We start from the raw sequence: 61,156 nt of genomic DNA on the forward strand, positions 1-61,156 counted from the left end.
ATTCAGGCTGGAGGGATACATGCAGGGTGTTGTCAGGCAGAATAGTCCCTAAATAAAACCTATGCTTATTTTACCATCATCAACATTGCATATTAAAACTCAGTTCACTGGAGGTTTTAGGTAGTAAATGAAACGCCTGTATTTGTGTTGTAGACATTGTGACCCCTGGTTCCTATCACCACCGCTGTAAAGAAATGAGTCTCTACAATGAACCACTTCACATCAAATCCTTCTGAATGGCTTTGTTTATATCTTAACCACTGAATTATTCATAAAATTTGAAAGAATAGTGGAATTCCCCTTTAAGTGCACCTTGCTTCTACACTCATTGTCCATTTTATCAGCTCCACTGATCATATAGGAGCACTTTGTAGTTCTACAGTTACAGACTGTAGTCCATCTGTTTCTCTGCATACTTTGTTACCCTGATCTTCAATGGTCAGGACTCCCACAGGACCACCATAGAGCAGGTATTATTTGGCTGGTGGATCAGCGTTAGTGTGTGTTGTGCTGGTCTGAGTGGATCAGACACAGCAGCGCTGCTGAAGTTTTTAAACACCTCAGTATCTCTGCTGGACTCAGAACCAAAGATATCCAGACAACAGCGTCCTGTGGGCAGCGTCCTGTGACCACTGATGAAGGACCAGAGGATGTCCAACACAAACTGTGCAGAAACAGATGAGCTACTGTCTCTGACTTTACATCTACAAGGTGGACCAGCAAAACAGGAGTGTCTAATAGAGTGGACAGTGAGTGGACACGGTGATTAAAAACTCCAGCAGCACTGCTGTGTCTGATCTACTTGTACCAGCACAGCACACACTAACACACCACCACCACATCAGTGCTGAGAAATAACACCTGCTCTGTGGAGGCCCTGTGGGGGTCCCGACCAAGTAGCTTTACTGAGTCACAAGTAAAAAATGCAATAAAATTTGGTCACCTTGTAAAATCTGAAATAATAATTTAAAAGTCTGAGTTGTTTTTCAGACCACGTCATACGTCTTCAACGCCACACGCACAGCCTCAAAAAGAAGGCCTGGCTCAATGTTTAGGTCTCAGATGCAAAATCAACAATGTACTGATGAAGATACGATGACAGCAGTACCTTAGATAATTAATTCACAACCTCAGAAGTCTTAAAACCCATGTATCAAACACAAGGCCCGCGAGCCAAATCGCATCCGCCACACAATCCTATCTGGCCTGCAGAAGTATTGTCTATTAATATTAGCTTGTTTCTCAATGCACTGAACTACAGTCCCCAGCATGCACTGCAACATAACGTGCTCTGACTCTCCTACCCCAACAATGGCCTATGGGACAGCAGTTACATCTCAGTTCTACACAATTCTACAGAACAGCACACAAGTCATATCACCAAAATGCATTCCAGCTGCAGTTTAACCGATATAAGCTTCACATTAGCTCAGCAGCTCAGAAATTGAGCCAAAGTCTTAATAAACTTGCAGCAAAGAAAGGATGCCCGGTGTCTAGTTCAAGCAAATAGGTAGGTTTAAAAAACCGAGCAGCTGGGGACGTTTAAATTTTGATTATTTTAAGTATTCATGTAATTTTTCAAGGTCCACTACAAGTGTCTGTATTTTACAGTTGAAGTTTTCGCATATTTGGAATAAACAGTGGCCAGTTTGGGTTACATTCATTAAAAATGAAATAGAAACTTTTTTTTACTCTGGCCCACAGATTTGATGAGATTTTTTAATATGGCCCTTTCACTGGTTGAGTTTGACACCCTGACTTTGAACAAGATTTTCAATGCATTCACAAATGCCAGATTCATCCACCCAGGGAAGGGGTCTGTAGCACAGCCTACACTACAAAATGTTCTTCCACACGTTACGTTTTCACCAGAAACTTACATAGTGTAGGTTTAAATAATATCTCTGTTTCAAATTAGTTCTAATATGATGCGTGAGTGGCTTTTTCCCACCACATATTTAAAATATCCCTCCTCCTGCTGGTGTACAGTGTTGCCATTGGCTATCCTACTGATGCTGAATCAATCACGTACATGACTGCTGTTTAATCTACACTTCACTGTGTTTGAAAACTAAAGTTAATGTTGCTGTTGAGAAGATGATCAACAGAGCCACCTTGAAGACTTAAAGTTTTTTGGGTTAAAATGCTTCAACATTAAAGGGGAATTCCACTGATCTTTCAAACTTTCTGGATAATGCAATTATTGAGATGTAAACAAAGTCATTCAGAGTGTTTTTGATCCCAAATGCTTTGTTTTAGAGAAACTTACTGAAACTTTACAGTGGTGGTGATAGGAAGCGGAGGTCGCAATGTCTCCATGGGCAAGTATAACCATCAAATGGCAAGAACGGACATTTTATTTACTATCCAAAATGACCAGTGAACCTACACGTGTCTTCTGAGTTTTTATTTGTAATGCTGATGATGGTAAAATAGTGGAAAATCTGAAGTTTTCTTTGGGGCCTACTTTGCCTTACAATGCTCTGCATGTAAGACTCTGCCATGAATGGATTTTAAGCCCAAAATCTGATCTCAAAACTACTGTAAAACAATGTCTCAGACATCCATAACCATTTTATATGATAACTTTCTGTGAGGGAGCTTTCAGAGGCATTAAACTCTTCAGACGTCTGGTTCCCATCACCACCACTGTGAACAATTCTGAATCTGTAAGTTTCTCTAGAGCAGAGTGTTTCACACCAAACCACTCTGAATGACTTTGTTTACATCTCAACGATTGAATTATGAAGAAATTTTGAAAAATCAGTGGAGTTTCCAATGAAGTAATATCCACTACTTCTTTAGGGAATATACTGGATTTCTTCTATTCTCCCTCAGTTGACAGAAACATGTCAGTAATTTTGTACTTCAGTAATCGACAATGGCTTATACTCATTCTAAGATCGCTGACCGGTATCAGTTCAAATCAACAGCTTAGGTGTTATAAGTATTATTGTTATCATCTAGTAGTATTGTTACTATCATCATTGTTTTTAGTAGTATTATTAGTGTTGTAAGTTATTATAAGCTACAGACTAAATACAGGAAAAAGTATCTTGAAAAAGTAAACAGGTTTCAGACAAACAGATTTTGGTTGCCCACTGACATTATTAACAGACCACCAACTGACTGACCCTCGAAAAATTGACGTTCATAACGTCCCAGATGGACCAGCTATTTTTGTTCAGATTTTGCACATCGATGGACATTCTTTGCTTTCCTTACAGCGACTGACTAGTTCATAGACAGCTTGTACACTTTTAAAAAAAGATGGTTCTTCAGGGGTTCTTTGGTAAACACAGTGGTTCTATATAGAACCATGAACATTTGCATGCTTAAATTCCTCTTTCCATGGTGAAACTTTCTTAAGATTGATGGAGAATGCATGCATGGCTGTAGAACGTTTTTTGAGAATGGTTCTATATAGCACCAAAAAAGGGTTCTCCTATTGTTACAAGCTTGACGACATAACACTAGCAGAACCTATTTTGGTTCTATATAGGACCATTTTCCATTATAGAACCACTGTCTTTACTAAAGAACCTTTGAAGAAGCATCTTTTTTAGGACTGTACGATTTGATGTGTGAGGTTGTTTGCATGCTTGCGTGAAGGACTAACCGGTCGTAGCTCAGGGGTGGAATTTGTCTAAAAAAACAAAGGCAGGAAAAAAATTAAGTTGCGCAAATGGGTGGTGTTTATCACCTTCTGCTTACATGTATCTGAAATTTAGTGCAACTGTAAGTAAATTTAATCAAGGTCCCTAAATCTGACCATTTCTTCTGAAGTGAGACCAGAGTCTCGTGGGTTTCGTCACTCAACATGACCAGTAACCACTTGCTCTGACAGAAACTGGCTATTTGACTGAGATGCAAAATAACCAACAGGAGACCATGTTCTGAGTGACCTGTACAGGCAGGTGACTCCCAAAACATGCATGTATCTGAGATCTCGTATACTAGCAGCTAATTGCTTCAAAGAGAACTCTTGAAAGCTTTTGAGAAGATTAAAGATGTGATGCCATAAGCTTCACAATTTTTTTTAAATTCAGTGATTACATCAGTAACACATTACTCTAGGATGCTGTTCATAAGGCTACATGACACCTACATAAGCTGGTCATGATTACTGACATAACCCTACATAAATGTTTATAAATACTTATTCCAGGAGGCATCATTCGCTATGAAGGTTACGTTTGCCAATTTTCATCAAAGTTAGCTTTGATTTTTTATAAACAGTTATGTAGGGTTATGTCAGTTGCTATTGCAAGCTTATGTAGGTGTCATGTAGTCTTATGAACAGCACCCTACAGTAAAGTGTTACAACTTGCACTCATTGCTGTTGTGGCGGACACAGCAAGCAACAGCCGGCAGATGTTTCTTCCTCGTTGGACAGATGAAAATTGGTGCATGGAAGGGCAAACACACGGCAGTGCAGACAGCCAATCAGAATCTTCCTGACAATAGTTGTGGCCCAGTTAGCGTACAATAAATATCCGTCCGTACCTCTGTGGGCGGAGTCTCTAGGACTGACAATAGCTGCATTTCTTCCTAGGTCGTGCTGTGCTGGCAGCCCTTTCTAGAACACCGCCTCACCTCAGTACGGTAATTTTTGGTTAAATGTTTTGGCTTGTGGGAAACTACAATTATGTTAAATTTCATATTTATAACACATTATTCTCACAATTTAGTTGGTAGAGCTGGGCGGACTGTCAAAACGCTTCCGAATTGATTCATGCTCAAAATACTAACTAGCCCTAATAACAGTAAGCTGACCAACGAAGTCTCATTGTTTAGCGACAAAAGGGCCTCATTCACCAACCATTCTTAAGAAGAAATTTCTTCTTAAAACCCACTTATGCAGGTTCCATGACAATTCTGACATTCACCAATGTTTTCTTATATGGGAGTTTTGTTCTTTGGTAAGAACAGAATCTACACACACTTCAGCATAAAGGTGCTAACAATTCTGCGGTTTAGGAACAAGTCATGAATCTGACAATCTCACATTTCTCCTTAGGTCCTTCCTCAAGAACACATTTAAGAAATGACTGGGTGATATTGGTGAACGAGGCCCATTGACTGGACATGATCATTACAGAAAAAAAAGGAACTTTTGCAAGATTCATCAGAATATGATTATAAATATTAAGAACATGTCATAATGCAGGACTGCATTGGCCACACCCCCAAATTTGTAAAAAAGCAGGAGCGTCCTGCTCTACAATACAATTAACATTCCAATATGTCAGCCAGTAGGACTTGTTATAAACAAAAACCTGACCTAGCGAATGATCAAGCAGAAATGTAGGCATTGTGATTTAAATTTTGGAAATTATACGCTTAATCACACTTTTTATCAGAATTCAAGCCTACAGAATACATTAAGTGTCAGAATTCAAGCCTACAAATACATTAAGTGTCAGAATCCAAGTCAACGTAATGTAGCTGCATCTCTAATTGTAAAAAAAAATTGCGACTGAGAAATATCTGACAAACAGCTGGTCAGTCTGTCTACAGAGTCTTGATCATCAGAAGGAACAGAAATGTATAACTTGGTGTCATCAGCATAGCTATGAAAATGTCTATTATGTTTCCTACTGACATCACCTAGAGGTAGCATGTACAAAGAGAAAAGCAAAGGCCCTAAAACTGAACCTTGAGGGACACCACAAGAAATGCCAGATCTTTTTGATGAATGATTTCCCATCGAAACCATGAACTGCCTATTACCTAAATATGATTTCAACCATTCTAATCCATATCAACTTATTGTAATTAGCTTGCTAGCTGGCTAAATTTAGCTTTTCAAATGTGTATGAGACCATATATTGAACAATGTGTATGGACTATTCATCCAAAAATAGCCCATATATCAAAATGCCGTAGATGTGAAAACAGTCCACAAGCTGACTTGGTAATGACAACACCCCCCCTTAGGCTAGCCCATACAGGCTAATAAAGCTAAATTAACGCCCACTGGGAAAGCCCTTCTTTCCTTGGAGGGTGCAGTAGGGATTGTTTGGACTTGTTTGGGTTTACAAGGCACACAGACTGAAACCGCTGTGAGTCAGAGTATCCCCAACGTGGCATTCTGCAGCGATGAATCAGCATGTTAACACAGTCGGCTCGGGAACCTGCCCTGCCGTTTAAAGCATGCTATAGATACCAAAGGCCAGAGGACAAACAGAGGGTTGAGTCTTTAGGTTAAAGTGCAAGTAGCAAGACAGCTTGACGTTATCTGATTAATGACAGGCAGCGGAGCTCATGTTTCCTGCGACTTGCCACTCACAGTGAACGCATACAGGCAATTAGACACATTAAAAACATGATGTAAACACAGAAGCCGGCCTGCCGAATCGTCATGTGTCAAATCCATTATAGAGCCAGGAAACACTGGCTGATTTTCAGTAAATATCCTGTAGGCTTCTTGGAAGTTCCTTTTCCTTGTTGGGTTACACCCAGCACTCTGACCCCTGTGTGGTTTTAGCGAGGGCTGTTTTCCATGATTCCCGCCTCGTCACAGTCATGAGGACCTCAAGAGAGGATCACTGTTTTGTACCTAAATTGCGAGAGCAAGTCAACAAACATGCACAGCCAATGACGGATAAAGAGAGCAAGAAAGAAAACAGCTAATTACGGGCACGCCCAGGAACACAGCTGGGTACGTTACACTGTCTCATTAGCTGTGGAGGAGTGTGTGTTTGAGGCAAATGTTTCATGAATTTGTCGAAATACGTCACTTTTATCTCTGTGATTTCATCCGCTGTGGTGAATTACACGGTTAGCATTACCATGCTCATTAGAAAAAGCAGTGTGGTTGCATGCTTTACGAAAAGAACCCAAATATCATGCACTGTTATCTTATTTCAGAGAAGGTATTTTCTTTGAATGCAATCACACATAGACTGCATACCAGACTAACATGCTGGCCTGCACGTCTGCGCTCGCACGAGCATTGTAGTTATAGCACGCTGAAAGCTATAGGCAGGGAAGATGCCCATAGCATGGTGACACAGCACTATGATAATACAAAAGACTTTAGCAATGCTTCCTGAAGCCCCAGACCTGTTTTCCACAAAGGCAGCATTCTCTCATTCTCTTGCTACCTGCCACAGTGTAACCTTTCCATTTCCCTCAGCGTCCCATTCAACAGGATTCACATATCATAAATAATGCATTAGGCCGCATATCATGAGCTTTGTCAGAATATTAATTTATGGTTTATTGGCTTCCTGGAGCACTGAAATGTATCAGGCTCACTGATGTGAAAGTTGATGCCACCCTGAGGTTGATCTGTTATACTTCTGCTGCCCTCTAACGGCAGCAGTTGAAGGAAGCAGTCTGTAGGCCAGAGACGTGATGTTCTGTGCATGACCTCAGTGGCTACTCCCTGTTTAGGAGACTGCCAGCATTGTTATTCTATTAAAGTGATCTCTAAATATACACATGTTGAGAAGTGTTTATGTGGAACCATAATCTACAGTGAGGGGAAACAAGTATTGACCCCAATTCCATTTCACCCCTGGCCCTACCACTTGAGATGGAGGGGTAGGGTGAAGTGTTAGGGCTACGTGGCCCTCCAAACGGAGGTTTTTCAGAGGCACACTCCAAACAGTGCGTTCAGAAAGAGAAAAAAAGAAAAACCGACAAGACGGCTGCACAAGCGAGCAAAGAAACCCACAAATGTGAGAATTTTCTCTTTTAAAAAATTGTGATAATCACTGTTTTATCTTAGTTTAATGTTGCTTCAATGTATTATGGTCCTTTTCTTCACAAAAAGCATAACAAATCGCTAATAGTATGCTAATGTCTTGGTAGCCAGCGAGCTAAATTTCCCGTTCCACCTTAAATAGTCCAGCAGTTCTGACGCCTGAAGCGCCAGAATGAAACTGCTGCACCATTTAAGGTGGAACAGAAAAATTCAAATGAGAATCTGGTGAATATCTGACTTCAGCTTCATATCACCGAAGAATTAAGGGTGGGAGATAATAAATAATAGTCACATCCCCCCCCTCTTTGAAAGAATATGATGCCCTAAATGTAACTAAAGCCCAGTGAGGTTGCTGAACTTTACCCTCCTCTGCTGTCACTGCAGACTGGCAGGGTCGCCTACAGAGCAGCGCTAGTAGCTGTTAATGAAGTAATGCTCTTTTTATTTGAGGGTCTCATTTCGTAGGGAAAATTTCAACGACTATCCCTTGTAACTCAGTTCCAAGGGGCAAGGTGACACTTAAAAACAAGGGGTTGGGGTAAAAATAAGAAATGGGATTGGGCCCTAATATATTTCTAGAACATATATCCACTTCATCCACTTGATTTACACACACCTTTCTTATAAATCTGAAAAAACATGTATGTTCATAAGCATAAACAAAGGTTACATAATGAAATGTATGACTTAGACAGGAGTGCCTCCCAAGATTACACAACATGCTCCCAGATTAATGATAAGGACTGCGCCGCACCACAGTCATTGTTTGAAACAATGTACAATGTTTTGGAACAATGAAGTGAGGTCAGGAGCCAAAAATAGAACTGGCAGTAATTCAGCTTGTCATGTTTGAAGAAAGAAGGGCTGCATGCATGATTTTAAGAACACCAATGTTCACCTACAGTGAAGCATGAAGGTGGGAGTATCATGATGCAGGGCTGCTTCTCTGCAAACAGTGCTGGGGCATTACATCTCATCGAAGGAAACATGAAGGAGTGATGTACTGAGAGATATTAGAAGAGAATTTCATCTCATCAACCAAATAAGATACGGAGAAGATGGAAGTTTTAACCAGACAATGACCCCAAACATACAGCCAAAATAACTCAAGGCTGATTTCTGCATGGCCCAGCCAATCCCCTATCTTAAACCCCATTGAAAATTCATGGAGGCTTTTGAAATTGCCTCCACCAGAGGGACCCTTGTAATCTTGGGGAATTTTAGACTTCTTTTCGAGAGGAATGGGCTAAAACTGAACCACAATGCTGCAAAAAGTTGATTACTTCTTACCGTAGATGTCCTGAAGCTGTAATTGCCAACAGCAGCTTTGCATCAATGTACTAATTTTATTCATTTGTATTAATTTGTGTGTAAATATTTTTTCCTTATCAATTTTGTTTTGAAACATATCTTTGTTTATGCTTTACGAACCCATATTTTTTTGTGGATATATCGCTGTGGTCGGAAAAAAAACTTGTATCTCCATTTTTGTTGTTTTTCAGTTTTTGACATAGTTGGAAAATACCTGTTACCTTTTACACTGTGTGTAGATTCATGATGAATGGACTAAAAGAAATGACCCAAAATGACTTGGAAAAATTTCTGGTTCCATTGACTTACATTAAAAGTGAAGTAGGTTTTTTCCTTCTCCTGTAAATTTACCATTTTGGAGATGCAAGGTTTTCTTCTGACAACAGCAATATATAACTACAAAGTCAAAGACACTATTTGAAGTGATTATATGCTCTGAAAGTGTATTAAATAAAAAGAAAATGCAGTACAAAAACAGTCATGTCTCTGTTTATTATGGTAAGGGCTAAACAAACAAAAATGTGGGAAATAGCCCTTTAAAATGACCACTATATATATGAAATGCAAGTGGCATTTTTAGCTGAAAAGTGCAATACAGTAACTGATGGTTGTAACTAATAAGAAGCATTCAGGAACTGATATCCTCGCCAGAAGCTGTGGAACTAATTATTTGATTTGAATGTGTCGGGGCCCACTTTTGATTTCCTGAAGAAAAATGCAATTTTTTGTGTGTGTTTGTTTCTCCGCTTTTGCTAAGTTATAAATCACACCGATAAATATGAGAGCCAAATGTTTTGTTCATTTCACTTGATTTCAGAAGTAATAAATTTGGCTAAACAATGCGTGGCAAAACGATCAGAAGTGAAATGAGTGATTTTATTTGAACACTGAATATGTCAAATAACAATATATTAGCTTTATGTGCACGGTTTTTCCCAGTGATTTAAAATGTTGGTGTTACAACTTAAAGTTATTGCACAGCCATTAAATCTTGTAATGAGAGTACATGTTTGGGGACAACCTGTTCAACTTTAAAATCTGTTGCAAACAAGTGTACACCCCCTCTAAAAGCTGACCCCCAAATTTCATGCTCTTTTAAAGCAGTAAAATGACCAAACTTTGCAGGAATCTGGCCCTCCAGGGCTGAAGTTCCCCACCTCTGGGCTAACGAAAGGCTTGTTGTCCATTTAACAATGTTGACAAGTGCACCGTCGCCTCCCTACTTTGAGATTCACAATTGGTTTGGAAACGTCCTACCCTAATAAATCTACGTTCCCACCAATTTTTAGCCCAAAATTTCATGGTTGTCCCCAGATATTCTCGTAACAAGATCACGTCAGGTCCCAAGAGACTAATAACACTGTAGCATTTTCAGATGTTTTCCATTATGAGAAATGACAGTACAGTAGCAGAGCAGTATAAAAAAAATACAAATTCAATGTAGCTTGATTATGTGTTGTCTTCACACAACATACTGGAATCATATGGAATGAGGAGGAAAAAGAGGAAATAACTACATTACCCAACAGCAATACCAGCCACATTTGCTGATTCCTACCAGCAGTGAGCACGTGGCTGATGTGCATCTGTCATGCATTATTGCGGAGAATGCCAAAGGTGCTTTGCTGGCTTTCGAAACTATGCGAAGGGGAGATCCTTCACAAATTACAATCTGATTTCGAGCTCTTTCGCTTCTCTCACTGCTGAGACGTACTTCCTCCCTTATAAATCACCTGGAAGCAACACTTTGTATCGAATGTTACCGCGTTTAAACAAAGTTGGGCCCCGTCCTGGAAGGCTCCGACTTTATTTCAAACAAACACTTTCTCCCAATCAATGAGGATTGCACCACCGGGGTCGCTGACTGTCTCTACGCATTAAGTAGAAAATGGCCTGATTTACAACCAGCTCAGCAAGTGCTGGAGCCTCTCCCGACGCTCCAGACGGCTTCAAGAACCCCGTCCCCGTCTGCCAAGCTGATTGGAAATATAATGCTGAGGTGGCCTGGACTATGGTTCAACCTCCCCTGGGTAATCATCATTACATTACTGGCATGTCGGCTTCATGCTCCTCCGACGAGGGGAAGCAAAAGACTTTCACACTCCTCGACTCCAGGGCTGAACCCCAGCCCTCTGAGTCCCGGAGAGAATCCCCCCCGAAACCTTTATGCTGGGATAATGCATTCCACATGCCAGCATTCACCCACTAAATCACTGCGTCCTGATAACCACCGCTTCCCTGTCTCATTATGTTCATGTTGTGCTGTCTTAAAGAGGGCTTCTGGAGAATGGATGGCCCTATAGATTCAGACATAATGCGTTGTGTAGCAACTTTATGACAAAGCTTGAAAATAAGGATTGCTAAAGGGCCTCCTAATGGGGTACATCGTTGGTCTCCCATTGGATTTTATTATTTTGTGAATAAATGCACAAGTTGCAATGGTAGCAGAATGTGCCTAAAACTTCTCACTTCTGATTTGTAGATATGAGAACCCTTTAGAACCAGGTAGAGCCACGGTTTGGCAAAAATGTAGTTGAAGCAATTTTCCATACATTTTACCCCAAATGACCAACATGAAACGTTCGCTGTCCAAACTTTGCTGTCTTCAGTTTTGCAATGGAGCTAAGAAGCTAATATAGCAAACGCTGGAAGTCAATAGTCACGCAAATCTTTTCCATAAATACATCCCCAAAGCATCTCTCAACCGGCTCAGACCACATATTCTAACACTGGCAGTTGGAATGTTTAGTTTTCAGAATGTTTAGTGAAAGAACTGAACCAGTATGAATAGAGTTGAACCTTTTGGAACTGGCTGAATGAGTAAGAGCATTATAGGACAGTGTGAAGGAGGGAGGGCATTCTAGAACAATATGAATGGGACAGAACATTCTAGAACATTGTGAATGAAGGAGGATGTTCTAGAACAGTATGTAGGAAAAGAACATTCTAGAATACGAGAGTTCTAGAATGTAGGAGGAGCAATCTAGAACCCCTCAAATACAACCCCATTTCCAAAAAAGTTGGGACGCTGTGCAGAATGTAAATAAAATAGGATGCAATGATGTGCAAATCACGTTAATCATATTTTTAAAGGAAAATACTACAAAGACAACATATCAAATGTTGAAACTGAGAAATTTTATTTTGAAAAATATATGCCCATTTTGAATTTGATTCCAACAACACATTCCAAAAAAATTGGGACAGGGGCATGTTTACCATTGTGGTTCATCACCTCTTCTTTTAACAACACTCTGTAAGTGTTTGGGAACTGAGGATACCGACTGCTGTAGTTTTGAAAGTGAAATGTTTTCCCATTCTTGCTTGATATAGGATTTCAGCTGCTCATCAGTTCAGGGGCTTATTTGTCGTATTTTTCATTTCATAACGCGCCAAATGTTTTCAGTGGTAACAGGTCTGGACTGCAGGTAAGCCAGCTTAGCACCCGGACTCTTTTAATACGGAGCAATGCTGTTGTAATACATGCAGAATGTGGTTTGACATTGTCTTGCTGAAATAATCAAGGCCTTCCCTGAAAAAGATGTTGTCTGGATGGCAGCATATGTTGCCAAAACATGTATATATCATTCAGCATTATTGGTGCCTTCACAGATATGCATGTCACCCATGCCATGTGCACTAATGCAGCCCCATTTCATCATGGATGCTGGCTTTTGAACTGTGTGCTGATAACAAGCTGAGTGGTCTTTAGCCCAGAGGACACAGTGTCCATTAATTCCAAAAAGAATTTCCAATGTTGATTCGTCAGACCACAGGACACTTTTCCACTTTCCCTCAGTCCATTTTAAATGAGCTTGGGCCCAGAGAAGGCAGCAGCGTTTCTGGATCCTATTTATATGTGGTTTCTTCTTTGCATTTTAGAGTTTAACTTGCATTTGTAGATGCAGTGATGAACTGTTTTGACAGACAGTGGTTTTAAGAAGTGTTTCTGAGCCCATGCAGTGATTTCCTCTACAGAATCATGTTTTTAATGCAGTGCTGCCTGAGGGCCCAAAGATCACAGCCAGCAAATACTGGTTTTTGGCCTTGTCCCTTGCATATAGAGATTTTTCCAGATTCTCTGAATCATTTAATGTTATTATGTAGCGTAGATGATGGAAAGCAAAAGTTATTTGCTATTTTATGTTGAGAAATGTTATTCTTGAATTGTTGCACTATTTGATTGTGCAGTCTTGAACCCCTCCTCTCTCTTAACTTCTGAAAGACTCCGCCTCTCTGGGATGCTTTTTTATACCCAATCATGCTACTGACCTGTTGCCAATTAACCACCAGGTGTTTTTTTAGCATTACACAATTTTACCAGCCTTTTGTTGCCCCCATCCAAACTTTTTTGGAATGTGTTGTTGGCAGTAAATTCAAAATGGGCATACATATTTCAAAAACCAACAAAAATTTTGATATGTTGTCTTTGTACTATTTTCAATGAAATATAGAGTTTAAATGATTTGTACTTCATTGCATTTTGTTTTTATTTACATTTTGCACAGCATCCCAACTTTTTTGGAAATGGGGTTGTATGAAGATGATTCCAGAAGTGTGAAGGAAGAAGGACATTCAAGAGCCGAATGGAGAAGGACATGCTGGAACAGTTAGAATACGGAGAGCATTCTAGAATAGTATGAATGAGTAAGACATCCTAGAGCTGTGTGAATGAAGAAGGACATTCTAGACGAGAGTGAATGTGGAAAACATTTTAGAACAACTGGAATAAAAAGCCTTCTAGAACCGTTTCAGAACAATTGGAATGAAGAAAGCATTCTTGAACAGTATGAAAGAGTAGAACTTTTTAAAACAGTGTGGATGGAGAAGGACGTTTTAGAAAAGTGTGAATAGGGAAGCATGTTCTACAACAGTGTGACTGGAGAAGAGCATTCAAGAATAGTGTGAATGGGGAGAACAATCTAGAACAGTTGGACAAGGAAGAGCACTTTAGAACAGTTGGAATTGGAAGAGCATTCTACACTCTTAAAATAGAAGGTGCTTTAGTAAAGACAATGGAACCATGACCACTCAAAGAACCATCTGCATGCTTTAAGGGTTTTTTGCATCATGAATTGGTTCTTCAAATTGATATAGAGAATGTGTTGTATGTGGTTCTATACTTAACCTTTTTGAAAATGGTTATATATAGCACTAAAAAGTGTTCGTTTATTGTTATGATGTCAAGTTTGTAACAATAGAAGAACCCTTTTTGGCGCTATATAGAACCATTTACAAAAATAGAACCATATAAAGAACCATGCAGATGGCTGTTTGAGTGCTCATGGTTCTATAGAGATCCATTACCTTTACTAAAGAACCTCTGAAGAACCATCATTAATGAATAGTATGAATGGGGGAGAACAATCTAGAATAATTGGAAATGAAACAGCACTCTAGAACAGTTGGAATTGGAAGAGGATTCTACACCCTTTAAAAATATGGTTCTTTAGTAAAGACAATGGAAACATGAACACTCTAAGAACAATCTTCATGCTTAAAGCGTTCTTTGCATCATGAAATGGTTCTTCAAATTGATGGAGAATGTGTTGTATGTGGTTCTAAAATGGACTAAAAAGGTTTCTATTGTTAAGATGTCAAGCTTGTAACAATATTAGAACCCATGTTCAAAAAGGTTCTATATAGAACCATATAAAGAACCATGTAGATAGCTCTTTAATGGTTCATGGTTCTATAGAGAACCACTGTCTTTACTAAAGAACCCTTGAAGAACCATCCTTTTTAAAAGCGTACAACGTTGTGAATGGGAGAACGTTCTAGAACAGCTGGAATAAGAAGAGCATTCAAGAACAGTGTGACAAGAGAAGGACATACTACAACAGTGTGAATGGGGAGAACGTTCTAGAACAGCTGAAATAAGAAGAGCATTCAAGAACAGTGTGTCCAGACAGGGACATACTAGAACAATGTGAATGGGGAGAACGTTCTAGAACAGCTGAAATAAGAAGAGCACTGAAGAACAGTGTGACCAGAGAAGGACATACTACAACAGTGTGAATAGACAGAACGTTCTAGAACAGTTGGAATAAGAAGAGCATTCAAGAACAATGTGAAACATTGTGGACATACTAGAACAATTTGAATAGGAGAGAACGTTCTAGAGTTTCCTAGCAATCACTCAGCAATGCAATGCTTAGGTTTGTCTCAGGCAAGAAAAAACGTGGAATTAGGCCCAATGTTCTTGCCTGAAGTTTGAGAAGATCACTGGTTCTTTGGTGGAGCACTGCGGGCGTCAGTGCAGGTCACCTTATTCCCGGCGGCAGGCACCCACACTCAGACGTTTTGTCTGGAACCTGGCAGAAAGAATCAGCTCCTGGAATCCCAACCACGTCTCAAGCCACAATATAGCTGGAGATTCTGAGTTCTCCGCTTACCTGACGTGAAGACCGAGACGTTTTAGTTAAACATAACAGGCTCAATCCACACATACACTCCAATCTAACAGCCTCCCATTCTACTAAATCTTACTTGACCCTAAATCCACAGGTTTAGGACTCATTCCTTTCTCATAAAGATCTTTAATAAAGCCAGGAAATCGCTCACAGCAGCACATTTCAGGCAACAGAAAGCCGGCAAGCAAACAGGGTACATGACCTTATAAAAATGAAACTGCACTCTGTGTTCGTAAACTCAGCACTTCAGAGTCTGCACTGCAATTATTGATTTTATTATAGAAATCATTCAAGGACAAACAGCAGAAAGTAAGTGTGTTGACTCACATAGTGGTACTACTGTGTTTATACAAGGCTGCTGTTGCCCTGCAATTACATTCAGGCAGAACTGTAAATGCAATATGTTGTTTTGTTAAAGTTTTAATATAGGCTGCAACTTAGTGGTGAGTGATATGGCAAAAATATAACATCATGGTGCTTCATTTTCACAATCCACTATATTTAGTCAGTCTAATCTAATTAAACAGGACTAAAAAATGTTCCTCAAAGCATAATTTCCACAGATTTGTCACACTTTCTGCATAATTAAACTGTTAAGATGTATTGAGATGGACTGAATTGTTCACAGTGGTCACGATAGGAACCAGACGTCTGAAGAATTGAATGACTCTAAAAGCTCCTTCAGGCAGGTTTTACATGAAATGGTTGCAAATGCTGCTTGATGCCTGAGACATTGTTTTATATAGTTTATATATAATAGTTTTGAGGTAAAGGTTTTTGGTCTAAAATGTATTTTAAATGATCCCCGAAGAAATTAGATTTTCTTCAGAAGTCACGTGTAGGGACGCTGGTCATTCTGGAAGGCAAATAAAAAGGCTATATTAATGCTAATGATATTAGACATCGTGACCCCTGGTTCCCATCACCACCACTCAAACCACGAATCAAACCACTTTACATCTTAATCGTTGAGAAAAGCATATTGTGACATAATTTATCATGATAATGATAAATATCGTCAAATTGCCCACTCCTCACTCAGCTTTCTTTTTAATAATAAGATTTTGTATTTCTGATATCCTTCAGGAACTATGACTCGAAACAGCACAGTTCTTGAAAAAGATTGATTATATTTAGTAATTTGCACAACATAAAAAGATGAGGAATATTAAAGTCTAATATCTTAGCCTTCATAACTGATATTTGCTGTTTTAAAGTTAAAACTATTGTAATTAAAAATTTGTTTGTGGTATAAGTCAAATGTTCTGGCAGGATTTTTTACTACACTTTTCAGAACCGAATAACACTCTGTTGTGTAAAAAGCTTGTTTTTTTTATCTTTTTGCATAATTTGAAAACTCAGGTTGTCCTTTGCATTGTGTTAAAATTTCACCAGCAAAAGAGCAATAAAATGGTCCAAAATGACTTGTCAAAATCTTGTTCCACTGACTTCCATTACAAGCTAAGTATTTTTTTTCTTCTCCTGTAAAATTACCATTTTGGAGATACATTATTTGTTCCTTTATTGAATCAACAGCCACGTTTCCATCCAAAGGGTTTTTAATAACAAAAGATATTTTAGAAGTTTTAAAACTTCTAAACATTTGTCGATGTAGGCAATGGAAACGGAAATTCTCAGAAAAAAATGAATGAATATCAACAAAACTTTTCAGCGGATACATTTTTTGTTGATACCTGAAATTAGCAATGCACCGAAATGAAAATTCTTGGCCGAGACTGAAATTCAGGACACACTGGACTGAAAAATGGAAAAAAGACAATAAAGTTTGCATAAAATAAACTTGCTAAAATTCTTACTGTATGTTGGCTACAGTATGTGATAAATGATGTCACAATACAATACAAAATGCTTTTCTGAACATATTCAGGATATCGTCAGTACTTAACCGGCTGCATGTTTCATTATAAAGAGAGCAAAATTAGTCCTGTTTAAGTGGATTTAGTGCCAAATATTGAATAAAAATCATTGTGTTCACAGTTTTTGATAGTATTTTTAAAATGTAGCACTACTAATTCTTTTTTCTCAGTTCCAACTTATAAATATTGTCGTATCACAATTTCTTGAATTGTTTCGATATTAGATTTTTTCCACAAAGCCAGCATTTTCAGTACTGATTCTGGTGCCTGTGGTCAGCAGAATGTAAGTGCCACATTATTTAAACAGAAACAGAATCCGATAAGAAGCTGGTGAATGAGAAGCAGAAAGCAAAAGTGAGATTTTTAACCATTTTTGGCCAAAAATCTATGGTAGAAAATGTTCAGTGCCGCCCTGCCTGAAAAGTTGCGAAAACCTTGATGGAAATCAGGCTTATTTGAGGAAAAGTAATGCACTCAGGCATAAATTTGAGCATCATGTGACAGATTTCCCCCATGCCTCTTACAGCAAACACAAACAGCATGGTATAGAGGTTTAGCTGGGCTGAGGAGAGCGTTTTAAAAGGTAACGTGAATGAACGACACCAAAATGAAAAATATACGGAATGCCGATTTTCCGCATCAATTTTTTTTTGGAATTTCACCACACTGTCCATTCTGTGAAAAAGGAGGTGCAGAATATTTAGGAGAAGGTCTTTTGCTTCTCATGAAACAGATAAACTGTAACACTGTGAATGAACCTTTCTGCTAAGCGAAAGGAGAACTAAGAGCTTCTCACCTCATTCAGGAGCTAAAATTTTCTGAACTGTTTCACTCACAGCTCAGATCTCCATAACTCAGCTTGAGCCGACTGTGGAGATGCAGCTCCACACGAGCACAAAACAAACAGGCAGAATGTCTTCAAGCGCAAACAAGATCTCCTTTACTCCTCACAGTACGAGAAAACAGTGACACTTGGCTGCCGTCCATTGAAAAGTGAAAGTAGTGTGAAGAGTTTCATCACTTCATTCAGAAGCTGAAACTTGAGTGCTTCCACACAGGCTACAACTCGGATGTTTGTAGCCCAGTTTGAGCTGCTATTGGAGATTCTGATCCTTTTAGCGATTGTGAAAGGCTACACTCACACAGCAGGTAAAAGTGGCCCAAATCTGATTTTCTCACCAAATCAGATTTTTTCATTTGGCTGTTCAAATTATCTAAATGTGACCTACATGTGACATCAGTCTGAACAGATCAGCTCCTAAACTGACCCACAAAAGAAGAACACTTCACGCGACTCATCCAGAGGTAAACAATCATGACTGCCAACAAACGCCTGTCACTCCCGGAGGGTTCAGCTTCATCTTCACCAGCATCACAGGAACCATCATGAAGCATCACTGACTGACAGCTGGGCTCATCACCCAGAATGTGTTTTAGCTCACCGTAAAAAGGGCGCGGTCACTTCTTTGGCTCGCGTCCTCGGATTCTTTAAACTTTGCTTTCAAGCCTTTAGCTGTTCTTTGACGCTGCAGCCTCGTTCTCCTGCGGCGCGTTCAGCCATTTCTTTCTAAATCTCTTCGAACATGGAGGGCTTTTGATGAGTCTCTTCTCATTTTTGTACAGAAACATCAGCCTAAATGTTTATGAGTCTCAGCAGAGCGAAATGATGACGAATGTCAAGTTGGATTGACGTAAAAGTCGCATGAATTCCGATCTGGCTGTTCAGTCTGAGTCACATTGCCGCATATTGGATATGTATCGAAATTCAGTACCACATAGGAAAGCGTCTCTAATCAGAACTGAAAATGTCAGATTCAGTGTGTTTATCTGTTCACACTGACACACAGACAACACATCTGTGTCTCATATGAAGAAAAAGATCGGGTTTGGGCCACTTTTACCTGCTGTGTGAACAAAGCCAAAAAGTTCACTTTGCTGGAACACAGTCGATTCGTCATCTCGGTGGTCTGCAAATAGCAGAGATGACCGTGATTGGTCAGAGAGTTCATGTTGCTGGTGAAAGTTTGCAAAAATCAAACAGGCATTTTTGCCTGTCTGCAAAACTGTGTTAGGTACGCAAGATGGCATCAGTTCAATGTTACAGTTACTGTGACCAAATGAATTTACTGTCATCTGAATAAATCACATGAATAAATCGCTCTGGGTGTGTAAAGGCCTTTACAGAGAGGGAATCTCCAGAAAAGACTACAGCTTTTTTAAATGGAAAGTGCTCAAACAGCTCTGTATGGCAGAGAGATGTGATCTTTCACGTAAAAATAAAATGGGGAAGTAGCAAAATCAGTAGGTTGTGATGAAGTCAAGGAAGTCAAAGGCACACAAAGTGTGACATACATAAAATAAGAGATAGAAACAAAACTTTTTTATTGATAAACTTATACAACGACAGCTTTTCGCAGGAAATAGCATAGTGTCTTTGCATTTTTAGCGCTAAAACTGAGTTTGATTGCAGCCAAAATTGCAAACTTTTCATCATTTTTCAACTTCATCATCTGCAATTTTCACAACTTTTGTTTTGGTGCTCTAAAAAAAGTCAGACAGTAACTACTGTAACATAATAACTACAGTCCAGCATCAATGTTGCCATAAGAAAAACCTACTTTTACCTTCTACAAGAAACATTTAGTGGGTAGTCTGTTTATACAAGCAGCACAATTAAGGACAATGTTGAATTTGATGAATTGCTGGATGGCATTCGCATTATCCTCTCACATATGGTGGCTTTTCTTTCCCCTACCATAATTTTCAGTTTCAGTTGTAACTCAACAGCCATGTAATTACTGTTAAGTGCCTTGTAATTACTTTTGGTATTTTGAGAAAGTGTTTGGTCTATTGTTTAGTGCAGTTTAATGTGATAATTGCAACAGACTGGTACACATGAACAAGAAGACTTGGAGTCAACCGGTCAAGCTGCACATGACCTGAAAGAGATATAAAATGGGATATTGGTAATTACAGGCTGATTCCTAACAAAAGGTGGTTTCCACAGAGCTTCTACCAAATTTCTGGGCTGTAAATACACAGTCTTCCAGATTTCAGCTATGTCATTCATTTGTAGATGAATGACACAGCTTTTCCCTGAAGAGCTATAACTCTGTGAGGCATATTGTGCTTGGCCCCCATTCATAAGACCTCGAATAGCAACCTTCTTATTTGGGCACGCTGGGGCTAATAACTGGAAAGGAAGTCCACTCACACTTTACCAGACATGGCCAGCGTGGGACGAGCGGTAAAAGCCAGCCGAACAAGAGACTTGTCTACAGTAGATAATGGCCAGCATTGTAGCTCGCTGACCCGCGGACGAACCGGCCGTCATGGTTATTGTTTCAGCACATACAGTCTCGCTGGGCAAGTGAGTCACTAGCCAAGTCCTCCACCTCAGAATACCCGTGGCTGCAATTAGTCAAACTGCGGTCATGACAGCCACCGAGGCCAGGAGGTCCGTTTCCACTGATCAAGCTGATTTTCATTATGCTTTTTTCTTTTTTCTTTTACAGTTAGTCATTTTTCAGAACAAACAGGCTGTGTTTCAGGCCTCATTCACCTTTATCGGCCAGACTGTTGTCAGTTTTTTCCCACACCGTGCTTCATTTTTCATTAAAAATGCTTTGCTTACTCACAGCTTGAAGCCTGTAATATCTGCAGGTTCCACTCTGAGTGCATTAAAAAGCTATTCATTTTCTTTAAACACAGTGTGAAGCAAAAAAATAAGAGTCCCTGCTCATTCCTGCCATTCTTAAATGGCCACGCCGAAATCTGGATAAGATGCGTCACAGAGCATACCACCTCATAGCCGGTCTTTGTCATATGAAGAAGGTGCTGCGTTTAAAAAAGGTAACAAGTTCATGTGCAGATTTTTCCTGGAAACCCTTTCAGTTCAAGAGTGGGCTGAGGAATTCAGAGGAGCAGGAGGTGTATCTTAAAAGCATGCTCCACTAAAAGTATTGTTATTTCAACGAAGCACTGACTCCAGTAAGAGTACATTTACATTTATGGCACTTTGGCTAAACCAGCTGACAGGTTAACCCCTTAAACAGCCAGGCTTATTACATACTAAGGCTTATTATTCAGTAACTACAGGGACTTCAATGCAGCCTGGCTGAGCTCTAGGTTATAGAATTGTGTACTAATAATGTTACAGAGGGAGTAACCTGATAAGTTCCAATTGAACTGCTGATTTCCCATAGTACTGCAGTGGAGCTTCTTAGTACATTCAGGATCTATCAGCATACAATGTAAACCCCAAACCCTGCTGTGTCTGATCCACTCGTACCAGCACAGCACACACTAACACACCACCACCAGGTCAGTGTCACTGCAGTTCAGAGAATGATCCACCACCCAAATAGAACCCGCTCTGTGGGGGTCCTGACCACTGAAGAACAGGGTAACAAAGTATGCAGAGAAACAGATGGACTACAGTCTGTAACTGTAGAACTACAAAGTGCTCCTATACGGTCAGTGGTATGGAAGTCCAGAGAGGCCATGAGGTAGTTATAACTTTCTGTATTGTTATGATCTGAGACATGATCTGAAGCTTACAACTTTGTTATCTTGAGATCACGACTTAACTATCTTGTGATCTCAAGATAACAAAGTTGTAAACTTCAGATCATGTCTTAATTATAGAGTGATCTCAAGATAACAAAATTGCAAGCTTGAGATCATGACTTAGTTATAGAGTGATCTCAAGATAACAAAGTTGTAAGCTTCACATCGTGACTTAATTATAGAGAATCTCAAGATAAATAAAGTTGTTATCTTGGGATCATGACTTAATTATCTTGTGATCTTGAGATATGACCTAACTATCTTGTGATGTCAAGGTTAAAAAAAGTTGTAAGCCTGAGATCATGACTTAATTATAGAGTGATCTCAAGATAACAAAGTTGTAAGCCTGAGATCATGACTTAATTTTAGAGTGGTCTCAAGATAACAAAGTTGTAAGCCTGAGATCATGACTTAATTATCTTGTGATCTCAAGGTAACAAAGTTGTAAGCTTGAGATCATGACTTAGTTATAGAGTGATCTCAAGATAACAAAGTTGTAAGCTTCACATCATGACTTAATTATAGAGTGATCTCAAGATAACAAAGTTGTAAGCTTCACATCATGACTTAATTGCCGAGTAATCTCAAGATAAATAAAGTTGTTATCTTGGGATCATGACTTAATTATCTTGTGATCTTGAGATAAGACTTAAGTATCTTGTGATCTCAAGGTAAAAAAGTTGTAAGCCTGAGATCAAGAGTTAATTATAGAGTGATCTCAAGATAACAAATTTGTAAGCTTCAGATCATGACTTAATTATAGACAGATCTTAAGATAACCATAGTTGTTACCTTGAGATCATGACTTAATTATCTTGTGATCTTGAGATATGACTTAACTATCTTGTGATCTCAAGATAAAGTTGTAAGCCTGAGATCATGACTTAATTATAGTGATCTCAAGATAATAAAGTTGTAAGCTTCAGATCATGACTTAATTATAGAGCGACCTCAAGATAACAAAAGTTATCCTGAGATCACAAGACAACTGAGATCACAAGATAATTATGACACTAAGTTGTTATCTTGAGATCACGACTTAATTATCTTGTGATCTTGAGAAAAGTTGTTACATTGAGATCACAACACAATTTAGTCATGATCTCAAGATAACAATCCAGAAATTTATAGCCACAATTCACGGACTCTCTGGACTTCCGTAAAGTGGAGCTGAAAAAATGGACAATGAGTGTAGAAACATTAATTTTGTTAGAAAATGTCAGATTTTTTTCGGAACCCCTGCTTTTCTTTTCTTTCTTTCTTTCTTTCTTTCTTTCTTTTTCTACAATTCTAAAGCTTCAAACTGAGAGATTTGAGCAGCAGCAAAGGAGCCCAGCAGCTGAACCAACAGAACACAGACTGAGATTAAACCCCAGAAGGAGCTGAATGTGAAGGGCGAGAACGAAACTGAGGAGAAAGTCGGTTCTTTTCCTCACAAAAACACTTGAAAGTGAGTTAAAGTGTTAGGAAAAGCGCAAATCACTCCAAATCTGTCTGAAATATTATGAAACCGGGTGACTCCAGTGAAGTAGTTCCTACCCACCTCTGCTGAGGCCGTGGAGAGAGCAGGAGGTGCTGAGTGGGAAGAAGACATGGCGGGGAGGAGCTTGAGAAAGTATAAACTTGGATGCGTTTAAGCTGTGCTAAAAAGCCTCGGCGCGCTAAAAACGATGCCAGAACGGGAACGAAGGACACGAACAGCCCGCCACATCGCGTCCAAACACGGTGGATATTCCCTGAACCTTTCCTTCTGTCACTGAAGGCTCCGTGAGGACGACTCGGGTCCGAAAGACTCGCATCAGTCGTTGGCGAACCGAGAGTGGAGCTTCACAGGCACGGCAGGCGACTCCCCCCCCCCAACAACAACAAGAAACACAATGGGATTTGTGCGACTGAGGAGAAGGAACGTGTCCAGCCCATGTGCCTCAAACATGACCACGTTTAGGTTGCTGTTTTTCACGCTGTGTGCTCCCGGAGTGCTGTCCTTCACCCGTGAGTACGGTGTGTGTCTGTGTGTGTGAGTGTGTGTGTGTGAGTGTGTGTGTGTGTGTGTGTGAGTGCGTGTGCTCTTCATGTGCTCTTCACTCTTTGCTTTGGTCGCTTTGGACTCTGCTTAGCCTGCTGAGAGTCAGTTTCTGATAAGTGTGAAGTTGAGTTGGGCTTAAGTTTGAGCTCAGTCCATCCAAAACCTGGACTAATAGACCCCTGACACGCAGCAGATCCTCCTTAACATCAATGAACTTCCCAGTTTTGGGAACTGGCTCAAGTCAGCAAAGTGAGTACTATGTGTGTGTGTGTTAACAGTTTGAAACAGCTGAAATCATTTTTAAAGAACTAACAGGTATTGTACTGGTGGAAAAAAGTGTGGGAATATGGGAATTTCAAGGCAGTAACTCATCTCCCGCAATGAACTTCCCGATTTTGGGAATTGTGGAAAACTGGACAAAGTATGGGAATATGGGAATTCCGAGGCCATAACTCATCTACCACAGTGAACTTCCCAATTTTGGGAATTGGCTCAAGTCGGAAGTGTGGGTACTGTGTGGGATATATGTTAACAGTTTGAAACGATTGAAATCGTTTTAAAAGAATAGGTATTATCCTGGTGGAAAAACTGGCCAAAATATGGGAATATTGGAATTTTAACTTATCTACCACAATGAACTTCGCAATTTTCGGGAATTGGCTCAAGTCGGAAATCAGAGTACTGTGTGGGATGTATGTTAACAGTTTTAAACAATTGAAATCATTTAAAAAACTAACAGGTGTTATACTGGTGGAAAAAAAACTGGCCAAAGTATTGGAATATGGGAATTTTAAAGCCATAACTCATCTACCACAATGAGCTTCCCAATTTTGGGAATGGGCTCAAGACATCAAAGTGATTATTATGTGCTCTGCATGTGTGTTAACAGTTTGAACCAATTGAAATCATTTTTAAAGAATTAATGGGGATTGTACTGGTGGAAAAACTGGCCAAGGTATGGGAATTTCAAGGCTGTAACTCATCTACCACATGCGCTGTGCGGTTTTATGAACTGTAACAAAACTTTGACATGGAGTGGTGTTTCTGAGCTCCTTGGCTGGGGTGAGTTATTGGGGAGACTGTCCTGTTGTTGTCCTAGTCTCCATGTGTGGCTTCAACTAATCCTTAGCACAATTTAATGTAGATATTTTTAATTTTTTTGCCTTTTTTTGATACCAGTTTTGTTCATGTGTGTTTAAAAATAGGAATGCACTGATATATATGATAACTGTGGGCCGATATCTAATATTGTCCATGTGCATGTCTGCTATGGCTGTTGCTCAAAAACCTTTATAAAATGCAGAAATTAGGAAAAAAGTCTACCCGTGTTGGTATTACAGAGAAATATAACCTGTAGGTTTTGGTTACAAAGGCAGTAAAATGAATAACATGCAGATACCTCAGCGCAGTAGCACAGCTTCACCTTAACGTTCTTCTTTTTACGGCATACAATACATACGTCATAAATATATTATATTGATATATAATATTATATAATGTTTCCTTTTTTTAATCAAACATGATTATGTATCCCTAGTGTAAAATTACAGTTTATACAGAAATGAGAGAATTTATAGAAAACACCGAATCTGATTGACGGCACTTATGAGCCGCATGTAATTAGGAGGCCTTTCGTGGCACGCACAGGTGTGAGAGGAAAAAAAGGAAAAGCGAAGACTGGGACTAATTACACTCAATTAGGGTTTGCCATTTTCACACCCTCCTTCGCCAGGCGAGGGATTAACAGCCCTTAAGAACGTGGCATCGGTCCATCGTTGCCACAGGATGGTAGGGGTGTAGGCGCTTCTTTTCATGTTTTCCATCTCACGTGTGAATCCCAGAGCACCAGAGTGGCTTTCTCTGGGCCTCCGTTTAACATAAACAGAGTTACTTAGCGGAGCAGGGGGAGAAAGACCTTAGGCACAAGTGTCCTTTTAACGCGGCGGCGCCGAATGACACCGCGAGCAGGAATGTCGGAGGCAGGTCCCCATTTTTCACCCCCTCGTTGATGGCAGTGGCTTAAGCCGGGGCTTAGTGGGAGCTGCCGTGTGTTTGCCTTGGTTTAGAATGTTTCTTCAGTGATCACAGGCCTGCGGGGCTTACCTCACGGGACCTTTTCAAAACAAGCGATATTTTACAGCCCATTTCCTATTCGGACACATAAAATAAATACGGGTAATTGCAGCTGTCGTTAAAGTGTTTAAAGTAAAAAGGGCTCTCTGTGCCGACTCTGATTTTCGTACTCCGTCTTTTCCTTTGATGAAACGGTTCCACACGTAACCATGATTCAACAGTATCTCCGAGGCCAAAAGCGTGATCCCTTAATGCGTCGTCTGCTGGTGAAGTAAACTTCACTGGATCCTGCTTTTAAGAAAACTTAAATGATTACAGCTTTGGAACGTGGAACATATTCTTCAAACTGATGAAATACGTCGTTGACCCCTGTAAAACCATTACTAGATGATGTGATGTAATATGCCCTGTTATTGCAATTAGCAAGTATAAACATCACGACCAGCCACATCATCATGAACAATACATTTGTGTCCAGTTTTCAACCAGCTCTTTTATCAGTCGTACTGGATTTATTTTGTCATTGTTGTTAGCAATTTAGATCAAGAAGCAGCTAAGAAATGACATTTCTCCTCTTTGTTTGCTCCTGCTTCTTTTCATTTCTGGTTCACATGCCAGATATAGTGTGGTTTTCATTAGACCTCAGTCACATTCTTCACAAGTAGTCTTGTATCTCTGCTTAGTTTAGTCTCGGTACTAACGCCTAACTATGTCTCAGTGACCTTAAGGCAGAGGTTCTCAAAGCATTCCTCAGGGACCCCCAGACAATGTAGATTTTTATTTTTAACCTAACTTGTAACTTACAAGTCTGGGCTAAACTTAATCTCAATTACGTTATAGTATGAAGGAGTGCTGTAAAACAGTGTACAATTGTCATTTAAACCAGTATATATTGCTAAGCATTCACATATCCAGGCTTAATTCATGCCACTTTAAGTCAGTCACATTACTTTGCTGAGAATTTCTTATAATCTGTAAATTGCCAAATATGCCACACTGGCTCATAAGGCCTCGTGCATGGTGCATGGACCCCGCTTATTGCCGCTCATTGCTGTATTTACTGCTGTGTTATGTTCATTTCTGCAGCGAATAGCTGTTTCTCCACTGCCTATAGTTAAAGCTTTATGTCTCAGTTATAGTAAGGTATCTAGCTGTGCCGTATAACACTGTACAGCTGATATTTAAACCAGCATGTATTGCCAAGCATTCACAAATCTAAGCTTAATTCCTACCACTTTAAGTTGGTTACATTTATTACTTTGCTGAGAATTTTTTTTAGAATCCGTTTACCAAATGTGCCACACTGGCTCATAAGGCCTCATATGGGTGCATGGACCCTACTTTTTGCCGCCCTCTGCTGTATTTACTGCTGTGTTATGTTCATTCCTACAGCCAATAGCTATTTATCCACTGCCTATAGTTAAAGCTTTATGTCTCAGTTATGATTGTTGTTTAAATCAGCATGTATTGCCAAGCATTCATAATTGCAGACCTAATTCGTGGCATTTTTAAGTATGAAAGGGTTGAATGATACATTTATTGTTTTGCGGAGAATTTTTGAACACCTTTCTACAAAAAGCACTCACACTGGCTCATAAGTCCTCATACCAGCACATGGTGCTTGGACCCCGCTGATTGCCTCCCGCTAATTGCCGCCCACTGCTGTATTTAAAGTTATGTCATTTCTACTGCCTGTAGCTATTTCTCCACTGATTATAGCTAAAGCTTAGTCATTCAAACACAGCTTAGATCTCTCCTTCTCTAACATGCTGTCTCTACACCCTCCCCACCCCCAGCAATGGCGAGCGTGTATCCTCAGGATCCGGCCCTGCTGATTGGTTCCAGCCTGACGGCCACATGCTCGGTCAACCCGGACCACGGCCTGCACGCCGGCTCTCTTTACTGGACGCTAAATGGCAAGCGTCTACCCAGCAGCACCTACAGCATCCTGAGCCCCACTGTCCTCAGCGTCACTCTGAAAAACCTGAGTGGGTCACGCCAGCGCTCCGGTGACAACCTGGTGTGCCACGGCGGCAGTGGCCACGTGCTGGCTGGCTCCTGCCTCTATGTGGGCAGTAAGTCTGTATGTGTGTGAAGCGAATGTGTGGCTGATTCTTTTGTTAGATTATTTGGGTAATAAAGTAGGAGTTCCTACAACCTAAAACAAATCGATTAGTATCTAGGGGAGTAACGATACGCTCGGCTCACAATCCGATTGTCTATACTTGATTGACAAGTCGATATTCTCATGATATTTTGAACAAAATTGGAATGAAGGAAAATTATGACTGTATCCATGTTGTTGCACAGCTGACCAATGAATATGTTGGTGTCAGTTGTTGATTGGTGCTGGTTGTTTGCAAACTTGCATACGATAAGGGCCCACATGGTGGAAAACCCACTTTCCCTCTCTTTTTTGAAGTTAAGTAATTTGCAGACATTGTTAAAGTTTCAAAATGTACCAGTATATAGTCCATATTAGGATACTAAGTTGCAAAAGCAGTCGATTTTGTGTGTATTTACATGCACTTAATAATCCAATAACTGCAGAAAATCAAAACAGAAAACACGTTTACATACACTTGAGTAATCAGATAATGGGAAACTCTGGGTCTACATGAGTGAGGCAGTAATCAGATTTCTGCTTTGCAGCCAGCCAATAAACTCACAGAAGAAGACGTGAAATGAATGTAACGTAAAACTCAAAATTCATGCTGCGGCTTTTTTTTTTAAACATCGCGCCACTTTACCTAATAATATGAACATACATCATCTAGAAGATGAAGAATATTTACATTTTTTATTTCGTGTTTGGTTTCAGCATCGTTCCAGAAATGTTCTGTTGCCATCTCGCGGCAACGCTGCTTGTTTATTTCCGGTACCATCATTTGTTCTCGCGCATGAACAGACTGAGAAATCTGAAAGAAATCAGAGTAAGAGTACTGAGCTAAAATCCAGCTCTTTTTTATCAGATTTCTTTATCGGATTTCTAGATCAGAGTGTGGTGTTTACATGACCATTTGAACAATCAGATAACTGCAGAAATCCGATTATGATCGGATTATTGAGTGCATGTAAACACTCATTGTTTCTGTGACATTGCGAGAACAAAATAATTTACATATATTCGCCCATTCATCCTACAGCAGTTTAGCACCTTCCATTCATGTTTTTTTTTTCACACACAATGCAGGACAACCAATCAGAACAGAGCTCATTTATCTTATATATCTATAAAGGGACAGAAACATTGAAAAATAGTCATGTGAAAAATGAATAATGACTATATTTGGTACATAAAACCACACATTTCATAAGTGGACCTTAAAGGAAACAATAAAATACAAGAAAAATGTTAGATATGGGCTTTTTAAACAATGCAGTAGCATTGAATGTCAGAATTAATAGAATGTCCTTTCTCCACTATTTATTGCCACATTTTTACATTGTCACATACATTGTTATACCTCTATAATTTTCTCTTCAGAGGTTTTAGGAAGCTGTCATGGTTTGTTGAAAAGCCCCTCAACCCAAATTATGCGGCAGTATAATAGTTTAATATGATAATTAACTAATCTTTTATCATGGTTTATCCTATCACAATATTATTTTAAGAACAAAAATACACATGTAAGCTAATACATTTTTTAAAAACAATAATGTGTTGTTTGTTACATATTCTAAAGATTTCTCTGGTGGCTGCTTGTGTAAAGGTGCAGCAGTCTTCATTAATTTCTGGAATGCTTTTTTTGGTGGGCATCACGTCTTTGGTTTCCCCTGGATTTCGATTGGTACCCTTGGCACTCTAGATAGCACAAAAAATATGAAGGGATAACACTGCAAGCTTTATCGTGAGCTGAGATGGCGGTCAGACCCATAACACCCTAAAACAGCTGTCCAAACATCGAATAAAGCACGGAATCACAATCTGACAGAGTAGTAGGAGCTTGTGAAACCAGAAGTATTCTGGGTTTTAGTGAATAGAAAATGCAGTGACGATATTTAAAAGCGTCCGTGATGAGAGTATTATGTATGTTGAATACTGCAGTATACCGTATTACTGACTATTGGCACATGTCTACCCCAAATGGTGTCTGGAGTTTGCTTTATAAGCTTTGCACTTGATCTATAAGGACAAAAAATCCAAATTTCATGAGAAAGTTGTGAGATTACTTAACAGCCTGACAGTGGTGATCATTCAGTCATGTGCTATGCCAATTGGTACCATATAAACTTAACAAAGCTACATTAGCTCCAGTGCAAAACTGAGGAGGCCAACTTTGAGGACACCCCACATTTCAGGGCTGATCAACTAGATCTAGAGTCAGGGGGAAATTGAGAATTAGATTTGACTGACTTAAGAATTGATCAAACTGAAAGGGAACTGTGACAGGGGGTCAGCTGACCTGGAGGGTAGAGTTCAGTTCATTGAGAACATGAGGTTCAGAGCTGTAGCCGATGGATGGCCATTTAAATCAGAAGGTTATGTAAGACCCTTAGGATACAGTACTGTTTACAAGTAATAGACCTTAATTTATTTAAATTCTAGTCAAAGCAGCCATTAAATACAACATATTCATTATTTAGCACATATTAAACAGAACATCACACAGAGGTCTCAACAACTAAATAGAAGATCACATATTTTAGTATTTCATGTGTTCAGCCTTTACTTTTATTGCAGCTTCTGTTCTTTTCTTACATTCAGTTTTTGAAAGAAATCTGCAGGGATATTTTTCCATACAACCAAAGTTAGAAGTTGGTTGCACTTTCTACTACTGACAATCCAAGTAATCCTCACATTCAGTGGTAATAAATTCTGGACTCTGGGGTGGTCAGTTCATTGTTCTGAGAACACCAGCAGCTTCTTTCTTTGATTTGCAGATGTTCTTTTTTTGTCTATTTCCTTTTCTCAGTTCAGTGAGGCTTCTTTACAGCTACACGTCCTTTCAGACCCATTACTTCACTAACAGCTACTAGTGTTGCTCTGTAGGCGACCCTGCCAGTCTACAGTGTTAGCAGAGGAGGGTAAAGTTCAGCTCCTCACTGCTGGGCTTTAGTTACAATTAGGGAATCATCTGCCTTCAAAGAGGGGCGATTATTTATTATTGCCCACCCCTAATTCTTCAGTGATATGAAGCTGAAGTCAGATATTCTTGTTCGAATTTTCCCGTTCCACCTTAAATGGAGCAGTAGTTCTGACACCTGAGGAACTGCTGCTCCATTTAAGGAGAACGGAGAAATTTCTCACATTTGTGGGTTTCTTTGGTCTCTTGTTCAGCCATCTTGCCGTTTTTTCTTTTTTCTCATATCACTCTGTTTGGAGTGTGACTCTGCAAAACCTCCATCTGGAGGGCCATGTAGCCCAAACACTTCGCCGTACCCCTCTATCTCAGCAAACATCGGGACACCCTACCCCTAGATGTGAACATGCGAAACGGAGGGCTGAGGGCTAAGTGGCAGGGGCAAGGGGTGAAATGGAATCAGGCCTTTCTCCTTCCTTATGCAAGTAGTTCTCTTCTGATTAGAAATACCTCATGAAAAACTAGTAGTTAATGAATTAACGAAAAAAAGGAAGTTGAATTAATGAAGGCTTTGCAGAGTCTATGGTTGATTCTGTATGTGTCGTTTAAGTTCTACTACTATCGCTTCGGCACCCATGAGGTCCATTAGAGCTAGCAGGCGAATCCGACTGAGCGCACTGGCCGACGTAAGTCCGAACAAATGCTCCGCATAGACGGTGCAGTGGTGATATGGAAAATTACTAGGGCAGACACACACACACACACACACACACTCGCATGTGAGTGCAGGACAGTCTGAGGGGGGAAACGGGGAAGGGAGAGAGTGTGTGGGTGAGAAAGGAAGAATGAGAGCAGGACCGAGAGTGGAGAGGCCGTGTATGTGTGTGCATGTTGAAGTGCCGTGTTCCGTTAAGTAGAGCTCTATGTGTCTCGGCGGTCTCATCTGCGGGGTTTGTTGGCCTTAATCAGGCTCTGACACTTCCACTGCCTGCCTTTTGTTCTCAGTTGAATGGAATCTTGGCGCCCGTCCTGAAGTTAATCGAGGATGACAGCTGAAAACACTCATCCGTTGTTGAAAATATTTAAGTCAAGCCATTATTTTCAGACCGTCTATGAGGATCTGCGTTTTCGCCTCATTTCCCCGGGCTTTTTTCTTGTAGCGTGGTTCTAGGAGGTGAACGTGTTATGTGGACACCCCACTGCAGATACTTTGTAGATTTTACTTATGATTGAACTTGCATTCATCGAAATATTTAAACCTGGCCCTAACCTTAATTTTTTAAAAAGTTCTACAAAATTGTGTTGTAAACTAAGTCATTCAGAGCACTTTGAAGTGAAATGCTCCATTGTACTGAAAATTGCCAGCTCTTTACTATTGGGGTGATAGGAACCAGGGGTCACGATGTCTACAGTGCGAATATAACCATTTTATTTGCTAATGAAAATGACCAGTGAACCTACACAAGTCCTCTGAGGTTTATATGTAATAGTGATGGAAAAAGTTCCAAATCTGAAAAATATGTTTTCTTTGGGGACTATTTTGCCTTACAATGCCCTGCATGTACCTCTCTGCCTTTATAAATACATGTTAGGCCAAAATCAGATCTTAAAACTATCAAAACAATGTGTCAGGGATCAGTTCATAACTTTTTCATGTATTAACTTTCTGTTCAGGGAGCTTTTAGAAGCATTGAGTGCCTCAGATGTCTGGTTCCTATCACCACCACTGTGAACAATTCTGGTTCTCTGGAATTTTACACCCTCTGAATGGAAGTTTTATTATAGTTCAACCAGTTTGCATTGAAGTCTCTGTAGTTACTGAAAAATAAGCCTTAGAATGTAATAAGCCTGAGATTTTAAGGGGTTAATGATTGAAATTTGCAAATCTTGGAAAATTTCCTTTAACCCCAACTCAAAACCTAAACACAGCACTAACCCTAGTTTGCTTATATTTGAATTAAAATTTGACCATCTGAAGATAAGCCATAGATTTTTATATATGGCTGCTGTCGGATCAAAACCTTGTATCTGCTTACTTTTAATGTAAGTCAATGGAACCAGACTTTTTTCCCAAGTCATTTTGGTCCATTTCTTGTGTTCCATTCATCATGAAAATTACACACAATGTGAAGGGCAACATGCATTTTCAAATGATCTCAGAAACTGAAAATCAACAAAAATGGAGATACAAAGTTTTGTTCCAACAGCAGCGATATATACAAAATGGGACCCTTTGATGTATCAGTCTGAAAATAGCAAAGTGCTTTGATTTTTGAGTAATTAATTTTGCATACCATAAACATTTTGATAGGTAAGCATAATCAGAATTGGCCAAGATGGGAACTGGCAGATTTTGCCTCGAACACATGATCAGCAATCATCATTTGGCTAATTCATTCTATTTATTTTGGCTGATATGTTTTGCAAATTTATTACGTAAATAATGTGAGCCAGCTCATTTGTGTTTGAATGCTGCTGCTATGCATATACCAAAATGTCATAGCATGATTATGCATGACTCACTAAAAAGTCATTTACCTCTTACTTTCAATATAGCACTTGATTTGATTTATGTTATTTTATGATTTTTAATTTATGGTGCCAGTTTGGCCCATTAAAGAGCAAATAATGTTATTTATATTGCAACTTTAGCTGATAGAAAACCTCATATCTCCAAAATTAAAACTTTACAGGAGAAGGCAAAAACATACTTTACTTTTAATGTAAGTCAATAGAACCAGACCTTTTTCCAAGTATATTTAGGCCATTTCTGTGAGTCAATTCTTCGTGAAATTTACACACAATATAAACGGCAATGGGTATTTTCAAATTATGTCAAAAACCGAAAAACGACAAAAATGGAAATATGAGGTTTTGTTCCGACAGCAGCGAAATGCAGGTCTGAGTGGACATATAATAACTATTAAATACAGAAATTTACAGAATGAACTTTTATAAAAATGACCATTTGTATGAAATTATATTGATGAAGTAATAACCTGTTATGTGGTGTCTGGAGCTGTAGCCTCCTAGCTAGCTGGCTCCTCTCTTCTAGCTAACACCCCAGTACAGGTTCCATTCAACTAACTGGTGCTCTGCTATCACAAGTATAGATGAAAAACAAAGTCGAGCAGGTGTGTGTAATATATATATAATATATATATATATATATATATATATATATATATATTTATACCATCAGCCAATTTGGCAGTCAAGAAATCAGAAATATAACTGGCTGTTAAAATTCATTGTGCATTATATGAATATAAACATATGTAAATGTTGAGATTTCTAAATTCACTGAAAAGTTTCCTAAAGAAACAAAGTTCAGTCTATAGCTGTGAGCTCAGAGATCTAAACTGCAGGCAGATCTAGCTTCAAATACATCTTAGGTAAAGTGTTGAGGCCTTAGCAATGGCAAACACTAGACCACCTCATAGACATCATCTGTGTTTAGGAAGAAAGACTCAGCTTTTGTATTCCTCCACTAGGACACCATTATAACCCGGTGTTCTTTTCTTTGTCTAGTGCCGCCTGAGAAGCCAGTCAACCTTACCTGTTGGTCCAGGAACACAAAAGACCTCACCTGCAGATGGGCTCCTGGGGGCCAGGGGGAAACTTTCATCAAGACCAAATACACTCTGAAATACAAGCTCAGGTATGTGCTGCAGATCCCACTCAGCTCGGTGCTTCTACACCTCAATCAGGCGTTGGTTTAGCCTGTTGTTGCTAATAATGAATAAGGTTGGTAGGAGCCAGTTAATATGCCATGCTCTCTTTATTATTATCCACATTCACACTTTTACACGCAGTGTTCTTTTATCCCGAGGGCGGTTTGGGAATGTTTAAGAAGCGCTCAAACCGGCTCTTTGCTAATCCCGTTGAACTGTAAAAGAGGTTACTCAACAAAAAAAGGCAATGCCAATGTTAATATTGTGATGCTCCAGATTCCTTTTTCATTGTTTGTGTACATATTCAAGCACCAGGACTGATGTGCTCAAGTTGCCACACATTGAATTTGTTAAATATGCTGCGGAATTGTACTGACAGCTCTTTCGGGAAGGTTGGCGAGTCTTGGTCATTGGTTAGTGATGAAGGTGGAGAGCAGGGATGGGAAACTCCTGTCCTGGAGGGCCAGATTCCTGCACAATTAGATGATTTTCCTGCTCAAATACACCTGATTCAACTCATCAGAGAATTGGCAGGTTTAGACCTGCAGTTTGAATGATGCTAATTAGTGGCTATAAGCTTCAATTACTTAGCTACCTTAGCCGCGTAGCTTCAGTGCAAAGGTAAGGAAAGTTCAGGCACCAAACATGCCTTGGCTGATTGGTTGCGTTTGGGGTAAATTTGCTTTACTGAAACGTTTTGCCCCGTCCAGGGTTTTTCCTGCCTCCCGCCCGTTGACCGCTGGGATAGGCTCCAGCTCCCCCCGCGACCCAGAAGGATAAGCGGCTTAGAAAATGTGCGTGTGAAATGTTTTGCGTTGTGATAACAGTAACGTCCATGAACATCAGTCTTGCTTCAGATTTTAACGCTTCTTTTTAACCCCTTAAAACCCCAGGATTATTACATTCTAAGGCTTATTATTCAGTACTTACACTCTTAAAAGATGGTGCTTCAAGGGTTCTTTAGTAAAGAAAATGGCTCTATATAGAACCATGAACACTCAAAGAAGCCCTTTGCATGATTAAATGGTTCTTTGCATGTGAAATCGTTCTTCAGATTGATGGAGAACGTGCTGTACATGGTTCTGTATAGAACCTTTTTGAATAGGTCTATATAGCACACAAAAGTCTTCTTTTGTTCAGGTGTCAAGCTTGTAACAATAGGAGAACCCTTTTGGGTGCTATATTTCATATAGATTCTATACAGAACCATCTATCTAGCACATTAATGCACATTTTCTGTCAATCCATAGAAGCCTGTTATGATGCAAAGAACCCTTCAATCATGTAAAAAGTGTTCATGGTTCTATATAGAACCATTTTCTTTACTGAAGAACCCTTGAATCTTTTGTACCAGGGGTGTTAAGGGGTGAAACTGTCAACATAGCATCATCATTGTGGTCAGTTCCACCTCTTCAGCATATCTCTCTACTATAAGGAAGGAAAGTGGTCAGATCTCTCGTTGCTGTTTGCATTTAAAACGTAGGTTAACAGTGAACTGGATGTGCTACACAGGTTGTACAGCATTGCATCCCAACCAGTGACCATCCCTATGGTCATGAAAATTACTGTTGCATAAGAATTCCAGGTGTAAGAGATTTTTAGTTGCATATAAAAAATGTCTTTATTTGAGTGAGTCTCTGCATAGAGACTCACTCAAACAAGAGTAAAAATGGCCCACCGGAATCTGCACCCAGGTAAAAGGATGTCAAAGTGAATGTTATTATTGGTAGTAGTATACAGTATTGTGCAAAAGTCAGAGACTCTTATTTCACCCCTTAACATTCCATGCTAAGGCTCGTTATTCAGTAACTACAGGGACTTCAATTATTAGGTTATAGAGGGTGTGTAATAAAACATGGCTAGTTATGTTTTTAATTTGCATTCCAAAGCCACTTTTTAGGAGATTTTTTTTTAGGATATTGGATATAAGATACCTACTTGCATAATAACGGGGAGAGTCAAGGGACAATAAGTGAAAAAACAAGTTTCCAAAACTGGAGTACAAACAATGAGAAAACAGGCCTCCTAACAACCACCTGGAAGACGTGGAAGACACCAAAACTGTCCCTATCAGATAAACAGCACTTAAAGCTTTCATCTTTGAGAGAGAGGAGAAAATCAAGCTGCTTCAGATCTGAAAACATCCACAGGTGTTTCTGTCCATCCTTCCACTGTGAGAAGACAACTCAGCGCTACGAATGTGGGTTCAAGAAGCCCTTACTGAGAAAAGGAAACAGACAATAAAGGAGAACATTTGTGAATTAAACAAAGAAGCTGCTGAAGTACTGACCACCCCAGAGTCCAGACCCCAACATCAGTGAATGTGTTTGGGATTATTTGGATCATGAAAAGCAGAAAAAGCAACCAACTTCTAAGACTGAACTTTGGAGATGTGGAAAAATGTCCCTGCAGGTTTCTTTGAAAAATGAAATTTACTGAAAAGAATGAAAACTGTGACACTGAATACTGAAAAAAGTGGTAATGTGTAGTGTTATGGTGTTCTATGACTTTTGCACTGTCATGTCCAGCACTGTACAGCTTCCACTGCTGTGCGTAAGAGCGTTAAAACTGGTCTATGTTCCTGCAGGTGGTACGGGCAGGAGAAGGAGTGTGAGGACTACAGCGCAGGGCCGTACACGTGCTACATCCCCCGCGACCTCGCCCTCTTCACGCCTTACGAGATCTGGGTGGAGGCCTCCAACCAGCTGGGAAGCGCCACCTCGGACGTCATCAGCCTGGATATCCTAGACGTGGGTGAGTGAACTCTGACCCCATTCCATTCCGCACGCCGCCCCCAGGTGTCTGAAAGCAGGGTGGGGTCCGTGACGAATCGCCCCACTCCCACCTCTTTTCCATTGAAGGTTTCAGCTACCCCCCACCAACACCTCCTCGCACATGCGCTCTCTCCGCCCCCGTTCAGGGCTTTTTCACGTGAGAACGGAAGTTTACGAGACTCTGGCTAATCCGAATGCTGCAGCACGCCTCGGGCCACACTTAAACAGTGATGCGCCATGAAAGGAAGACTCCAAGACTGTCCATAAAACCCTTCGGATGGTGTTATCTTTGAGCGCCGGCCAAGCCAGCCTCAGACTGGAAATTTCAAATATCAGATGTTCTCATAAAAACAGACTTAACTCATTTTCAGAAATATCATTTTAATTCAGGAAGTATTAGTGCTTGGCAAGACAGCAGACTGTGTCTTAGGCTCGGCCATGCAATAACTGGCCCGCGTTCGCCGGTATGTGCGCCACACCTGGAGGTAGAGGCAGGTTTGGAGGCGAGCAGCAGCTGGAGGAGTAAAGCATGCATTGCGCTAATGATGCCAGAAAGATGACGCACCCACCACACCTAACGCCTCCGCTTAGCTACCCAACAGAAAGCTGATCAATATTTTTTCTGATCTTACCATCAGCTTTTGTGTCATATGGATATAACATAATGCACAGAAACATAATAGTGATATATATTATTATATACACTGCCCATCAAAAGTTTGGAGACGCCAAATGGAAATTAGCAGGAGTGGACGGTATGGGAAGAACATAACATTGCAATACTTTTTGCAAGACATTTGCAAAATACATGATATGCATCACAATATTTGGTTTACTGAGGTTTAATAAGTTGCAAGAGACAATGAACCAGTAGTGCCTCATTTAAAAAAATACAATCCAAAATTCACATTTATTCAAAAATTTAAATACTAATTATACACTCTTTGTATCAACTATGCTTTTCAGAGTTCTTTAAGTACCGATGACTCGGAAAAGCATATCGTGATGTAATTTATTGCGATAATGATAAATATCGGCATATTGCCCACCCTTAAAACTTACTGCGCTTTCTGTGTCAACAGCTTAGAAATGAAATAGAAAGCTGACATTTTTTTCTTTATGCAAAAATAGCAAAACTGAAGGAACATTGGGTTCTAGACTGGGCATCATACCAATTCACACACATTTTATCTCCACTAAGTTTGGCCCAAAATAGTTTTTAATAATGAAAACTATAATAATAATGCTTTTAATAATAGTTTGGAAAAGAAAACTGTCAGATCATTATTTATGCAAAACCTGCTCTTCATACAACATAAGATACTTTAATACAATTGAAGGTATAATCTGGTATTAGCAAGAAGCTGTTTGTCAAAATTTCTATATAATTCAATAGTTGAGATGGAAGCTAAGTCATTCAGAGTGCTTTGATGACTCTGCTGACTTTCTTTACAGTGGTGGTGATGGAAACCAGGGGTCACCATGTCTGCAACACAAATACAGCAATTTTATTTACTATCAAAACCACCAGTGATTGGTAAAATAGTGGTTTAATCTCAAAAAATATGTTTTCACTGGAGATTGTTTTGCTGTACAACACACTGCATGTACATCTCTGCCATAAATATGTTATAAAAATATTTTTAGGCCAAAAGCATATTTTAAATCTATCTGAGAACAGTGAGTGTGTTTACATGCACTTAATAATCCGATAACTGCAGAAAATCAGATTTTGTCAGTAATCTGATCAACACCTTTACATGCACTTGAGTAATCAGATAATGGGGAAACTCCAGGTCTACATGAGTCAGACAGTGATGAGATTTCTGCTTTGCAGCCAGCCAATAAACTCACAGAAGACGTGACGTAAATGTAAAACAAACCTCAAACTTCATGCTGCAGCTTTTTTAAAAAACATCGCACCACTTTACCTAAAAAAATATGAACATCTAGAAGATGAAGAATATTTAAATCCTTCATTTCATCAAGAATGTAGTCGATTTCAGCGTCGCTCCAAAAGTGTTTTGCTGTGTCTCGCGACGCTGCTTGCATATTTCCAGTACCGCCGTCTGTTTTCACACATATGCAGACTGAGAAATCTGAAAGAAATCAGAGTAAGAGTTCACATGCACTGAGAAATCTGATTACTGAGCTAAAATCCAGTTCAGAAATCCAGTGTATTGGATTTCTTAATCAGATTTCTAGACCGTACTCTGATCTAAGAAATCAGAGTGTGCTGTTTACATGACCATTTGAATAATCAGATAACTGCAGAAATCTGATTATGATCGGATTATTAAGTGCATGGAAGCGCAGTCATTGTCACATGGCAGCAGGCAACATACATGTAATGATTTCATGTAATACGTGAGGGAGCTTTTAGAGGCATTAGACACTTAAGACGTCTGGTTCCTATCACCACCACTGTGAACAGTTCGGACCTGGTTTCTCTAGAAAAGAGTGTTTCACACCAAACCACTCTGAATTACTTTGTTTACATCCTAGATATTTAATTTAATGCAGACATGTTGAAAAATCTTGAGAACTGGTTGAGGTAGATCAGGGAAAACACTACAACATGCTGGGCAGTGGTGCCCTAGAGTGGAGACTGCAAACTTACAAAAAGGAGAAACCTACAGGTCACTTCAGTATCATTTCCACATAGGAGGTTTACTGTATGATCAGTTTGTCTCCTGCTGTGCTGAGTTCCATTCTTCTCTGTCCCTTTTCCAGTGACGACGGATCCTCCGGCAGACGTCCACGTGAGCCGAGTGGGTGACCTGGAGGACCAGCTGACTGTTCGCTGGGGAACGCCACCAGCCCTCAAGGACTTCCTCTTCCAGGCCAAGTACCAGATCCGCTACAGGCTGGAGGACAGCACCGAGTGGAAGGTAGTGTGACCAAAGAACTCGAGAACAGTAGAGGCTGTGTTTGAACCAGCTATGGACCTTATCAAGGCATGTTATGACTTACGGTATCAGCCAAAAGCTTGGATCCACCTGATTGAATGTGTGTTTTTTCTAATCTGAAAAATAGATCCAAATGATATTTTTTAATTATTTGAAATTTGTTTCAGTCCAAACATAAATAGTGATGTTGATGCTGTTTAATATATGATATGTTCAGAAGTATCCAGATTTCTTATTAGTAAATTCAGACACTTCAAATTGTTAATATCTTTAGTCTTTCTAATGAATTTGACATGATTTTATGTACCAAATGTACCAAAAACGTTAAGTTTGCTTGACAAAGCTGTTGCTATAAAATCCCAGGTAGTTGCTAAAGTGTTGCTATGTTATCCAGGTGGTTGCTCAGGCGTTGCTAGGCCTTTGCTGTAGTATCCCAGGTGGTTGCTAAGGTGTTGCTATGCTGTTGCTATGGTATTTCAGGTAGTTGCTGAGATGTTGCTAGGCCATTGCGATGTTATCCCAAGTAGTTGCTAAGGTGTCGCTAGGCCTTTGCTATGTTATCCTGTGTGGTTGCTAAGGTGTTACTAGGCTGTTGCTATGAAATCCCAGGTGGTTGCTGAGATGTTGCTAGACTGTTGCTGTGAAATCCCAGGTGGATGCTCATGTGTTGCTGGGCCATTGCTGTAGTATCCCAGGTGGTTGCTAAGGTGTTGCTAGGCTTTTGCTGCGCGTAGGCTCAACAGATGGACATATGTAAATGTGCTTGTTTTATTGATATCACGAAAACAGTGAATTCAAAACAGGCTGTTTAGCAGCTTAGTTTCCGTATGTGTCTGGACTGGGGAGTGAACAGTACATTTTGGACCTTTAACAACATTTACATAAAGGATTAAATCAAATCAAATCAATCAAAAAAATTCAGTTTCCCATAAAATGGGCCCTTACTGGTAGCTGCATCTCCATTAAAAAGCATTGCCAATAGAATAGGACGCTGTGTAGCAGCCACACATGAGTCTAAGGTCACCATGCCCAATGCCAAGCGCCAGTTAGAGGGGTATAAAAGCCCCCCAGCATTGGAGTGATGGAGCTCAGTACAGTATCTTTGGGATGAGCTGTGGTGGTCCAGAACAGGCCATCAGACATCAGTATCTGACCTCAATAATCAGGCTGAATGCAATCAGATCCTCACAGCAATGTTCCAACATCTGGTGTAAAGCCTTCCCAGAAGAGTAGACCCTGTTACTGCAGTAACCCCCCTATTAATCCTCCTGATTTCAGAAGAAATGTTGGATGAGTGGATGTCTACAAACTCAGAACAGCTAGTTTGAAGAACCTAAAATAAATAATCATTTATTCATATTATTTATTTCTGCTCACTAATATGTGGAAAATAGTGAAAACAAGATCCTCCCACTCACAAGGAGGTGTCCAAACCTTTGACAGGCACTGTATTTAACTTGAACAGGTGGCTGTTGTTAATGTGATGATTGATTGCAGTGTTAATTTGATGGCTGAGTGACTTTTATGTCGGTATTTTTATTAGTGCAAACCAGTTTCATTTTAAAGGTTGCCAAATCGGTGCGGTGCCTCCGGCGTACCCCTGTGGGTTTTGCAACAGCAGTAGTGTAGGAACTGTGCCATATGGGGGTTGGTGAAGCGAATGCAGAGACTTGGGGATATTTTTACGGAATCTGGAGCGAAAAGTGAGTGATTCACGATGATATCGAGTTTAATAGAAGAGGGCTGAGATTTATTAGGCAGAAAGAGGATATCCTGAAGGTTTAACGGTTTTACGAACACTGCCTCAGTCTTTTTTTTTTCTCCAGGTATTCAGAGATTTATTATTCATCCAGACTTGTGCTTCGGTCTGAAAAGGTCCAGAAGATTGCTAGACCATCTGAATCCTTAGGCCAGGGTAACTCACGGTGGTGCTCACCTCCAGAAAGCAGTGAAGATTGACTTTCATCATTAATGCTTTTCTCCAAAGTGGACCATTCCAGTGAAGGTTAAGTGGTTTGCACAAGGGCGCGGTGACACTGGCCATGAGCTGGCTACTGAGCCACTGCCATTCCCTCATCTTTGCAAGCCTCTAGTCTTTAAATTAACTTAATGGAAGTGTTATTATATGGAATAAACGTTCGTTTTAATGATCTGAGAGATGCTCATCTTCCCATACGTGACCGAATCACAAATATTTGCCTTCCTCATCTCTATGAATCATGACTTCATTTTAGCACCTCGGTATGTGAAACCTTCCTTGAGGGTGATAGGAATATCCTTGGGTAAAGTTACCGAGGCGCCATTTTCCAGGGCCGTGAGGAGAGATTTATTACCGCTCACCTTGTAACCACCTGACTCCTTAGGCCAGGATCTGGCTATGATCTGAAACAATCAGTTGGGACTTGGAGATGTTAAAGAGAGAAGTGATCAGTGGCAAATCTTTAGAAGCAAACAAATACGTCACCCAAAAATGCTAATGTGGCTGACAGTGAAATGGCATGATTCATTTGCCTAATGCTAACTGGCCCCAACTTGCTTTCATCGGCAAGAGTAGCATGGGAGGTGAAGGGTATTGTTGGCTCTTCATATTAGCTTACTGGCCCTGTTTATTGGATGGTTGTGTTGAGAAAGAGTCGAACGTTGTTGGCTTGTTATTGGCTTTCAGACTGGCTTGTTATTGGCTCTTCCTCTTGGATTGTTGAGGGATTGTTGAACAGATGTGTCAGTGGTTGAGGGGTCAGAATAGCAATTCCATGTCCAAAAGCAAAAAGGAGCCGTAAATCCAGACTGCAGGCTACTCCTTACGCTAACAGACTGACGGTATGGTTGTTAGTATTTGGTCTGGTTTTTTTGGTTCTTGCTGTGGTTTGTTAGTTTTTGGTCTGGTTTTGTGGTTCTTGCTGTGGTTTGGGAGTTTTTGGTATAGTTTGGTAGTTCTTGCTGTGGTTTGGGAGTTTTTGGTATGGTTTGGTAGTTCTTGCTGTGGTTTGGGAGTTTTTGGTATGGTTTGGTAGTTCTTGCTGTGGTTTGGGAGTTTTTGGTATGGTTTGGTAGTTCTTGGTATGGTTTGGTAGTTCTTGGTATGGTTTGAATGTTCTTGGTGTGGCTTGGTAGTTTTTGGTATGGTTTGAATGTTCTTGGTGTGGCTTGGTAGTTTTTGGTATGGTTTGAATGTTCTTGGTGTTGTATGGTAGGTTTTGGTATGGCTTTGTTGTCTTTGATGTGGTCTTGTAGTTTTTGGTATGGTTTTGTAGTTCTTTGTATGGTTTTGTTGTCCTTAATGTGGTTTGGTGCTTTTTGGTATGGTCTTCTAATTCTTGTCATGTTTGGTAGTTTTTGGGGTTTTTTTTACGATTTTGCACCTCTTGGTGTGGCTTGGTAGTTTTTGTTATGGTTTTTTTAGTTTGGTTGCTTGTGGTATGATTTTGTCATTCCTGGTATGGTTTGGTAATTTTTGGTATGGTTTAGTTGTTTTTGCTGTATGTTTAATATATGATGCGTTTACAGCTTATAAATAAGACCTTTATGCTGTTTAAGGAATGCTGACTTTTCTTATTTTTATTTTGCACCTTTTCAAAATATTTTTGTGATTTTTAATTCTTTGCCATTTACTTAAACAAGAGGTCAGTGAGAAAAGAGTCTGTACTTATTGCATACTCAATAAGAGACACACTATTTTGATCATCATTATTCACTTCTCGTCTCGTCATTGTCATATCCAACAACATCGCGTGTCCTTATCCTGCAGCCTTAAAAGAACCTGTTTGAACTGACGCAGCAGGGAAAGTATAGAGCAGTGAGTTCACTGCAATGAAAGATGAAGCCAGACATTTGCAAAACCGACCCTCTTCAGGCATCGAGTGCGAGTCTCCTTGGTGAGGTGATACACTTTGCCCGAGGTTATCAAAACGGCCAAATGAAAGAAGCTCTAATATAAACCCGACACTGTATTAGGCTAAACATTCCATATCCTCATCATAACAGCATATTTTAGGCATAGGGCCATCGTAACATCATACCAACAATTTACAGTTCATATAAACAAAGGTATTTCCTTCTGTTAATGGACTTTAGTACAAACACTGGTAGTTCAAAGACATCGTATTTAAGGTGGAATTTTGTTTGGATTGCATTTGCAAATCTGGGAAAGCTTTCAGTCATTTTTTGTAAATGTAGTAATGCTATTGGAATGGACATCTTACTAATTTAAGCTTCACCATATGCCTGATTAGTCTTCTTCTTTGCGTGAAAAAGTCTGGTGTTGTCAAATACAGGCACACACACACATGCAGGCTTTGTAAATTGGGCGAACCATCAGATCTACTTTGTACTGTGGTCTGCAGGAATCATAGGCTGGTTGAATAAGGCAGTACCACAAGCAATTTCCCCTCCAATAGATACATATCTGTGCATTTTGTAGTACACTTCTAGTTTCTGAATGCATCCTCGGCATCGCTGTGCAAAGAACAGCACAATGTTCAAATCAATAACAATAAATGTATTGAAAGAATTTTGGAGACGCTGTGATGGCAAAATGCCACAAAGCGTAGCGGTTCAAATTCCTTTATGGTACACCAAGGGAAATAAAAGTAAAGCGTAAATGTGAGAGTTCTTCATGTTCAAATATCCGTAACAGTTCATTCTGCCTTGTTGAATGATGTTACAAAAAGATATTATGGCTTGGAAGGTTTTAGAAGGAGGTTGGATGGTTTCGGAGCCTTTATTGCCAGGTTAAGCCTGTTTTTTTCCCAAACCTCTGAAACATTTTCTTCCAGACACCACAAATGTTTCTCCAGATTCAGCCAATATTCACAGCTTCCCTCTTATCCCAAGTGTAGTTGACCGGCCAAGTCTTGTAAGGTGTAAGTTTGCTACTTTAGCATCAAGTGTCTAAAGTTCCCTTATAGAGCTGCAAGGCTAATGTAACTAATGACTAATGGAAGCTTATACCCAGTGGTGGAGATTCAGGGGTAGGCGATATGGGAAAAATAGTATATCGCAATACTTAAAAATACAATACACAGGATCACGATATTTTGACACATAGAATACAGTAATTATTATTCAATATTTCACACACTATTCTGCACCAAATTCAGTTGGTCAGTGTTCATTAATTGCGCATGATATCCATGATATGCACAGATGAGCATATCGTGTTTCACAATAATTTTTGTCATTGTGATATTGCCCACCCCTAGTGGAAAAAACATTGTACTGAAAATCGTAAAATCAGGACAGAGCAATTTTGTAAATTGTCTATATTTGCTTCACCACTAAGCCAGGGTTCGGCAACATGTGGCTCCGGAGCCGCATGCGGCTCTTTTACTACCCTGTTGCGGCTCCACCGCAAAATTAACCATCAAATCTTTAGGTAAAAATAAAATAATCCTCCTTTGCAGTAAAATAAAGCTCTGCTGGTCGTTGTAACACGGTTTTAACAATAAATGGTCTTAAACGCTGGATGTAGAACTGCAAATTCACCCTTTAACCCTGAAGATTGGCGCACAGACTGCTGGTCACCATAGCAATGCAGACAACAGTCTCACCTAGCTAGTAGCTAACGAAAAGGCAAAGAGAAAGATTTAAGATGAACATCGATAATTTGGAGACTTATTTGCATTTGTAATCACTCCAGCTGTTTCCTGATACGTTTAATCTGAAACGAGAAGCTGTCAAACACTGTAAAGTTGTGAAGCGGAAGTCAGCTTCTTGTTTGAATTGTCCCGTTCCACCTTAAATGGTGCAGCAGTTACATTCTGGCGCCTCAGGCACCATTTAAGGTGGAACGGGAAAATTTGAACAAGAAGCTGGCGAATGAGAAGCTGATTCAGCCTCGTAAAAAGTCAAACGTTCAGAGACATTTTGCAAGAAACTGTTCTACTTTTGAGGAAAAGTTTCCTGCTGGAGATGCGAGAAAAGCGGCTATAGCTGAGCTGAAGCTTAAAGCAGAGCAAAGTAAGTCTGTGTTTTTGTTTGTATTATATTTTTAGCCTGTACTAGTACATCAGCACATACTGACTCATATTTACTTCCAATATGTTGAGATGGACATAAAATGTTGTGGCTCCCAAAATGGTTTGATTTTTGTTGAAAGGACAAAATGGCTCTTCTTAACGTTCGGGTTGCTGACCCCCGCACTAGACTATCCCTTTACGTGTTTTTCCCTGTTGCCTGCACCTGATGACGTTCATGAAGTGCCAGCAGATTAGCTGACGAGTTGATTCAGGTGTTTCAGAGCAGGGAAAATGCTGAACTGCCGAGTGTTGTGGCCTAGATCAACAGAAGCTGAGACTCTAAAAGCTGAATAAGTGGTTCTACCTTTGGGGTTTCCTTTTAGGAGTACATGTGGACCTTCACAGTTGTAGGGCTTGTTGGAAATGTCATTTCTAACAGGAACAGAATACCACATGGCTTCCAGTCCTCTTGTCATACCCGATGCACAGCCCTCAAATAAACTCAGCTTTCACCGTTCTTTTTGTTCTTCATATGGTTTCAATCAGCAAGCAGGTCTCTCTGAAGCCGGGCAGAGTTGGGTTACATAAAAGGCACTGTCTTGTTTTGTTTTAAACATGTCATTAGGCTGCCAGCGTATCTGATCCCTCGTGAAGTTCAAATTTGATAGAACGATCTTTATGTTTTTAAAAAGTCTCTACAAAGATGTTCTGAATGCTGCAGAACCGTAGGCCACACGCTCTTCCTCATGTGATTTGATCAGACTGTCAAGAGATAAAACTGTCATTTTGCCTTAATTTCGTTTATGGTACAGAATTATATAAAATGTAATTACGTAATTAGTTACATAGTTATTTACATAATGAATAATATTTGCATTCTATTTATATTCTATTTTTACAGGTTTGAGAGTGCACTTTGGACCCATTTCTGTTTGTTTCAATGTCAAAATATAACAAATGTGGCAAAAATAAAGCTTGTTTTAGCACAAAATTAAAACTGGTACATGCAGTAATATATTTCATTCCTTTAAATCATAACAAAATAACTTATTTTACTTATGAACACAAGTGATGTAGATTGTAAATATGGGCATTTAATTTAAATCTGAAATTTGAATAATTTGGATGCTATTATTCATGAAATATTTAACCTCTTAAATGGCCAGGGCCCAGTGGTCAGCCCAAAGTTTAGTTTTATTGCACACATCTATAACCTAAGAATAGCTCAGCCAGTTTGCATTGAACTCCCTGTAGTTACTGAGTAATAAGCCTTATTATGTAATAAACCTGGGATTTTAAGGGGTTTAAAAAAATGACCCACATATGACTCCTAAGACAACAGGTCACTGCATGGCAGACACATCAGATGGACGAAGTGCAGTATCCAAAGCGTCCTGTATTAACCCTAAAACACATATCTATAGTAGGAGACCTGACAGAGAAAGGCTGTCAGTCTAAAGCCTGTATGATGAGTAGACACTAACTCATATCACATCATAACTCATGTCACCTTGATCTTTTAGCTGGAAAACAGCAGGTTTGTGAAGAGTTTGTTAGCCAATAACGAATGGGACAGATTTAGTATGTAATGTTGGACGTATTATACCATTAACTCTATACAAGTAGAGTGTAAATGAGCTTCAGCTTGATGTTAACCTGGCTGACGCTTCATATGTGCTAAAGCTGGGTTTGTGTGAAGGGATGCTTCTCATCTGAGAGCGGTAGCCTTTAGATAGTCTTTCTGTGCTTACTTCTTTGAAGTAAACAGCTTAAATCAACCAAAACATAATGCTCTACTCTGCCCTCTAGTGGGGCATAGAGTTCAGACATCTCATGGTTGCTAAATGTGCGTATATATACATTAGAGATTAGCACTCGTAGACTGAATCTACACTTTTGACACAACTTCTCAGCTCGTTGCTCAGAGTAATTATACAGTTCTTTTGCTAGCGTCTTTCTGCAGGCCCCCTAGTGGCCACTCCGCTGGCGGAATGGAAATCGACTCAAATATTTTTAAGTAATACAATCAAATAAAGTGATTTTTCCCATAATGCTGTTATCACATGAACTACGACACTGTGTGTGAAATGTTGTAAATCTGTGTTGAGCTGCTAGCGAGCAATGAGGGGGAAAGGGGGGGGCGTGAAAACAGTTCTGTCCGCAAAGACGGCCGTACAGAGACAAACCGGACAGCAGCTTTTAAGAATAGCTTTTTTTATGTTTAAAAATAGCTTTTAAGCATTTCTTATTGTTGACCTGCTTGCTCACCTACGAAGGTAAAAATCCAGTGTAGTTTTGTGAGTTATACTCATTTCCATGGAAATATGTTCTATAAATGTTACTGAAAGAAAAAAAAACAATACCCGATCATTCTCTGTATGGTAGTACAAGTGATTATAAATAATCCGTTTATGGTTTGAAATTCTCTGCAGTGAACCTCCCAATGTTATGGGACCATTTGGAAACATAGGCATGCTATTCTACTCACAGTTTCCCATCAACACTGCAGGCAAATGACTATTCAGTCCTGTTCTGCTGCCACCTGACGAGCCTAATAAGGTTGTAGTATTCATTGCGTTCCGATTGTAATGATGCGCCACTGACGGATTGCGGCGTGATGTGTTTGATCATGTCAGACGTGGCGTTCCCAAATGTTTGTTTCTCTTGAAGTGGGGGGGCGTGACTGCGGAGACAGGCAGAATCAGGCTGGTTTTGGGTTGTAAATAATTACGGGGGGCCCCGGCCTTATTATCCTGGAGGCTCGGAGGCAGGGGACATTCCTGCATTTCAACCCCCCTCCGCTTCAACACGTAGTATTTAGAGGGAAAATTAGCTGGGGGGGTGGGGTGAGGTGCGGGGGGGGGGTGGCTTGGCTCTCGGCCCTGCTTGTAAGCTGTTGGTACTGTCTTCACCCGTCCAATTACTCAATCTGTAATAAGTAATAGATAACAGATTTCCTCTCAGGGCGCTGTAGGAGTGTGCCGCGAAGAACGAGTGCGCGGCTGAAAGCGTTTGTCTGTATCGTTTACTGTCTCTTTTGTCTCTGCTACATGACGGATCCTCTCCCGGGAGCGAAGAGCACGGAGCGGGGATTATTCGTCTCCCGGCTTCGCGCTCCAGCCTGTGCCAGCTTGCTTGCGGATTCGAGTATGAATGGCCTGTTTTTTTGGAACGTAAACAGGCCCCGTCAGTCGAGTGTGTGCATGTGTGGTATCGGCGTGGCTCCCAGCGCTTTGATGTGACCCTCTTTGTTTGGGTTTCTCGCTGCAGGTGGTGGATGACATGGGGAACCAGACGTCATGCAGGCTGGCTGGACTGAGGCCCGGGACGGTCTACTTCGTGCAGGTTCGCTGTAACCCCGTGGGCATCTTGGGCTCAAGAAAAGCCGGAATCTGGAGCGACTGGAGCCACCCGACCGCAGCGTCCACACCACACAGTGGTAAGAGGTCCATTGTCTATAACGATGCAGTGACTGAAACCAAAACTGAAACTCAGGACGTGATTGGCCGACGGTAAATAAAAACAGTTTGCATCGAATAAACATACAAAAGTTATGTAGGTCACAGCATGAGCCACAAAGCCAGTGCTGTGCTTTTATTTGGCTGTTTTTCTGTCGTGTTCTCAGTTGGTATCTAACCTAATGGGGACGTCATATGTTGTTGTATCTCGTCTTGACACCTGAAATGAACAGTGATTTTAATTTAATTGTCTAATAACCCTCATAGAACATAGTGACACAGTCCTACATGACATTTTCACTCTACTCTGACCGGTGCAGGAGAGCGAAAGGAGTAATCAGGGTTTTTAATCGCTAGTTTTTATTTACTCTACCGTAAAAAATGATTTGTAGGTTTTTTTGGTAGAGATTTTGACATTTTGGTCTAGGCCTATTTAGTCTATTAATTATTTATTTTATTTTTTTCGGTCAAAATTTTTGATGATTGAAATTTTCATCTTTAGCCATTTAGGAGCTGGATCAGTTTTAGCAGGGGAGGTGCTGTTAATTTGAGTGATAACCAGTGAGATCCAGTATGAATTTCTTACCAAATTACCTTCTATAATTTGCCAAACTCAGAACTCCTGTAATAATAGTAGTGTTCGAATCAACATCACAGCAATGTAAAAACCGAGTAATAGAATACGGTACATTTTGCGAACTGAAGATGAGGTTAACAGGAAAATGGAGCTAGATTTGACCCAATTCCCTAACCCTCAAGTTCATAACAAAACTACTGAAACATGTCGTTGATGGTCGAATTACAAGGAGAAGGAAAATGAAATATTTCAAAAGAACCTCTCGCAAGTACCCCTCCAAAGTTACTCTCAAAGTTACCTCTCAAAATTACCTCTCAAAATATAGAATCCGTAAAATTCTATATTCTATATTCTATATAAAATCTGTATAGAATCTCGAAATCCGCTGCAGAATCAGTAGGAGCTGGTCAGTTAGTCAGTTAGTTTCGCTGCAAACGTAGGGCCTCATTCACCAACCGTTCTTAAGAGGAAATTTCTTCTTAAAACACATTTATGCAGTTTTTACGAAGATTCTGACGTCAGTGTTTTCTCATTTGGGATCTGTTCTTAAGAATGTAGCCTTTTCTTTGGACTTTTCTCATGAAACAAATTTAAGAAAAAACTTATTTAGATATTAGTGAATGAGGCCCAGTGAGTTCAGAACCAATCAACGAACGCACTGCCATGGAGACACAGGTGGCAACTTGCACTGGCTTTTTGAACTAGAACAGAGCAACACATTTGTATACATGTACAAGCTTATGTTTTTACAATTGAACTGAGTAAAACTGAATACTTATGGCCATTTTTAGTTTATTCTTTAATATTTCCTCACAACAACTGAATGTGCAGCTTTGTTTGAAGACGGTTTCTGGCCGACAGCATCAAACTAGCATTTTCGGCATCTCTAAACTAGAGTTGCAGATGAAATGTTATGTAATGTTAAGCTTCATGTTTGGAGCCTGAAGTCAGTTTGGGAGTATCCTGACTGGAGCTGACAGTAAAACCACTGCACACAGTATTTAGTGTTTTTATTAGCCAAGTTATCTTAAGCAACAAAGTAATGTCAGTAATTAATGTAACCTTTTCTAGTTACATCATGTTATGATCTGTTTTCCATTGGATTCCCCAACACTTGTATACCTCCTCCTAAGCACACACTTACTTAGAAAGAGGTATAAATGTTTAGTAATGATTAGGCTCAATGTAAAAAGTCACATTTTGTCTTAGTAAGATGTGAAAGTTCATTTGCAAAAATAGATGGATTTTCATAAATCATGGTTTTTTTTGTGTTTTCCAGATAATATCCATCAAGCTGCTGTTGGGTTATTCTGATTAAGTAAAAAGAACTCAACAAAACAGGCAACTTACAAAATTCTCTATTGTTTATTCTCTATTAATTATCCTAATAACTCTATTGAAAAATAGTTTTTTTTTAATTAAACTTTGTTTTTTAGGAAAAGCAGATAGCTCCAGTGCGCATTTTTTTTTTAGAGTTAAAGCCATTTAATGGATGCAAGTTTCTTTTAAGTGGAATATATAACATTATAAAACAAGCAGGTAAAGAGCTGAAAACTGCAACAAAACCAGCCCATTAACAGGCAATTTTAAACATCTATAAGATCAGACTTTGGAAAATCCTAAGGCTGAGTCTCAAATGGCTCACTGCTCCCTATATAGTGCACTATGTAAGTTATCAAATTTTGGCTTTTATACCCAAACGTTGCATTTTATGTCCAGTATGAATTGTGCACACATGGCTGAATCCAAAGTGGTTCTTTGTTAGACACGCTGAGCTCTGCTTAAATGCAGTAGTCACTGCACTTTGTGGGGAAAAGGGAGCCATTTGAGATTTTGCCCATAAGAGTTCGCAGCAGCGTTGCATCGTCACCTGACCCAAACACTGCACGCTGATTTGCTGAACGGATTTATGGGGTTCTGCTTGAGAACAGTGCTGGCGCTTGACCATTTCTGCTGTAAAACGTGAACTTGCAATGCCTTGACAATAGACAATGATGGCTTTTGTGACAAAACTTACACTATGTGGACAAAAGTATTGGGACACCTATACATTACACCTACAGGAGCTTTACATCATCCCATTCTAAATCTATAGGCATTAATATGGAGTTGGACCCCCTTTGCAGCTGTAACAGCTTCCACTCTTCTGGGAAGCTGGGAAGATTTTGGAGCGTGTCTGTGGGAATTTTTGCCCATTCATCAAGAACAGCATTTGTGAAATCAGACACTGATGTTGGATGAGAGGGCCTGGCTCACAGTCTCCGCTCTAGTTCATCCTAAAGGTCTTTGATGGGGTTAAGGTCAGGGCTCTGTGTGGGCCAGTCAAGTTCTTCCACACCAAACTCACTCAGCCAGGCCTGTATAGACCCTGCTTTGTGCACTGGGGCTCAGTCATGCTGGAACAGAAAAGGGTCTTTCCCAAACTGTTCTCACAAAGTTGGAAGCATAGAATTGTTCAAAATGTCTTGGTGCTGAAGCATTAAGATTTCCCTTCACTGGAACTAAGGGTTCTAGACCAACTCCTGAAAAACAACCCCATATCATTATCCTTCCTCCACCAAACTTTACAGTTGCCACAATGCAGTCAGGCAGGTAACGTTCTCCTGGCATTCGCCAAACCCAGACATCCTATGACGGTGCCATGTTTAAAGTCACCCATTCTACTGTCAGTGTTTGTTTAGCAGGACTGCAAGGCTATGTGCTTAATTTTATCCACCTGTTAGCAATGGGTGTGGCTCAAACACCTGAACTCAATAATTAGGAAGTGTGTCCCAATACTTTTCTATATATTTAGGGGTCAGAATGCGGTATGTGTTAAGAATACTCACCACACTCAGCTTGTTTTTATAAAGGATGGTGTTTATCACTTTTCTGCAAATGAATTCTCCATGTAATCCTTAGTAAACACTTTATAACTAGCCTACATTTGAACATACATACGCTGGAGAATGAAAACATGCAGGGATGTTGATCTCTGTACTGCAACTGCATATGTTAATATGTGCATTGTGAAATAACGCATGGGAAAAACCTCGGACTGAACGTACTCTATTCCCCACGTAGCGAAACAGTAGAGCCGGTCCAAAAACGAAAGCTCAGGGCAGATTGAGACACCGTCCGTCCTTCATCACAGAGCTGCATACTGAGCATGTCCTGCAGTCCGTTGCCTAATCAGATGCATATTCGAGACCGCACTAAATCCGGCAGCTGAAGTCTCGCAGCACATGAAACAGATTACGCATCCCATACATCTCTTCTCACTCTGAAAACACCACATAGCCCGCAGGGAGCGTTTGATACATTTGTTTCGAAAGACTGTTTCTGAAGATTAACAGATTAACTCCCCGCCACGTTCGCCACATTCTGGAACTCGCTGCGCCACATCTGGAGAAACGAAGGGTCTCTATTTATTTAAAGTAGAGCTGGATTTATTTTTTGTGCCGTCTCGTGTTTGGTCGTGCTGCGTAAACTGCATTTGGGCTGATTTGGGACATGATGAGCACGGGGTGTAAATCTCTGACCTCATAGTAATTGTGTTATGATTCTTTAGGAACGCATCGTGAAATCTGTTCTCAACATGAATTTGGTTGTTTTGGTACAATTCAGAATTATTTTTCTGTTTGAATACAAATGTGACTGAAAATATAGGCACGGAAAACGGCTTTTTTTCACAGAACTTTCTTTCAGTTTACTAGTTATTACTTCTTAGCAGCTAGCAAGGCCTCCCCCTCTCAAGCAGTATTACCAGCTTGGAAGGTTGAAGGCTAGTGGCGAGTGCATGTGTCCTTTGAGTCAAGTGAAAACAAGCAACTGCACATCTTTTCAAGCGGCTGATCACTGGGCCTGAGACAGTTGACGATATTGGGAAGTTTTGGGAAGACTGGATTCGTGGTAAAGGCTATCAAGTTCTACGAGTTAAATGTGGCTCTAAGATGGACAAAAGGAAAGCATGTGTCTCATAATCTGTGTTACGTTTTATCATGCAGCCCAGGCATGTCAAACTGGGGACTTCCAGGCCAAAGTGCTAAGGGGATTACCATTTACCCTCATCTAACACTCTGATTCCAGTTCATGAAGGCCTTGCTAATTAGCTGATGAGCAGAATCAGGTGTGTTTAATGAGGTGGCATGTTAAAGCCTGCTGTGTTTTGGCCCACCAGGACTGGAGCTTGACACATGTGATGTAGACCATGTCCTTTATCAGTCCTGATATGTTAGCTCGCAACTATTCTGAGCTAAAGCCCGGGCTTAAATACTAAACTAAGTATGTCATATGACAAATAACACAGGTGCTTCACATCAGTATTCCGGAGATGAGGAGCGCTGATAGGAGCGCGGAGTGACGTGAGGCGTCAGGTGATCGCCCAGAGGTTCTTGGGAGATTGAGTTTGTCTCGGTGTTGTCACTTACGGGAAGCTCGGAAGTCATATGATCTCCCAGAGGATTCTGGGAGATTGAGTCCGAATCCACCTTAGAGCTCGGTGGATACGTGACATAATAACAATAGTAGGCTACAATAACAGTAACATACACGCTAACTTAATACGATGAGAGCAGAATGCGAACAAAGCTAGCTGTGCAAGTTTATTTGCTCTGGTTTAAGCAGTTTTCTCTTTAGCGTTACGCAGTCAGGGATGCTGAAGCCACGGGAGCAAGTGGGCATTTGACCCACCACTTTTCAGAGTACTGGGGCGCTGACCAACAGACACAAACAGAGTCAAATTTCTTGGCAGAACTAGTCAACATTTCTGACCAGCAACTAAACAGCCCCATGCATAATTTGGTCCACTTTAGCTGTTGCGGTGTGAAACCAACCAAACCAAATGAAAAAGATACAATATCACAAAAACTCTCACGAATAGGTTTGTAGAAACATGTTATTAGCATGACAAGAAGGGTAGCTTAAGTTGCTCATTCATTGGCCTTGGTGCATTTTGTCGCTGAGCCAGTTCATTTGTTGCTGTTTTTGCGTTGTTATTTATTTATTTATTCATTTTTGAAACAATACGTTTTGCCCCACCACTTTTTAGGTGTGACACCATCCATGACCGCAATACTTGCCATGCTAAACGGGTTTTTGGAGAAAGGCTCCTCCTTTGTAGGTTAAAAGCAGCCTCCCGGGCACACAATCTCACAAAACTATTGATCGTGCAATGTCATTGGACAGCTGAACCTGCTTGGAGGAGAGCGCTAACTGCCCAGTTTTGTTGCATGAGCTAACAGATGCTTGTTATCGGCTAACGGGGGAGAGGAAACACCCAGAGAGCAGCACACTGAACGGGAAAGAGGGAGGAAACACTCAAAGATCATCATAATGAATGACAGAGGGGGAGCAGCTAAACAGAAGGGCCAGTTACAGTCTTTTGGATTCTTAGCTGTAGGATTTGGCCTAGTGATCTCACAACAATAGCAACAGTACAGCGAAACCTTAGACGGACTCTCAGGAGCCCCTGACCAAAAATGAGCGACTACTGTGTTGAATATTGTTATAGTCGATTATAATTAATTCTAGCAATCCAAAGTGAATGCAAGTGAATTGCCACCATCAGATGAATGTATTTTTATGCTGCTACTTTGGATTCATTGGTTGCTTGTTCTGCCCTGCAGAGCGGCTGCTGACGGGATCGTGCGACTCCAAGGCGGGACAGCAGAACTCAACGCTGCGACGGGACCTGAAACAGTTTTTCGGCTGGGTCCGCAAGCGAGCCTACGGCTGCAGCGGCATGAGCATCAAGCTGTACGACCAGTGGCGGGTCTGGCTGCAGAAATCCCACAAAACTCGAAACCAGGTGAGGACATGACCTTTCTGGTCAGACTTAATCAAGCAAGACATGTTTCTGAAGTTTGCTTGGACAAAGAATTAACAGTAAGGCCTAACGGTGTTGTCCACTGCGCAAGACACTGGAAACATCGGCACCCAAAAACTGGAACTGTGTTTTTCCCCACTGACCATCGGACCACTAACTAAGGGTCCAGTTTTATGTTTTTAGCAAATAAATTAGTTTTGTTCTTAAAAGTAAATATATATGAACTTATAAGACAGAACCAAAACTGCATGCTAATTCATACTGTTTTGATAACACTGATGATACTTTTTGATAATATTTCCTTCATAGTCGACCACCTAACAGCGCTCGAACGGTACTTTGGTTTAGCCAGGTGAAAATAAAGTCACCAAGTGCTACTGCTTGACCAATAAGTGGCCCAGAATGTAAGCTAGAATAGTATGTGGATGTGTTGAAAGCTATTTTTAGCATTATTACTTTATAAATAGTTCACATAAGTTAGTTAGGAAGCTAATAGATGCTAACAAACATTGTTAGCATTTATGCTAACCTCCACAGTGTTTTTGCTCATATTTTGACACTTGTCAGAGAAAACTAGAAGCTTTTTTTGGTTCGAACCTAAAAAGCAGACATTTGTGTGAGTGTGTGAGTGCAGAATAGTGCGGTATAACTCATAGAATTCATATTATTGAATAAGTGAGGCTAACTAGCTAGCAAGTTAGCTAATTAGCCACATTAGGCACTTCGGAGTGGTGTAAAATGACCCTAAAGACAATTGCATTGCTTATCGGAGTTGTTATGATGGTTCCAGCCGTCTCAAGCAGGTGGAAAATGAGCTAGAAAAGCAGAACTAGACAGGTTCTGTTTGTTCCCATTTGGATCAGTTCTTGTTTTTGACAGTGCAGATGAAGAACAGCCAAAATGGCTTCAAGATGGCTGCTGCTACTGCTTTAGCTATACAAGGGTCACAAAGCACATAAGCAAGACTATTTGACATTCGATATGGTTCATGAGGCTGGGCAGTATGACAAAATATATCATCATCATGACAAATTACATCACAGTACAGTACAATATGCTTTTCTGAACATATAGTGTATCATCAGGGCTCATAGAACGCTGACTGACTGCATGTTTATTTATAAAGAGAACAAAATTAGTCCCGTTTCACTGGATTTAGTGCCAAACATTGAATAAAAATCATTGTATTCACAGTTTTTGATAGTATTTTTTTAAATGTAGCGCTGATGATTCTTTTTTTCTCAGTTTCAACTGATCAGAAACGTGGAAAAATATTGTGACATACTGTGTATCGTAAAAATCGAAACAATTTCTTGAAGTATCACAATATTTTATTTTTTGCCACATCTCCCACCTCTAGGTTTGCGGCAATTGTGAATTAAACATGCAGTTTGCATGATGCAAATTGACGAAGTATACATTCCCATTTCTCGTGAGCTGTATTAGCCTCCAGTGCAAATCTGCAGCAGAAAACCTAAGACACCAAACATGTCTTGCTACTGATTTACTGTTGATGAGAGCAGTTCTGAACCTGCTACTGTCTCTCTTAGCTGGTGCTTTCCAAACTTTTATTTTAAAATATTCCTTTGATTATTTCACCCTAAACACACAATTTATAGGCATTCTTTAAATGCTAATCTAAGACAGTCAGTATTTCAAGAAAAAAAAAAAAGTAAGAAATTCCGGTTTTCCACCAAGTTTATTTATGTGTGTATATTTTAGCTTTCGGGGGTACAAAGGCCCAATCCCATTTCATCCTTCGCCCCTACCACTTAGCCCTTACTCCTCTGTTTTGCGAATTCGTGTCTAGGGTTAGGGTGTCCCGATTTTTGTTGAGACAGAGGGGTAGGGTGAAGTGTTTGGGCCACATGGCCCTCAGAATGGAGGTTTTTCGGAGACACACTCCAAACTGAGTGGTGAGAAAACAAGAAAAACCAGCAAGATGGCAGCGCAAGTGACCAAATAAAGCCACAAATGTGAGAATTTTCTGTTAAAAATTATGATAACTGATATGATATGTTACGACATGATATGATTGTATTATCTTAGTTTAATGTATTACGTTTCGATGTATTATGGTCCTTTTCTTCATGACAGGCATAATAATTGCTAGTAGTATGTATGGATGTCTCGATAACTAGCTAGCTTCCCGTTACTTAAATGGTGCAGCAGTTGCATTGTGGTGCCTCAGGAGTCAGAATTGCCGCACCATTTAAGTAACGGGAAGCTAGCTAGTTACCGAGACATCCATACATACTACTAGGAATTACTATACCATTTAAGGTGGAACGGGAAAATTCGAACAAGAAGCTGGTGAATATCTGACTTCAGCTTTATATCACTGAAAAATTAGGGGTGGACGATAATAGATAACTGTCGCATCCCCCCTCTCTGAAGGCATATGATTCCCTAGATGTAACTAAAGCCCAGCAGTGAGGTTGCTGAACTTTTGAACCTCTGCTATCACTGCAGACTGGCAGGGTCGCCCACAGAGCAGCGCATTTAGCCTTTTAATGAAGCAATGTTCTTTTTTTATTTGAGGGTCCCATTTCGCAGGGGAAGATTCCAACCACTAACCCTTGTAACTCAGTTCCAAGGGGCAAGAAGACACTCGGGGTAAAAAAAAGAAATGGGATTGGGGGAAGTGCCTGTTAGGGTTAAATGTGGGCGGTACGTTTTTGGTTTATCCAAAAACCGAAATGTCACAATGATCCTAACTGCCAAAAACTTTCACGTTTCCTCTTGCAAGAAACTGTTTCATATTCGAAAAGTGCAGACAGTAAAGGCCTGTGTGCCGTTTTTAGATAACATCTGAGGGAAAACCCCATCTGCATTCCTCATATGACTTTTGCCTCTGTCAGATTCTGTGGTAATTCTTTGTTTAGGCAATGGCAGAGATTGTCTTGCAATGGCAACAATCACAGGCTCAAGTGAACAGACCATTAGCCGCTCTCTGTTTCCCTCCTGTGCTGCGGTCTGGTCTCGTCTGCGTAGTGACACATGCTGAATGTTTGTCTGCGGGACAGGGGGGCTCTGAAGCGGGATTACCGCCTCTCATCTGCTAATCTTCCAGCGCAGCATGAAGCTATCCAGAGAGAAAGAGACCTTTTAGCAATTATACCACCCAAACGCAAAGCTTTACAGGGGCGTTTTGACCAAACGGCGGCCTGTTCTTTTGATGTTACCCCTAATCAGTCATACATTAGCACATGCTGTTGACAGGTTCGCCAGGCAGAGTGCATAATTGGCTCGTCTGCGTTCATAATTGGCTATAATTTGGTCTGCTTTCAGGTTCTTCAAGGAGATAAATCATAGCACGTCGCTCCTGGCTGGATGGGATGCTTGACGAGGGCAACGCCGCGGAAGGGCTTCGCTTTTTTTCTCAAGCCAGCTGCTACAGCAGGACTTTAGGAGGAACGTTGAAACGGACCAAAACGGCCAGAAGTCCGCCTGCTGGACGCTGCTTTAAACTGTGCCTTTCTTATTTTTTCCTCAAATGCCTTTCAGTACAGGAAAACAACCTTATTTTCATTTTTGACTGACAGTAGCCATGGCGACCATATGGAGGATGAAAGGAGATATCTTGGCGAGAATGTGCTCAGTGGATCGCAGCGGGTGAGCGATTCATCAGAAGCTGAAATTTGCACATTTGCTCCGAGGATGACCTGCGTCCTGCGTTCGTTTCTGTGACGCTTCCAAACCGGTTTTTCCGTTTAGTGCACCTGCAGCACCAGCGAGGCGCAGGCAAGCAGAATCTGCGCCGGAAGTTTTATCTTACTGCAGAAATAGTATTGAACGTCCAGTCTTTCCAAAGATCCAGAGAGACCATTCAAGAGTTTCTAGTTCTGTGACTGCACATAGTTTTGGTTAGGTATACCTCACCGTGGAGAAGGAGGAGGAGAAGATAGATAACAAAAAATGCTTCAAGGGAAACTTGAAACTTGAGTTCAGTGAAGGTGAAACATTTAAAGAAGGTTCAGAAAAAATCAGAATTTGGACATTTTTCCCAAATGTAGTTGATCAGATCAGAACACATTTGATCTGAAGTGTGCTTGTTTAGCTATGAGGCTAATATAACTAATTGGGCTGAGCCTCTAGCTGCAAGATGCAAACAATATACTTGTCATTGACGCCTAGAACACTTGTTTTGTTTTTTTTACTAAAGTAATGACGACTAGTTGACTATTTTTTGAATGACTAGTCAAAAATTAATAGTCATGCAAACCCTATACACTTAAAAAAGATGGTTCTTCAAGGGTTCTTTAGAAAAGGCAGTGGTTCTATTTGAAATCATGAGTTCTATATAGAATAATTTTATGCTTAAATGGTACTTAAATGGAACTTTTTTTGAAAATAGTTCTATACAGGGTTCGTCTATTGTTACAAGCTTGACGTAACAGTAGCAGAACCCTTTTTGGTGTTATATAGAACCATTTTCAAAAATATACAGCACCATCTCCATCAATCTGAAGAACCATTTCACCATGCAAACAACAATTTAATCATGTGAATGGTTCTATATAGAACTCATAGGGACTCATTTACCAATATCTTAAGTTTTTCGGAAATTTGTTCTTGAGAAAGGTCCTACGAGGTCCTTTACATCAGATTCATGACGTGTTCTTAAACCACAGAACTGTTCACACCTTTGTGTTCTTGTGTTTGTAGATTCTGTTCTTACCGAAGAACAAATAGTTTAAGAGACCCTTATTAGTCCCACAACGGGGAAATTTCACCTGCACAATCTAACCCATCCATGCAGTGAAACACCACTTACACACTAGTGAAGACACACACTAGGGGGCAGTGAGCACCGGAGCGGAGGGCAGCCCTATCCCCGGGGAGTAGTTGGGGGTTAGGTGCCTTGCTCAAGGGCACGTACTGTCATTGGCGAATGTCAGAATCTTCGTTAAAACTTCGTTAAAATAGAACCTTTGTGTATTCTAAAGAATCCTTGAAGGACCATCTTTTTTCAGAGTGCGTCAGCAGCTTTT

General features: G+C 40.2%; 1 protein-coding gene across 1 annotated transcript; it reads left to right on the forward strand.

Annotated features, from left to right (window-relative positions):
- Positions 1–23,430: 23,430 nt before the first annotated feature.
- crlf1a (cytokine receptor-like factor 1a) lies at positions 23,431–60,480 on the forward strand. The gene is made up of 8 exons (XM_036597790.1): positions 23,431–23,876; positions 27,780–28,058; positions 34,539–34,668; positions 37,269–37,435; positions 40,189–40,346; positions 49,592–49,760; positions 55,963–56,144; positions 59,454–60,480. The coding sequence occupies exons 1-8, from the start codon at positions 23,762–23,764 to the stop codon at positions 59,475–59,477; spliced, it is 1,224 nt and encodes a 407-aa protein (XP_036453683.1). The 5' UTR covers positions 23,431–23,761; the 3' UTR covers positions 59,478–60,480.
- The last annotated feature ends 676 nt before the right edge of the window (positions 60,481–61,156 follow it).

This window comes from Colossoma macropomum, unplaced genomic scaffold, assembly GCF_904425465.1.
Source record: "Colossoma macropomum unplaced genomic scaffold, Colossoma_macropomum, whole genome shotgun sequence".
In the NCBI taxonomy this organism is placed as follows: Eukaryota; Metazoa; Chordata; class Actinopteri; order Characiformes; family Serrasalmidae; genus Colossoma; species Colossoma macropomum.

What these genes read in the sequence shown, in the direction of transcription:
- crlf1a (XM_036597790.1), top strand. Translation starts at nt 23,762, where the DNA reads ATGGGATTTGTGCGACTGAGGAGAAGGAACGTGTCCAGCCCATGTGCC. An exon ending in ACTCTGAAATACAAGCTCAG is followed by an intron (nt 34,669 to 37,268) that starts GTATGTGCTGCA and finishes ATGTTCCTGCAG; the next exon opens with GTGGTACGGGCAGGAGAAGG. An exon ending in CCCACAAAACTCGAAACCAG is followed by an intron (nt 56,145 to 59,453) that starts GTGAGGACATGA and finishes GTCTGCTTTCAG; the next exon opens with GTTCTTCAAGGAGATAAATC.